Consider the following 59,254-nt stretch of genomic DNA (forward strand, 5'->3'; position numbering starts at 1 on the left):
CCTTTTCTAATTGACTCCCGTGTGAAAAATGTGTCCTTTTTTATTTGTACTTTTATTAGGCTTTTTTGATGTGTAAAATATTTGTGTTGGTTGTTTATCCCTTTACACTCCATGTCCTTTTGTTTTCTGAAAATTACCCAGTATTCACTTATTAGTTTTAGGATTTTTTCACCCAATGGGCCTGATATAATAAAGCTCTCCAAGGCTGGAATCAGTGAACCTGGTTTATACCTGGTTGAATCTGGAATGGATCTGGTCCAGGATAAAAAAAAAATTGCTAAGAAATCGAAAATTCATTCCACGTTTGCTAGATCACCCAGCTTCACCGAAGAAAGTGTTTTCTCTCCAGCCTTGAGTACCTTTAAAAAATCAGGGCCAATGCATAAAGTTCTGACTGGAGATGGAACCATTTTAAATAAAAAAAAAATCCAAGGCATATATCACTTTTATTTAAAAAAGAAAGAACTATTGATAAAAGGGCTCCAGAAGGAGCATCCAAGAGCCTCCCGGGATGCGTGACGTAGGTATCTTATTCAATCTTGATCACCTAGGTGGTTGAGAATTAAGAGGGTGGTGCTGTACCTTTTTTATTAAAAGGGTGTTGCATTAAAAAAAAAATCACAAACAAAATTTTTACTTTAAAAGGGTTGTCTACCCTTTTATGCGCTTTAAATAATCTTTTGTGCGCTTTAAATGATATTTTGTGCATTATTGTTGACCACCAGTGGATGGCGCCATGTCCAAATGTAAAGTGTTTCAAATTCTATCACATGAGTTTATTACACATTTTACACTATACATCAGAGGTGTCAAACTCTGGCCCGGGGGCCAAATCTGGCCCCCAGCATTCTTTGTTTTGGTCCCCAAAGGAATCCTAAATATGAACTGCAGCTGGTCATGGGGTAATTTCACTTTAGGATAATGGATCTTTTTTATGCTTCTTGAATGTTAGAGTATTTTCTCTTAGCACTGAATGTTTTTAGGGTATTCTTTTTCCAATTGCATGTACGTAGGACAGCTCTCGACCTTTTTATATTGAACAGATTTCTGGATCTCAGGGAATCCACAATGGTTTATTAGTGTGATGTTCAATTGGAAGAATTCTTCTTATACTGTTGGCCAGTGGGAAGAATGTCACCCTTACAGATTAATCTGACCTGAGAGACGAAAATTGCTCATTGCTCCAGCAACCTCTGGAGGAACCTAAGGGTTTCATGGAATCTTATTTGAGAAAACAGTGCCTTATGGTATTTTTCCTTGTTCACCTCAATTGTTCTTAGAATACGTTGCATCTGCTGGATAAGCACCATCAAAGTTACTCTGATTATGCTTTTTCTCTCTGTATTTCGATATGAAAACATAAAATGAGGGCCTCTTTTTGCCTTAACTGGGGTGACGGCAGGCAAGATGATGTTGATCATTCCTTCATAATAAAATTAATAAATAATAAATGGGGACAATGAGGAACAATTTGAAACACATTTATTAAAGCTCTCCAAGGCTGAACACTTTGATCAGTGAAGCTGGGTGATCCAGCAAACCTGGAAGGGATCTGGTCCAGGATTGAAAACAGCAAATGACTTTAAGGAAATGCAATGCAGGTTTGCTGGATCACCCAGCTTCACTGATTACATTGTATACTCTCCAGCCTTTATATATTTTATTTTATTTAAGCATTTATACAAGATGTGTGAATCCCTGAATTTGGTCTTGGTATCAGCCCTCTGCAGTCTCTGTAGATCAGGGCTAGAATGTGAGAGCAACACAAAATCAATATCAGTCCATCAAATCATTTCATGGATTGAAAGGAGCATGCTGATAGAAGGAGCAGAGTGTCAATGTTCAGTCACAGGCTGTGGCAAGTCCAGGAGAACCATAGAAGAAGTGAGTTAAATGATGATGGGAATCATACTGAGGACACAATTATGATATCCGCAGTAACAGCAGAAGTGTGATCCTTGGAATTGTTCACTAAAATCTAATGCAAATCACATCCTGCTGCAACGGCTCACCTTATAAATTGCTACAAAGGTACAATATTGTGTGTTACTTCCCCCACCTCCTAGATTGTAAGCTCTTCGGGGCAGGGTCCTCTCCTCCTCCTGTGTCACTGTCTGTATCTGTCATTTGCAACCCCTATTTAATGTACAGCACTGCGTAATATGTTGGTGCTATATAAATCCTGTTTAATAATATTAATAATATTGCAGTCTCATTACCGGTAAAAAGGAAGAAATGCATCTTACTGTCTACATCAGACATTTAATTTAAGATAGAATTCTTGTGTTCCCAGCATTTCCAGTTACAATCAGAATAATCATGTGAATATTTAACGATTAGTAAGCTGCATTACAAAATTCACTTGATTTTTTCCTTATTTCACCTCCGCAGCCTCTTTGCAAACCAGGCAGGTAAATGGACAGTAAGTACAGAAGAAGCTCTGGCATTTACCGTGCTGGCTGGATACTTTTTGCCACCCCAAAGCCAAATGTCCTAATCCAATCTTTCAATGGGATATGCAATTTTATTTCAAAACTTTGACTAAAGTTTATGTGCAGCCAAGATTTTTCTTTTTAGTCTTAGATAAGGTAAGGAGAGTTCAAACATGTGTCAGATTTTTTTCCTTGTTGTATAAATTGGGGAGATTTTACTTAACGTCCAGTCCTGAAGATACAACAGAAAAGGGGGTAACATATAGGGATGAGGAAGAATGCCTCTGGCATTCTCGCGAAAATTTCCTCGAACTTCAGATAGTTTCTCGAGATTTCAGGCAAACCAATTTCGCGAAACCATCGGAAGATCTAGGAAATTTTAACAGGAGGATTCGCAGGGTATCCTCCTGTTTGCGATCTCTGGGGCACTAGAAGTTAATTAACCTCTAGTCCTGGGGATATTCTCAATAAATGTGGCCGCCTTTATTTTTTTTTTTTTTTAATTCGACCTCGATCAGGGAATTCACACTGGCCATTCTCGCTTAAAATTCGGTAAGCGAGAATGGACGAATTTGCAGCGAGAATGATTTTTAAAAACTTGCTAACTCATTCCTACCAACATATTGAAAAGAAATATACTTATTGATATTTGTCCCTGGGACAAGAGCCCCTATTGTCTTCCTGTCCTAGAGACAACTTTGTCACTTTCTGTCCAAGTGAAAATGGACATCATGCAAATAAAGAGGTTTAATCACAGCAATGCAGTCTGACATACCGGCTCCTATTCCAGAACCAATATAATATAGATTGTAAGCTCTTCGGGGCAGGGTCCTCTCCTCCTCCTGTGTCACTGTCTGTATCAGTCTGGCATTTGCAACCCCAATTTAATGTACAGCACTGCGTAATATGTTGGCGCTATACAAATCCTGTTTATTACTATTATTATTATTATTATTAATAACAATATAAAGTTTTACAAATTTTTAGTTGTACAAATACAATGTATATAATTGCTATATATGTAATTATCAGGTTTTAGGGTACAGCAAACTCGGCAATTGCCCCCGCCCCCATCTTCTCCTGTGCCCCATTCAAAAGAATTGGAGAGGTGCAAGGAGCTGGAAAGCTCTGAATTTGGGGTCCCTGTTTTTGTTTACCCAGGGCCCCATTTCATATATTATGTCAAAAACATTCTCAAGCCAAGAATCACATTTATTGGGGATCATCCTGTAATTATTATTATATTACTGATATTAGAACTAAATACTAGAACTAAAAGTCTATTTTTTTCATCATCAACTCAGTTTTAGAAATGCTATGTAGGAAAAAATAAAAAAACTTTCCCTCTGCAGAGAACAATTTCATATCTTTAAATAAACAATCTTCCACCTACTCCACCGCTTACCATGCTTGATAATTAATGAAAACGTAAATAATTCATATCGCTTTGGGAAATCCTGTTTTTAGAAGAAGCCTTTATCGGCTATTAAAATTTATAAAGCGTAGGCGTTCATAGTTTTAAATAACTCAAGCTTGTGTTAACATCAGAAAAACACACCGGGTGTATTTGAGGCCTTAAAGGGCCATGTCACCTAAATGGCACAGACAGGGCACTGATACACTTTATACAATGATAAATATGCTGAATATATATTTCTGTATTGCTGCAGGCTGAACTGTAAATGGTATATAAAGCCAAAGCAGCCTGTACTAGATGGACTTTCTGGGCCACAGCTTGCTGCAGAAAGGAACTTAAAATTTCTCCACTCTCGAAAACTGGCTTTTCATGATGAAATCAACTTCATGAACATTGGCCATCTCCACCTCCAACCGCTGGAATACAAATTAGCAAAGGCCTTATTCTGTTTCAGTATGAGTATACCCTAGCCTAAAGGCACAATGTGATGAGTTTGGTGCGGAGGGTGTCCTGCATACCACAACCCTAGGCAACACTGATTGTGATTGGGGTCTTCACACCCAACATCAGTACTTGACCTTTATAGCCTCTTTGGTTCTATGTATGTCTGTAAAAATACTCTTTTCTGAAAAGACACAAATTCCCACAAGCACAGTCCATAATCTTGTGGAAAGGCTTCCAAGCATCTCTTCCGAAATCGGCCAGTTGGCTTTGAGTTAGCCATGGAAGGGGAGGCCTCCAAAGAACCTGTTTGCAAAAAGCTTAAAGAAGATCCAGTTCCAAAATTAGAATAGGAGGAGAATGTCTTCTTCTTTTTTTATCATTTGGGGTTTATTTTTTAAGGAAAAATAAAGGTTTATCCCATGCAAGTTTGCTTGGTCATTCTTCAACCTTGCTCCTTCTAGTTTGAGGTCATGTCCCCATCTTCTTGATCCAAGCTTTCTACTGAAAATATTGTCCTCCTGAGCTTACACCTTTCATGTATGAAAAAAAGTATGTCACCCTATTTTATTATTTACATTAGGCTGCAGTCCATCTTGATATGTTTTACTCCCTTGGACCAGGGCTGCCCAACTTAAGGACCACAAACAGGTCAGGATTTTCCTATATACAGCATCTGACTCATTTCCTGACTCTGTAAACCAAAACTTACTCAAATTTATTTCTGTGTGTTAGAGAAATCTTAAACATGTATGTGGAACTTGTCCCTCAAGTTGAACAACTCTGCTTAAGACCTTTGTAAGTCCATTTTATCGTTATCTCTATGAGTTTGAGGTTCTGAAATGATAAGGAGTTCCACCAACTAAATTTAGGAAAGAGTTACATACAGTTGTAAAAGATTTTATAACTTTGTGGATAAACTATTTGAAAATCATTGGATTTCAAAATCTTTGAAGTAAAATAAACATTGAGGGTACTAATTCCACAAGTAAAGCAAATAAAATAGATATTTATTATTAAATTAACACAGTCACATGCACACACACACAAATTGCGATATTGTTTTTTTTTCCACAGGTGTGGGACGTCTAAAATTATCATGATGGAAACTTTATAAAAATCATTGAAGCGGCAAGATGCCCTCTCGGCCGTTCTGGAGAGGGACAATTTTTGGGCATTGTTTTAACAAAAAGAATTTGAATGTTCAACCTCAATCGTTACTGAAAAAAGGTACATTAAACATATCAGTACAATCAAAGCCAATTAAAGAAGTAATAATAATTGAATGGTGAACACAGAGTTTATCAAAAAGAATTTCGGGGTGGAATTCTAATTTCTACTTTTTGTTTTTGGTTGTCCTTTTTAGTATATACCAAAAAAGATAATAGGTCTGTAGCACGTGCACAGAAAATAATAGGTAGTGGAATCATCTTATTCAGTCATTAAATAGGAGAAAAGTATATATTTTTTTTCATGAGCGGGTCAGTCTACAAAAAGGGATATTTCAGTGTTTGGTAGATGTTGAGGAATGAAACACCTGGCTGTATCATTTTATTCCTTAAAGTTTCTGTTGGTGAGATCTTTGATATGAGTTCCTCGGTTTGCACTCTTTCTGCACCATTTATGAGGGGTTAGCGCTATCCTGGCATTGCATTCTGGGGTATGTAAACCCGCTGAGCCCATTATGGGGACCATTTACCCTCAATGCCATGAGTTACTGGGTCTACACAGTTGATATGCCCATTATGGGGAGTTTCTACCATCCTTACGCTGAGTTTTCGGGTCTGCACAATACGTGTTCCCATTAAAAGGAGATTCTACTATCTCTGCACTAAGTTCCTGGGTCTGCACTGTGCCCATTATGGGGACTACCACCATCTTTTTTCCAAGGTTCCCATTCTACATACCTGTGGACCCCATTATGAGGAGCCCTCATCATCTCTGCACTAAATTTCTGGATCAGCACACCTGACTTGCCCAATTTGTGAAGTTCTCCACATCACCAGGATATTTTATTTAAATAACATGATGGAGACTCTAAAAGGAGAAGTTGTGGCACACTATTGAGGCCAAAATACCCAAAACTCCCAGGAATAGAGTTGGGAGTAATGGCCAAGATGTCCAACTGTTAAAGTACCCGAGACAAGATATCCTAGGAGGAGATATACAGCGGGCACCTGTAGCTAAAATATCACCATAGATGAACTGACCCTTTGTGCTGCCCACATGGCAACCAAATCAAAGAAATTTGGAGATACCCATAGACAAAAAAATATATCCAAAATACGGAAGAGTATAACACATCAGAAATTAAACATAGATCTAAATAAAAACAGAACATGCGAGGAACCCAGAATTATATATATTTTTTTAAGATATTAAGTGTAATTGGTGTTGGTTAGTTTTTTATGTTTTTGCAAGTTGATTTTTTTGTTCTTACGTTGTCTTTTATTTTTTTATTTATTATTTAATGTTTATTTTACACAAAAAACTTTTTACAAGACCCATGATTTCCAAGATATACAGTTGGATGAGGATGCTGGATTTTCTAATAGGAAATTCTAGCACTTTGTTGCATTTACTGATAACAAGTTGTAGCCAGAGGAAGAGTGCCTGCTATTCACAGCCTATTGTTAGCACAATTCTGACACAATAAACAGCATGGAATTCTGGAATACAGCTCCGTCTGCTGATAGAAAGTGGTAAATGCAACATTTTCCCATGTAATAATTATTCTTCACCTGATTGAACTGTTTATTTTTTTTTTAAAGTTTTTTTTGTAACATAATAAATAAAGACAATATAAAAATAATATAGATTCTCCTTGCATATACAATAGATATATATTAATGTGATCAGCTTATTACAAATCAGGAAGCATTTAAAGCCCAACTGCTACTAAAATGTGTTTTGGATAAAGTGGAGAATTGTTAGAACATTGGTCAGGTTGTTGTCGGTGTCTCCACTAGGGGGGGTTCTTCACACCTTTAGTCCTGGAGATACCACATCAAATCCTGAAGCGGGACAAAAGTTTACAAATAGCCAGTTGTCACTGGAACATTGTCCCTATTGGAATACTTGAAGTTCAATAAAACCACAAGATTTTGGAATTCCTTTTGCATTCTGTTACAGCAACAATGGTCACCAGGACAAAAAAGGGCAAATCTTTCCAATGGTGACAAATAAAATTTGGTAAAATTTTCCCTATACGTATGTACTATTTTAAGGAAATCTCAATCAATATAAACTTTACCTATTAAGCCAAATAGTTTGTGATTTCAGGAGTGAGATCCCAGGAGTGGGATCTCCAACAGGTAAAAAGTAACTGGTAAAAGTTTGCACCTCCATTAATTTGCACAAATGGGAATTCCTTGACTTTCACCCAGATAGCCCTCTAATCAGCCAAGGAGAGCTCTTATCTGCACGGGCCTGACAGCAGACCTCTTGTTACCACTTCTGTCAATCAGAAGGAAGCCGGCTCCATAGAGGAGGGCAGAGGAGAGGTGGGGTCAGGAAGGTGTTGTGCTCCCTCCTTCTCCAATTCTCTCTCTGGTCTTTCAGGATGCAATGTGGCCAAAACTAGGCGAGGATCCTTGCATGAATTTGGCAGAAGGCTTGAAGAAAATGAAAAGCAGGGCGAGAAGATAGACTGGGCTCCAGTTATTATCACTGTGGTTTTATAATAATTGTCACAATTGTCATGTGTTGCCTGTATGATAAAAAAAGTGCACGTGAGTTAATTGCCCATTAACATAAATACCCAATTGTTGCCCATGTATGTTGGCCTAGTTATGCAATGATTGCCTGTTTATTCCCTAGGTATTGTAACTATTGCTTTCCTTTTTCTTGTGTATTACAATATTTTGCTTTCTGCTCCCTACAATGATTACCCAGATGTTACCCACTTATTGTAAACAATTGTCCAATTATTCACAATGTATTGCAATTTGCTAGTTTTTTTTTTTTTTTTTTTTTTAACAATTTCCCATAAATTGTCTATCCATTGTAAACAATTGCCCATTTTTTGCATGTATTGCAAAAGTTGTTGGTTTGATCCCTATGTACTGTCACTTTTTACAGTTGTTGTCCCCATGTTGTAAACTATTGCCCATTTGTTGCCCATGTATTGCAGTAATTCCAATTGTATTTTAATGATTTACAAGGAGTTGTCTACATATCATAATCTCTAGCCCATTTGTTCCCCATGCATTTTATCAATTGCCTATTTATTGCACTTTTATTGTTACAATTGCCTGTTTGTTCCCCATGTATTGTAAAAATTGCCTGTTTGTTCCCCATGTACTGTAATGATTGCCTGTTTGTACCCCATGTACTGTAATGATTTCCCATTTGTTGCCCTTGTATTGTAACAATTACCTGTTTGTTCCCCGTGTATGGTAATGATTGCCTGTTTCCTCCCTATGTATTGTATTGATTGTCCAATTGTTCCCCATGTATTTTAATGATAGCCCATTTGTTCCTCAAGTAATTAAATGATTGTCAATTTGTTGCCCATGTATTGTATTATTTGTCCATTTGTTGCCCTTGTATTGTAATGACTGTCTATTTGTTGCTCATGTATTGTATTGTTTGCCCATTTTTTGCCCTTGCATTGTATTAATTGCACATTTGTTTCCTGTGTATTCTAACAATTGCCTGTCTGTGGCCTATATAGCATCATGATTGTCATTGCTGTTTGTTTCTGAAGCATATTACTATAATTTTATCCACTGCAAAGCCAACACTATTAAACCCCGCTATTATTATCCTTTTGTCCCTTCAACTTGCTGTAGTGTGCCAAGCAGCATGCTAATATATCAGCTAACACAAAGTGCTGCAATATAGATAAGAAACTAGGTCTGAGCAAATGATCATCAGAATTCCTACTGTGAGTGCTATATTGACTGCACATTATTGGCCTCTTAATATCTGAGTCCACTTTAAAGAGAAGCAGAACAGCCATCACATTTATAGCTTATTCTTCCATACAGTACTGGATGATGACGGGTTCCCTTTAGACATTTCTGTCTCTTTAACTAAAAAGGCACCAAGACAAAGAGGTTGCTGAATGTGAAAAAAATAAAGGTTGGCTTTGTACACATTTCAATAGCAAGAATAATATTTTACACTTTATACATTGTAACACCATCATACAGAAGTGCTGTAGAATGATAGAGAACTTCCAAATAATAATTTAAGCAGCTGGTTTTTATATTACACAGCCCTGAGACAATGCACGTGAAAGCACCAATATTTGCATTTTGAGTGTCTCTTCCCCTGATTGCTTCTTTGGATGAAACATTTTGTTTCCTGAATGATCAGTTCACAACTTCGGCATAGTCGTGGTAGCTCACCAGCTCTGAGAAAATGTCATTAATCTTTCTGCAGCCGAGGTTACAGAAGCAAGCGTTAATCCACATGACGTTCCAGGACACGCTGGTGCCGTCGGGGCAATCGTAGTGGACTTGGATGGTTTTGGATTTGTAGGGTGTGCAGCATCGGTCATCGGTACACACCCCACAGTATTTGGGTCTGTAGGCCTTTCTGCTCACGCAGCCAGAGATTGTAAAATTCTTTGGTTCCGGTTCACGGTAGACCGCTAAGCATTTCTTGCCTGGCTGTAGAGAAAACAAAAAAAAATATTAGAGGCCATTTCAGACTTGCAGTTGACTGTAGGTTCTACCAGAGGGTCAACTGTGTTCCCAACCACTCCTAGTCAACTGGATAAGAGCAGTTGGGAATTATTGTGAGTTATAATGTGGTTATAATGGATTGCGATGCAGTTATTCTGAAAAGTTGTTTCTGGACATGTAGTTGCTGTTCCTTTTCCGGGGGAAAAAACGTATCTGAACTCAACTCATTGAATGACAAAGCCCCTGATGCCTCACCAAGCCCACTTACAGATTAGATCTCCATAATACCACATAAAGGCCAAGGTGCTGGTCGCATGGTCTCAGCCAGAAGATCAAATGGAAATGACTTGTAGAGAAAGTTCATCAATAAGGGTATTTATTCTTTAGTCCTTCAATTTTCAACCGGAAACATAAAATTGCCCAGTAAAACCTTCTCCATGCTTTTGGCCAACTTTGTCCATTTTCAATTACATTTGATCATAATTATATTAAATTTTTAAAAAATATACCGTTTTTTTAGAGGGGACTTTTCAGGCCAATATTCATATATGTTAGAAAATTATCAACATTCTTAAAAACAGAAAACATTAAAATTACATAAAATACAATAAAAAAACATAATTACAGACATAGACCTCTCCGTCCAGAATATCCCTAGGTTGGGAGTCTGTTCTGAATTAATCTCTACGCATTTTGCGGAATTATCTGCTTCTTCAGGAGAGAGGAGAGAGAGTCTGGTGTTTATATTTTCAGTATCCCTCTCTTAAAAAGTCGTTTAGAGGCGTGGGGCAACAACTGTGGCAATAAGGCAATGATATAATCCAATCTGTATGCACATCCGTTTACCTATTTTGCCTGGTACCTTATGGTCTCCAATCTACATAACAATAGTGAGTTTTTTTTTAAATTCCGGATGAATCAGCCACACTAACGTTTACCAGCTACACCATGCTGTGCCTGATTCCCCATGTGATTGGGACAGCGTCAAACAAGATTGACAAAACAAAACGTATTGGATTATATCATTTCCCTATTGCCAATCGTTGCCCTGCACCTCTAAACAACTTTTTAAGAGGGGGTTACTGAAAATATAAACACTAGACTCTCTTTCTTCTCTCCTGAAGAAGCGGATAATTCAGTAAAACGCGTAGAGATTAATTCAAAACAGATTCCCAAAGTAGGGATATTCTGGAAGGAGAGGTCTATGTCTGTAATTATGTTTTTTATTGTATTTTATGTAATTTAAATGCTTTTCGGTTTTAGTGTACATATTATTCCAATTTTGTTATTTTTCTAACATATATGAATATTGGCCTGAAAAGTCCCCTCTATAAAAAGAATACTTGTTGTCCTTCACTGTACATTTTTCAATAATGATCTGTAAGGGATGTGGCCTGCATAGTTGAAGAAATATATAGATGGATGTCCCTCTAAATAAATTTAATTTTTATTAAATCTGTTGACGATGGGTGGCCTTGACCATTTGGAGTTTGATATTGAAAGTTGATGAGAAGTGGTGGGAATATGACCTTTTTACTAAAAAGGAACCCTGAAACAAATTTTCAGGTCTTGGGGTACCCCTAACAAAATTTTAGGACAGTGGAAAAATACACCTTTAGTGATCAATGGAAAGAATTTTCCCCTTACAGATAGCTATAAAGAGCCTTTGTCTCACGCTACTTACTCTGGTAATTGGCATTGGCCATGAAGTTACCATCACAATGGAGGTTTACCAGCCAAAGCTCAAGGAACCCCTAGCAACCCATGGAGATACCCTAAGATTCCAGGGAAACCTGGTTGAGAATGATTGTGTTTAGGGTAACAATGGCCCAGCAAAGGTCTTTTATCATTAAAGCGGAGTTCTTCTTTGCCAACATGGAGGCAGGCTTACCCGGAAGTGCTGTGTGATGTCCACCTCGCAGGGTCTCAGGTTGCACAGGCGGCTCTCTGTATGGAGTTTGCACTTGTCATTGTCGTTTGAGATGCGTGTAGATATCCCCATTCCACATGTCTTAGAACATGGACTCCAGGGAGTCGTCTGGGTGATGCAGTTGTTTTGCCAGGTTTCGCTCTCTTCACGATAAACTGCAAGAATTTAGAATTTATTCTATGGCTGAGCACTATTAGAACATTTTATTAAGAATCATATCATATGGCCCCTGCTCTTTACTTTCTCACTCAGCTGGTAACCATCCTTCTGGCTGGCTCCTACTACATCTAACAAGAGAACCTCACATGACCACACTATACTTATCACCTCTGCCACTAGAGGGAGCATCTACAAATCTGCACATGAAATATCAAAATGGAAATATGTCACTAAAGTCTCAAGCTCCTACTATTGCTGTTCGTGCTGAACTTCAATCCGCATCCCTCTTTTCTAATGGTTCACCCCTTTCCTTCTGCCTCTTTTCTAGTTATTAGTGTATCAACCATATTGTCAGTTTTTAATCCCTGATAATCTGCAGAGAAAAGCCCTATATTTGTGTATCCATTCTTCACATACCAGGAGAAGCAATATGGCGGGGAGATGCTTTCCGGAACCTCTTGGCATCATCACAAATCCATTGCTCGCAGCATTTTCCTGCTATTTTAACTCGCTTGGGGTTCTGGCACCATACAAGAGGTGGTCGGGAATTTACACATAACGGGACACAACCCACAGCACCATCCAGACATGTGCAATTGTATTTGCAGTTTGGTTGGAAGCTTTGGCCATTTACATAACGTACACCGTTGAGGACACAACCCACTCCGCTCATCTCTGGAAAGCAAGGAAAAGGGGGTTCAGAAATTGGACATTATAAATGTACAAAGCAAATCATCCCCCACCTCCCAATAATTCGTAATCCAGAAAACCATAAGGATGAAAGATTTACCTTTTGAAGGATCCAATTATTAGCAAAGGCATAAATCTCTATTGGCAAACAAAACCAAGAAAACCTTTTTATACCTAATTGTTTCTCACAGATATCCAAAACATTTCAATTGTTTTACAGAATGGTGCCATTTACCACTCCAAGGTGACCTTTATTATATGGCCAAATATTTTGTAAAAAGCTGACCATCGCACTATTCCACCATACCATATGGTCAAGCATGTGAACATCTCTCCAAATAATTGAGCTCAGGTGTTTCCAGTGATAGGTACTTTAAATACTACAGACACAAATTTAGAGAACTGTGAGCTTGTGACAACAGTTTGGTGAAGGCCTTTTTCTGTTCCAGCAGGGTTGTACCTTTGGACACAAAGCCAGCTCCATAAAGACATGGTTTGATGATCTTGGTGCAGGGAAACCTAAAACAGAACCCTGACCTTTGTTTTACAGTATGGAAGAGTTATATTTTTTTATTTATGTCTGTAACACCAATGGACAGATTTAACTTCTTTAACTTCCTATTCATGTCACATTTGCTCAGGAAACGGAAGGAGTAGTGATCAAGATCTCCAGGAATGAGTGGGGGATTCTGTTTTCCCCTCACTTCCTGTCTTGCTTACAGTTATTTCATCAATCAGAATGTAAAAGAAATTCTAAGCTGTCAAACTGACAGCCTGAATCTGAAGCTGTCAAAAATGAATCACCTGACACAATTATGAACAGATGTATAGATACAAAGTAAATTTGTTATGTTTGTATCCGCTATGTTTCATTCATCTGTCAATCAAAGAGAAGAGTTTACATCTGCAGATGATGTCAGTTAAACAGTTAACCTGAGAATGGAAAAAAAAAATCCTAAATTAGTTCCTCAACTTTATTACTTTATCTTTGTCGTTATTAACTTCTTTTTTCTCCTTTTAATTGATTTTCTAAAGACTTTTATTGTTTACTTTTTTATAATAATATTATTTTAGTGTATTGCTATGTTTATTATAATTTATTAATATTTTTATGTATTTCTATTTTTTGTTATTAATAATACATTTTCTCATTTACATATTTTTTTATGTTTTTTTTTGCCTTTTGTGAAATTTCCTTTCATCTGTTTAGCTCCAATAATCATTTTTTCTTTTAAAGGCCAATTCTGGCCAAATCCAAAAAACTTTGAACTGTTTTGAAAGATTAGAACTTAGATCTGTGTTCTCATTAGGACCCAGGCACGGGAATCTCACAGCTAGCATCTAACACAGCCAACAGTCACCCCTGTGAAGAACTGACTTGGGGCCCTTTAGGCCCCAGTGATGGCTACTGTCTACTAAGTAGGGCCCGGTGCCCTTGTGCAGTGGCACACTTTGCACCTCCCTATGTCCACCGCCCCTGGTCTAAGAAAGACAATGGGCTGTGAGGCACCCCCTACTGGTTAAACAGTGGCTGACCCTTCCAAGCACAAAAACAATCCCAAAAGTAAGAAATAAATACATAAAATATAGGTGATACTTACGTCCGCAGACACCTATTTCGTACCTAGGCATGTCCCTGCTGTAGTCACAATATAGCCCTTTGTGTGGGTCACATGTGTCAGCCTCTGTGCAGTTCTCTCCTCGCTGCTTGGCGCAGGTTTTGCAGCAGTCGCAGCCATCTGTCACCAAACTAACCCCCGGAGGGCACACAGGGGGCTCCGGGGGGCACTCACATGGCCACTTACAGTACTGAACCCGAACGTATTCTTCTATGACAGCAGTCGTTGGAGGCATTGTGGTGGTGTTTTGTAGTATGACCTGTAAAAAACACAAGAAAAAATTATCAGCAAAAAATTAATTCTGGTCCAGCAAGAGAAAAGGCAACCAATTATCAAGTTCTGGATAAAGCTGCAAGGCTATTGGATGAATTAGATAATCAGACCAAGCCCAGCTATTTGTCCTGGCCATGAATATTCCCAAAAATATGTGTGTACGTGTTACCTAATCAGGTGTCCCTATTGCAAGGCTATCTTCCACAGGGAAAAGGTAGCAGCTGCCCTAGACCCCAAATCTACAGGGCCACCCAGGACCCCCCAGTATGTTCTTCTTTGTTATGGCCCATTCCACCCAGAACTCCTTTAAACTTCCTAAACCTAGGAAATTTTCCCAGCGTCCTATTGGCTGGGCAGCCTTGTTGTTGATCCCAGACTGTCCCTACAGGTAGCTGTCTGTACAGGGAGCTTATGTTATGGTGAGTCTGATGGTATGGATGGCAGAGGGGTATGGGTGTGGTTGGAGGACCACCAACTTCAGTCCAGCCTAGGGCCCCCAATGGTATTACCATGGGAGCACCCTACTGGAAGATTCCCCCATCTAATGACAGCTGTACAGTTATAGATTTCCCTTGCCACAACTACAAAGTTCCATATTTAGACCTCATTCCTGGCTGCTGGGTGGGGTGGTCAGTGCTCTGTAATTCAAGATTATAAGTGATGAGCATCAATACACTTTTTCTCTGATGTCCAATCACAGGCTGGGGGAAGGATTAGACTTGTAATTGTTATCTAATGGTAGAAGAGAAAAATCAGGTCTCCTGCTGAGCTAAAATTTTACCAAAATTGGATGGACACTAATATTATTATTATTATTATTATTATTATTATTAATAAACAAGATTTATATAGCGCCAACATATTACACAGCGCTGCACATTAAATAGGGACATTAAAATAAGTTATGTTGCATGTATAAAGGTTCTTTGGGTGTAATTATTCTGATTATTGAACTGTCCATCAATATCCTTATTTCTTACACATTATACTGTATAGGAACAGAGAATATCAGAGAATATCATTGTACAGTGCCAGGACTTGCTGAATACAACCTTGACACTGTGAGATGGTTACCGAATTCCCAGGGAAAATACAATTGAAAACCTCAAGGAAACATTGAGTGTGATATTGTCCAATCATATCATTTGGTGAGTTTGTGATGTACAGTATATGCAATAAATACCTGTAGAATATGGTTACAATATAACTTACACAGCAAATATTATAAAATTTGGTTAAGGAAAAAAAACTGAACAAAAATTAAAGTCACCTTCTAGCAGAACCTAAACCTATTATAAACATTTTTTGACCTGAAAATACCATTACAAAAAGAATCTTGGTTTATACTCGGGCCACCAGATGGTGCTGTGTCCTCAAGTAAAATGCATAACAAATGCTTGCTGTCTGAGACAGCAAGAGTTTTTAACTTTACATGAAGTCACAGTGCCATCTACTGGTGGTCAACAACTATGCACAAAAGATTATTTCATATGCCCCAGATTTATACTTCAGTGTTTTTTTTTGTTTTTGTTTTTTAAGGGAAAGTAGGTTTATATTCAAAACAATTCATATTTCACTATATATTTACAGTTTTATTTTTAAATGTTGGTTAGTAATTTTTAAATGTTTCCCTTGTTAATTCGGCTGCATGTTGTAAACGTCCAAATCCCTCTACATCTTTTCAATAACTCATTCTGCCACCTAGTGGCCAATTGTCAAAAATGCACAAAACTCACAATAGTTAATACTATCTATACCTGTATGTTCTAACAAATTTATCTGCGAATTGACAAGTTATCACAAGTTTATTTTTTAAGAATCAATTTACAGTTTAATATATGAGAAAGTATAGTGGTACATTGTTTCCATTGCCAATTATTTATCTGTTATGGTTGAGGCTAGTTCCAAAACTATATTTTCCTATTTTTTAAGCTAGGTAAGTATAAATAATATTACATGATAATATTATTAGGACTTCCAACCAACAGACAAAGTTTTTTTATCTCTCATCGAATGATTGGTTTAATGAATACAAAAAAAGCTGCAAAAAAAAAAAACTGCATGTGCTGTGCTGACTCTTTAGCTAACTTGCATGGCTCTGGACGTCCTTTGTCATGTACAAAAGTGTAGATTCTTGTAGATTGTTTTTTTCTTTTATTATGCTCCCCTTTATGGAGCTGAGGTGAAAAGTCCCATTCTCCTGTTACAATAAAAGTCATCTTGTATTAAGGTTTGTGCTATTGAGAAGGCAAGATACAAATAAAAAATAAACAAATGAAAATCGATCTGAATCAAAACAGAGGTACCCATTTTTATCTGAAAAAACAGGAAACTGTGTTGACTCAAGTATAAACCTAAGGAACACTGGCTTTTGAAAGATATTTTATGCATTATTGTTTGTCACCACCAGATGGCGTTGTGTCTTTATATAAAGTGTGTAACAAACTGCACGAACTTGTTATACATGTTACATAGTTTAGTGAATTCTTGTCCGATAATAGAGGAAGAATTCTGGGGGGAGCCCATTAAGGGAAAATCGTGGCCCTAGAAGGCATTATATCCCTTGCTGCTGCCGTAGGGTCCTATAAAACAGGATTTGTAAAGCGCCAACATATTATGCAGCGCTGTACATTAAATAGGGGTTGCAACTGACAGACAGATACAGACAGTGACACAGGAGGAGGAGAGGACCCTGCCTCAGCGTCACATTCAGAGAATGAGACTCAGCGTCACATTCAGGCATTAACAAGTGTGGTCTACATGCAAATTTAGTCTAACCCCTACTTTTAGAATTTTTCCAATACCCTTGGAGCTCTTGAGAGAAATATTGAGGCAGGGATGTTTTCAAGCAGCTGTGTACAGCACCTTCTAGCTCCTCCCACCAATCATAATCTGGCTTCATTGCATAGAGAAGCACAGAGACCCAGTGATAACCATACTGAATGCAAAATAGGATATGAAATAGAAACCAATGTTCTTTTTATTTTAATAATATGTTAATGAGGGGGAGGAGGAACCAGGGGAGGCCAAATATAAGCAGATTGAACTTCAGCTGTGATCATTATTGTATGACACAACAAATATAAAACATTCTATGCCTTGACACTCCTATGGCTTTGCGCCAATCTCTATAGAAAAAGTTACAATCCGTGTTAAGCCCGGAGCTTTTCACCCAGAGCAGCAGCAATGGAAATATCAGGAAACGCGCTGTGCGCCTAATACGCCGCGTCCGTCAGGGATTATATCAATTCGAATCCTGCGATCCTCCGCTCTGAGTGACCGGGCACAGGCTGTTATTCCTTTCTAATGGTTTTTGAAGTGTCACAGGATGAAAGAAAAGTCAATAAGCCCGGAGAATGGGGCCCGCCGTATGGGGCCCAACACTAACTGACACAGCAGCTCCTAGAAACAAAAACTTCCAGGGAAATTCTCTTTTTTCCCCTGGTTGGCTTACATTCCTAACATGTGACATCACCCAGAATACATGGAGAATACATGTCTGTGGCCTGGGGGCTATCCAGGAGCGCAGTGCAGTCCAGGCAGACCGTCACCGCCGCTGCACACTGCTGCCAAATCACAAAAAGCAGGCGGCGGGCCCTTCCAATCGGCAATGCCGAAAAGATGCCGCAGTGGCCGAACTGTAAATACAAACTGAATGACGTTTTATATAACATTGTCCAGGAATTCTTTTTATTGCATTCCTTTAATGCAGATCTACAGCAAGATATTTGCAGCAACTTCATGTCTATATGTACTGCAGAGATGGCTTCTGCAGCACACCTGATTGGCTCCTTGTGCTGCTTTCCAGTCTAAGTGCTGCTATGTAGGAGATTGCCAGATACCAAGCTACATACAGGAAGTTCCATCTAAATAAAGAATACAGAGCAGCATTCAGAGACTTTTATAACCACATGGAGTGCACAGACACTTTATGGTTACTATATGAAGCCAATGCAAAATGGTGTCAACACAGGAAGTGCCTGAACAGGAATCTTGATGGCAGGATCATCAGGGAATATTTTACACATGCAGCAGCACATGTGTGAATGTGGCCCAGGACTGCATGAAATCTGAGGATGGAGTCAGCTCTCTGCATGCTGAGACTCAGACATCAGCTGCAAGATCAAAGTACAGGCAGGAAAGGAACTATTCCATTATACTGCCCCCTGTTGGAGGGTCAGAGTCATTAAAAGGAAAGTAAAATGGATTTTTAGTGTGAATCCTAGAATGTGAACATGTGAATATTAACACATTCACTAATGAAGCCCTCTCCAATCAGTCTGTACACCTCTCCCCATTTGCACCCTCGAAGAAAAGAAAAGTCCTATGTATGCTACAAGGCTCCAAAGAGTCAAAGCCAACAAAGGGCTATGCAGTTCTTATGTGTGTGTAGAAAGCCTGTCCATGCTGCAGAAGCAGTGGTCACTCTGACACGCCCCCTATTGAGTTTGACCAATAGCCTTGCATTCTGAAAATATAAAGTCTTTGCTGATAGGAGGACTCTGTGTGGGACTCAGCAGGAGAAGTGGGGAACCTCTACAGGGAGACTGCTGCTTCTACACAGAAAGCATGGATCCTTTACTGACGCATGGTGGCAGAATACTTTGCACGTTTTCATGTACCTGCAGTGTATCCAGCTGAATCAATTGGGTGTTACTACCTAAAAAACCAAACAAGCATCCAGCCAGTGAAGGTGGAATACCAAGCCTGCTAAAGTTATAGAGAATGTTGACTGGCTGAGTGCTTCCAGGTTCCATCTATGCAGAGAAGTCATTCATACATCTCCCTTCATTCATCTTCCATTCATCATGCTGACACCCACCATGGGGGTCACAGGCACTCAGGAAGTATAGGTGCCATAGACATAGCTGGAAGATTTTCAGGCTGAACCTTCCAGAGTGTGAAAGTGATTGGGTGGCTTTAAAGCTTCTGAGATCTTTTACCCAATTACCAACAGTCCCATTTACAATAATAATCACCGTTCAAGTACTGGCTACCTCAAAATTATAATAATAAATCAGAGGGAATTTTTATTAAATACATTAGTTGGCCAAAATATTACAGACGGAAAAAATATTAATCTGGTTCTTCTATAAACCCAAACACAAGTGGTTTGCTTTAAGGCAGTGACACAACCATATATGCCTTAATGGAGAAAAAATCAGATTGCATTTTAAAAATTTTTCCAAGCCAAGTATAGCTGACTCCAGCACTGAACTATCAGCAGCGTGTGAACCTAATGTACATTTTACATTAAGGAGGCAAATATAGAGAGAATGTGCACACAGGTGTTGTTCCTATAGTGAGCACTAGATGGCGCTGTCGCCTTGTGTTACCTCCATAGAACACAGCATCAGTTTAACTCCCATGAGTCCAATGCAAACAACAGAGTAAAACAGGAAGGTTGAAGTTTAAGTGACTCTTGGGTAACCCAGGTAATAAATATTTATGTTTTCAGGAATTGGATATGTGGAACAAGGATCGGCGAAAGAGCAGGAGCCCACAGGACCAAAGGGGTAACCATAATGCAAGGCAGGAGCAGGTCATAGGTTGGAGCATACATAGGAGTGAAATGGCCAGGTGTGGTATCCAGGGGCAGAGAAAGGTTCAGGCTGAAGGTTAAGCCAAGGGCAAGTCCAGGCAGCAAGTAATGAGAGATCAGCATGGAAGGAACCAAACTGATCAATGCACCTAGTCACTAAGCTAATTTAATGCTATCATGGACAAGCCAGTCTGGCACAGCAATCACTTCTTTTTGACATCTGGCCCATTTAGAGGTTCAGTGGGAAGCCAAGTTCATAACCCACAGGGTCATGAGGGGTCACATCCTTCTAGCTTCATATTCAGCCACCAACTCCAACTGGCTGCAAAGCATTACCAGAGATTGTATCAATACAAATATCACCTGACCTTGCCGCTGAACCACCTGGGAGGGACTAGACCAAGTTTGTACTAACATATTTAACATTTTTTATCATTTGACATTCATTTTGGTTAAAAATTCTAAGAAAATATTAAACTGGTGTGAAACTCTTATACTGTCAAGAAACAAAAACACAATAAAATGATCCTTTAAGGGGCGCTTATTACATTAAAGACATGTCTATCAAGTACAACCAATAGGGAAATTAACATATTGCAGATATAAAATTCAATGGACATAGTTGATCCAGAGGAAGACAAAGAAAACCCCTGGTACAATTTGCTGCAACAGGGGAAAAAATTCCTTCCTGATTCCAGGAGGCAATCAGATGTTCCCTGGATGAGCAGTCTCTGTTATCTTTAATCCCCAGGAATATTCTGTGCTTCTAGAAATCATCCAGCTTTTTCTTAAAGCAATCTATTAGCACTCAGAAGTGCCCAATTGTGCTAATAGTGCAATTATCTTTTTTATCAATTTTTTTTCTTTCCTTAATTTTTCCCTTTTTTTTCCTTTGATTTAATAAAAAACAAAAATGAAAATAGTTTTTTACTCATCACAGTCAACCATCCATGGCTTTTGTTTTTTAAGTGATTAAATAATGTAGTCCAACATTGCAGTTTTTTTTTTACCCAAAACTATACACATTACATTGCACTTAAAAAGCCAAAGAGTAATAATAGAAACCAGCAGAATCTAAAATCCACCAAGACCCAACCAATCAAAATCTCCAAAATACACCTGGCGGAGTCTCCCTGCACTGATGTGGCAGCCGTATGATGGGCATTCTGCGGGGTGGCTCTGTGTCACCGCTGATAGTATGTGCGGAGTCAGCAGGCTGTATGATATTCTATGATGTGGCAGGCTGTCAATACACATGGAGAGCAGATGTGACATCTGGAGATCAGACTGATGTTGTTCTGTGTATGCAGGTTGCAGGGAGGCAGGTGTCATGCAGAGCCCCATATTCTATAGTGAGAGGAACCAGATATGTTGTAGCATGACATATGGAAAGGCAAGTGCAAAAAGCAGTACAAATGTGTGTTTTATGGGACTACTAGTGCTCGTTTCAACACACATTAGGCAGCTATGGTCAACTGTTGGTACAGTCAGGAAAATCCTCAAGATTTGCAGGACTGCCATGAAGACATCTCTAGAGTTCATGTTAACGTGGCTGCATGGGATCAGATTGGTAAAAAGCAACAAATTACACACCTGAAGTCTCACACACGCTACCCAAATGGCCCACATCATGCACCAGGCCCTGAAGGGGCCCTAAATCCTTCATATGTAAGCCTGCATGTCATCAACTAGAACTGGAACTTTGCCTAGCTATACCTGTAGTATATAAGTGCCAGCTGAGGCATCTATGCCAACAGAGTATTTCAAGTCCTTGAGAGTAAGCCCAACTTTGGGTTAATCAATAAACATATAGAATACACATCATCCCTCAACATTGGGAAGTCTGAATTTAGGGTCGATGCCTCTTCCCCAAAGAAGCCATCAAGAGCCCCTCTTACCAGGTTTATGCCTCCCCTTAATACTGGGAGGTCCCAATGTTCAGAGTCACAGCCTCCTTCCATTGGAAAACCAGTAAGGGCCCTCTTTTTTTGACCATACCAGTTACATCCCTTTCCTCAACATTGTAAGGTTTTAATATTGAAGTACAGGGCCACTTTCCACAGGAGGTCAGCAAAATATTCCAGGTACAGGATGGTACTTTCATCAATATTAGGTGGTCTCAATGTTAAGGACAGGGACTTTTCCCTAGATGAGGTCATCAAGAGCCCAAATTTCTCTGCTATACCAGGTATATGTGTCATCTTAACATTGGGAGGTCCAATTGTTGAGGAACCTCCTATAGGAGGACAGCAAAAGCCCCATTTTCTCTACCATACCAGGTACATCCCTTCCCTCAACAATAGAAGTTACTATTGTTGAAGGACAGGGAGTCTAGCAAGAGCCTTACCATACCAGATGGATGCCTTCCATCAATATTAGGTAGTCCCAATGTTAAGGACAGGGCCTTTTCACTAGATGAGGAGAGCGAGTACTCAGTTTCTCTGCTCAACCAGGTGTATCCCTTGCCTTATTTTTGGGAGGTTCCATTGTTGATGAACAAGGCTTCTTCCCCATAGGAAGGGCCCCATTTTTCTCTACCATGCCAGGTACATTCCTTTCTTTAGCACGGGAGTTGCAATGTTAAGGACGGGGCCTTTTCCTTACAGGAGGCCAGCAAGAGCCCTACTTTCTGTCCCATACCAAGTACATGTCTTCCCTCAACATTAGGGGGCCCCAATGTTGTGGGATAGGGTCTCTTCTGACCAGGAGGTTCACTTTTAATACTACATCTGGCATAATCAGTCCCTCAACATTGGAACTTGCCAAGGTTGAGGAATAAGGCCGCTTCCACACATCCAGTGCCTGAAAAAGGGTGTGGGGTTTGCTTGGTGGGGGGCTTATGGTGGGATGTGGACACCCCCAATGACTCCATAACTTCCCACTTCCCGGGAAATGAGTGCCGGGGTACATTAGTACCCCTTTAGCAATTCCCAAAAATAAAAAGAAACTAAACATAGTTGCACACAGAAATATAAACACAAAAGTGTTCTTGCTGACTATATTTATATTCCTAGAAGTAAATCCATCATCAGTCACGCATTCTACAACACTCAGGGACAGGAAGTGAGCGGAAACCTTCCCAATGGTACACAGGCAGAAATAAAGATACAACCGAGATTCCAATCCTTACTCTATGCCAAAAACGTGGCCAAATATCTGTGCTTCTGTAACTCAGTACCAAGATCTCAGTGGGCTATTTTAGTGCTGGCACTTTTATTTTTGGAAGTCGTCTCTACGTGTGACTTTACAATTCAGGATAATAAGAATACAACTTTAAGTTCACATTCTTGAGTCTTGATGTGTTTGCCATATGCCTTCTGTACAAAGTATTAGTAAACCCTCCCTGCCATAGGACTTTTCACGCATAGCTTTGGTTTCCATGACTTCTAAATATTTTCATAGAGAAATTCCATTTTGCAACTATTTGGATTATTTCACGTGGCTCAAATATTGTATTTTTACCCTGTAAGATGGATCAGCTGACAGGTGTATAGAAAGACAAATCCAGGTAGATATTATAGAAAACAGCAAGAGATGCAGGTATGTATTTCAAAAATACCCAAATTTGACCTCCTTATAGCTTCTTACAGATTGAGATTTCATCCTTAATTGAGTGGGAAAACAATAATATTGGCACCACATCCTCTTTAATCTATCAAATGTTGGTACCTAACCAAATTAATATTCATAAAATTTCACATATTTACTTATATACTGGTAGTCCCTGAGTTAAGAAAATCCGAAATATGGACGACTCCTGGGTATGAAAGGGGCTTCTCTGCTCGCTGGTGTGCAGGACAGAGGCTTGATAAGGGGGAGGGGATGGTTCGCATGACTTGTTGAAGAAGTCTTTTGCTGTTCTCAAAGCTCTTGTAACTCCTTCATGACCAAGACAAACTCTACAGTTGTTTATTTTTGCATATCAAAGCACAGCTTGCTCCAGAAGTTATTGAATGTCTTGGCTGCATAAGGTTTTTTTTTTTTTTGCTTTGTTTATGATAAACTCACAGTGAGGATTTTATACAATAACTGACAGCATCCCGCTTAAAAATATTTTGAGACAGACATCTGTCCTAATTGCATTTATTAAAATAATGTACCTGTTCTGACTTACATACAAATTCAACTTAAGAACAAACCTACAGTCCCTATCTCATATGTAACCTGGGGACTACCTGTACAATAAATACATAAAAACAGAGCCTATTGTACAATCACTCATTGTATAAAAACATCATCACATTATTGATCCATTGACATTGAACGTATAGTGTTCTGTCCCTTACGCGTTTCACCACCCAGCTTCTTCAGAAGGACGTTTTAATACACAGAACTGTTCTAATAAGTGTTTGACAATAGCAAAAAAACAGCAAATTACAATTAAGAAAATGTATTCACACATCTATTAAATCAATAACTTTTATAGAGTTCGGAAGAACAGGGAACAAGGAACAAGCTCATTAAAAGAGAAAGCAGATGGATGACTTTAAAAGCCTATTTCTGCTCATTTTTTGCCCATTGGCAGGTTTAGAGCAGGAAGGTGATCAGGCTGTGGTGCTTATCTGCATCAAAGAAATTTCAGGTCATCAGGCTAGTTGGGCTGTCAGTCAAAGGTGTATACATTTTAGGACTAGATGGACAGAAATGCAAACCTTTGGCGAGCTAACCAGCATTCATGAATGTATTTTGTCTGGAAATGTAGCTGTGTGGCCTTGTGTGCAAGTTTTAATGTGAACCTGTTGCTAAAACCTTTCCATTCCCCTATTTATTGTACAGCGCTGCATAATATCTTGGCGCCATATAAATCCTGTTTATTATTATTAATAATAATAATAATAATAATAATAATAACAATAATAATAAATTCCCATCTCTACCCAATTGCAACCCAGAGAATTTGTTCATCCCAGTCTCCCATTTTTCTATAACCCATCCCATAGGGTTAAAGCAGTCTTGTAAATTCACTTCTGTGTTAGGGACTCCTGCACCGGTAGGTTCCTGCCTGTCCCCTGTTGATGGCATCATCTTCTAGCCTTTGCAAAACAAAATGTTAGTAACTAGTTAGAGAGAAGACCGGGCTTAAAAGGTTACATGATTGGCTTTAGGTGAGTAAAAATGGGGTTTAGGTATTTTTGGTCAATTAAAATGGGTGGGTTGGAGGTGTCGGAGAGGGGATGCCTTTATTCCCGTATATCAGCTTTATGTCTCCTACAGATGATTTCAATATCCTTTAATTCTTTGTTCTTTTCAGGAGTGTCCCTTTAAATTCATGGCTCAGGCTATTGCATACATAAAGAGCAGCTGTTGAATATTTCATGTCATTTTAAGATCTTTGTCCCTGGAAATGCAAGCTTTAATGACATTCCACGATGTGATTTCATTTTGCCAAATTCAAGAGCTTCAACTTTACAGGCCTGTAATTGAAATTCCAAATCCTAACATAGAGATTCGTACAGTGAGAAAGGTAGAATGAGGACACTGCCGCTACAGAGATACTATTATCAATGTGACCGTTCCTGACAATGATACCTCATTCATCCCTATGTCATAAAATCCAGCTATAGTTTGGTTAAAACCAATGCAGCATATACAATAATTGTAAGAAAGGCATTTTGAAATCGAAAGAAGAACTAGCATCAGTTATATAGTGCCTGTGCAAAGTCACACACTCCAATATTTGGTTGGACCACCTTTAGCTTTTGAGTAAGATATGTTTTTGCCATGGTACCATTCAATAAGCTTATCCAATGTCCCATTGGTGGCCAATTCATGTGTGACAATGATGTCTCATTCTCCAATATAAGCCTGATGAATCCCAGCATTTTCATCTTGAAATATTATGGTGCCATCAGAGAAGAAAAAATCTATTGATGGAAAAACCCAGTAATTCATTATATTCAGGGAGTCAGTTGATCTAATGTTGCTGAACCTAGACCTGACCAATTGGAGCAACCCCAGAATATAACGCTGCCCCCACAGACACCCTAGATCATAACCTTGCCCCCACAGATGCCCCAGATTGTACCACTGTCCCCAAAGGTACTCCAGATTAAACCACTGCCACGGCAAGCAACACAGATCCTCACACTGCCCCCAAAGGCACTCCAGACCAAACCACTGCCCCCAAAGGCACTCCAGACCATAACACTGCCCTCACAGGCACCCCAGATCATAACACTGCCCCCACAGGCACCCCAGGTCATAACACTGCCCCCACAGGCACCCCAGACCAATTATTTAAACTGCCCTAATAAGGATGCCATATTAAAAGGCTGCCCCCGCAGGCACCCCCAGACCATAACACTACCCGCAAAGGCAACCCCGATCATAACACTGCCCATACAAGGACCCTTGATCATAACACTGCTTTCACAGGCACTCCAGATTACACCACTGCCTCCAGAGGGACCCCAAGCTAGGAGCCTTTTATTGAAAGATCAGAGCACTCCCCTTGACAATGCCTTCATCAAAGAAAGATTGATTACTTTTGTTTAGGAGCTACTCAAGGTCCCATCCTAACAGAAAATCATGGTCACCACCTGAGCCTCAATAAAAAAGCAGCTGCTATAGTGCGGTATTTTATGCATAAAAACAAACAAAAAACAGAAAAACATTTTTTGGAGATGAGTTAAAAATGTAACGTAAATAGGTAGAAAAAGTAATCAATATATCTCAACCTAACTCCAACGCACTTCTGCTGCAAAACAAACAGCTGCCGCTGCCACAGTGCAGTGTATTGTGCAAAAAAAGAAAAAGCACTTTTTTGGAAATGAGGTTTATGAAGCAAAATAACAATTATTTAGGTAGACAATGTATTCGTCGATATATCTCATCTTAACTGACGAGCACTAAAGCTGCAAAAACTAGTTATGAAAGGGTTAAAACAATTAAAAAAAAACTGCAAAAGCAAAAATACTAAAAGTGTTTCAAAAAAGTCAAAGTGTGTCTAATTTGTATGGCATTGATGATCTGTGTACAGGTCCACGTGTCAGTTTGGCCGGGTGTGCATGCCTTCTATTGCTAAGTGGAGGTGTCAGTAAAGGGATCGGGTGAATGGTGTTAAGTAAGGTAGCCTGGGGGTTGTATGGACACAATTCCACAAAATCTTACATTCCTGAGACCCCCCCTGTTGAATTTTGGTTAATAGAAGTCAATTCTGCCAAAGTAAAATTGTAAAGGGCTTGGCCAAATATACAAAACTAGAGTCACCTCCCGACTTCCTACATATTTTGGGGGTATCAGTAATGATACCTCAAGTTACCCTTGTACCTTCCATGGAGGCTCCCTCTCTTTTAAGGTGGAAAACCTTTTTAAAATTACCCAGACACACCCATAGCGTGCGTTTTAATTATTCTCCTTTATTTATAAATGGTAATAATATTATATACATCATTCTGATCTCTTGTGATCCCACAAGAGACAAGAACACATCAATGCCTTCCCCGTAAGCCTGGTAGTTACAGTATCACCCAGCCGTCATTCATTTGGCACGATGGTGACACAGTTTGACTTGCGGTGAGCTGGGCACACATTGAGGAACATTCTATTTATATTGGCTCCCTGCAAACCATTTACTTAAGATGTAATCGAGCAGCTACGGGCTTTAAATATTCTCAGCTGTTTTATAGCAGTCCAAAGGAATCTGGGCAATTCTCAGAATTCTCCCAAAATATTTACAATTTTGTTTTTCAACTCACTTCCCTATATATACACATTGCATAACTATACCTGCAGGTTAGCTTAACCCCCTCGCCATGATACTACTGTAAATTACCATCCCAGACATGTCCATGTGGCAGGACAATGATAATTAAATGCAGAACTCAGGAGTAAAAAAAATGTAAAGAATTCATACTGTACAAGAAAGGACAACATTATTCACATCAATTACATAATTTTCCAAAATTAAGCTTTGAGGGTTTTACATTATATATTTATGTATAAAATAATACGCTGTCTGGCCAAAATAAAAGCCGCACACTCTAACATTTCAGTGAACCGTGAATTAAGTGAGATTTTGGCACATATTAAACGTGGTATCATTTTGATAAGCTTATGCAATGTCAGGACAATTATTTTGTTCCAGAGTTGCATTCATTTTTCCCCAAGACCTTGTCTTGGTGATGGGAGAATCTGAGCGCTGTGTAAAGTCTCCTCCAGCACATCCAAAGATTCTCAATGAGGTTAAGGTCTGGATTCTGTGGTGGCCAAGCAATGGGGGAAAAGAATGACTCATACTCCTTGAACCTTTCTTTTACAATTTTAGGTCAATCTATATCTTTATTGTCTTTTTGGCATTTGTTGGTTAAATCAGCTAAGAAAAAAATAAATTAATGGACATATCTTGATATTCTGTATATTCAGGGAGTCAGCTGACTCAATTTTTTGGGTGCATACCAATCTGAACCTAGACCTAACTTGTTGAAGCAACCCAGATCATTATATTGCCCCCACAGGCACCCCAGATCATGGCATTGCTCCCACAGACACCCAGATCACAATTCTGCCCCCACAGACACCCAGGTCATAAAAATGCCCCTACAGGCACCTCAAATCATACCACTGCCCCCACAGGCACCCCGTATCATAATCTTGCTCCTTGATATTAAAAAGAGTATTCTGATCTCTCTGGTACACCGCAGATCATAACTCTGCCCCCACAGGCACCCCAGACCATAATACTGCCCCATAGGCACCCCCGATCATGAACCTGCCCTTACAAAGACCCCAGATCATAACATTGCTCCTACAGGCACCCCAGATCATAACCCTGCTCCTTTATTCTATATTAATTATTCTGATCTCTCTGGTACATTGTTGCTGGAGTAAACTTGTACATTTAGTAATCAAGAACACTGATGACTTTTTATTATAAGGTAATGAGGGTATAACATTGGATCACAGAAAGTTTTGGTATATATAAATTTAGTGTTACATTTATTTAATAACACATTTCTAACTATTCATTATTGAGTTAAAAAGAAAAGATTTGCTGCAGTTTCCCAAAAATTAGCCTCCCTTTGAAGAAAATACATTCATTGTGCGTCCTGTGCTTAATACTACATTTTCCTTTTCGTTGAAGGCAATTCAATTTATTTGTTCAAGATGATGACTGTTATTACATTGAAAATGTTTGCTGCTCCCCAGAATAAACATTAAACAACCGGCGTGTTCTCAGGCACAAAATAAAGAAATAGTAAAATTTACAAGAGGCGTGCAATTTATATAAAATGTTGCCAACCATCTGTCATCCAAACCATGAGCTCAATTATATGTTGCTCCACCACTGCTGTACAATAAAAGCCTTCTATTGTGGGCTGGTCAGGGGGCCTTCTAAACCAATGTCAGTTGACTGGACCACCAAAGAGTTCTATTTTCCTCCAGCATTTCACGTTACATCTTCTGGGTGAGTTTACAAATCTCCTACTAATAGCAATAGAAAAACATGCCCAAAAAGAAAAATTGTAGGAATATACTTACCCGACCCCCAAATTTTGCATCACTGGGCTTGATGTCATTGTCCTTCTGGGAAGGGTCTTGAAGAACACTTGCAGGAAGATACTCAGTCCATTTTAAGAGTGGCTTCTTGAAAGATGTCAGCTGTTCTGCATTCCACAGGAATCTTCATGGAAGGGCAGTGACATTGTCTTCATAAGGCAGGAGATGGAAGTAGGATACGTATATGTGCAAAGCCATTCATTTTTAATTGCAATATAATGCATCAAGGCAATGCAGCTCCAACACAATGTACAGTAGAGTCCCACAATGCATGATACTGTGCATTGAGTTATTAGTGTGCTACTTCCCCCTTCTCTTAGATTGTAAGCTCTTTTGGGCAGGGTCCTCTCCCCCTCCAGTTTCATTGCATCTCTCTGTCATTTGCAACCCCTATATAATGAAAAATGCTGCGTAATTTGTTGGCATTATAAAAAAACAGTTTATTATTATTAATAATAATAATAATAATATTAATTGCCAAAAGGTCACATGTCCATTTTTTGTCTATTTAGAATGGGCTACCCTAACACAAATCATGGTAAAGGTGTATATGGGAGGCCCTTAGGGAATTATCTGGGCAAGTGTCACCATTGATTTTTGACTTTTTGGCCAGGAAAGATTAAGATAGAATGACTCCCCAGTAGGAACACAGATAGTGAAAAATTGAACTTGGTGAATTATTACCAAAATGCCTTCAGAACCAAAGACTAAATAATAGCCGTGTTACACGTTGTAGGTACTCTTCCCCATTTCTTGATCCTTTAGCAAAAGCCGAGTTCCTATAGAGAAAAAACTACTTTGTAGAAAACCACCAACACTCAACTACAAGAAAAAACATATATTTTAAGATAAAACTTTTGATTTATTAAAATTAAAATTACGCTAATCTAAAATACACAAATAAAATCTTTTGTCCTAAAACTAGATACTCCTATTAGAGTTTTCCTTCAAAGGTATACCCAATCCTACGCGTTTCGCAGATATAATCCGCTTCTTCTTACACTTCACCGATTGTTGCTCTGGATTTGTCCTAATCCAAACAGAAGATATAAAGTATATGGGTACATACAGTGAACATTACTACAGCCTAAAAATAATTCTTAATTCTACGTGTTTATTCACAATTCTCCACTTGTAGTTTATGCCTTCATTCTTCTCCTAACCACTGCCCAGCCAGTCCCTGATAAGACGGCATTCTACGTGTAAATGGAGGTCCCTTTAAGGGAGTTCCTACGTGACAAAACCGGAAGTTGCCACCCAGTAGTACGTAGCTTGGGTTTAGCATGGGAACCCCGACCTACGTACCACTGGGTGGCAACTAATTCGATGATGTATAAGAATATTTATTTCAGATGATACTGTGTGCTTTTTGTTGAGTGTTGGCTCTAAAAGTTCCAAAACCAGTGGTTTTCCACAAACTTGTCTTTTATCTGTTTTAGGGATGTGGCCATGTTTACAAGTATATGTTGGATATTCTAATGATAAAGCCGAGTTCATAATAAATATTCAAAATATATTCTGTATGATTGGCTGTTTGCCTAGTATTCAGCTCCAATAAAGAGACATTGTTGGGAATCTTCTAATCAGGCAAAAAATAAATACAATTAATGTCTCTGATTACAACCAGGTTGTGAGTTCTGGAGTCATGCACCCAGTTTACACAATAGCGTTTTCATTAAAAAATTCAATACTAATGAAGTTCTAAGTGAGGTTGGCAAGTGCGGCTGCAGCTCCTACACAGAGAAGGTTTCCATTGTTTAACTTGCAATGCAGTACAAAGGGGTCCCGGAACATAAAAGGAACTGTAAACGTCACCTAACCAGGTTCCCTAAATCCTCTTAAAATTTAGCCAAAGTATGGTGTCTGCAGTGTATTGCCAATGCCAAGGATATACTTCCCTGTTGCAGCAAGCATCTAGAACAGCCAATCAGAATGAAGCTTTTAGGCTGGCCCTATGTGTGCTGAGATTTGCAATTGGTGGAATCAGATTGAGCATTCCTTGCAATTATTATACAGTGCAAGTGCTAAAGTATTTGTAATCCTGATCATGAAAATCTGACATTCACCCAAGCAAATCAATCACAGCCATTGAAAGCACATGGACATGGAGGATTCTCCACTGGAGAATGTTTGGCCAAAGTTCAATTTATTGCTTTATAAATAGACCACCAAATCTGCAGCTTTCAGCAAAATAACACCACGAGGGGCCTTGTGTAGTCACTTGCTTTAAATGCCCAACCTAAATATGATCTCTTGGAAAACAGACACAGTAGAAATGAGCATCCCCTCCCTACAAGCATTCTGTAGAATGGAATCCTTGATCTCCATGGGGAAGCAGTCGTCTCTCTGCAGGTCAAACCCACCCTCTGTCAGAGCTCTCCAATCAGCAGACACGACACCATAAGCTTGGATTATTGCAGAGCTATAGGTCAGACTTAAAAGGCCATGTGTAAGATCACTGCAGAGAGACAACTGCTTCCACGAAAATTCTGTACGACTGTACAAGCATTTTTGTTTGATAGACCTGGAATGTATTCTGCTGATATCAAATGAAAATGTAATTGAGCTATAAGAAAGTGAGTCTCTTTAAACCGTGCCATGGAACTAAAACTCATCCATTGGGCAGGGGGCTTCCTATTGGGGGGGTCTCAGTCAGAGATGGTTTTAGACACAATGGGCCCATGGGCAAATATAAAATGGAGACCCAAAATGCACAGTATACCAGTTTCTGCACCCCCCATTCTGTTAGCCTGGAGAACATGGGGCCCTGTCAGTTGCCTACTTTGTACCAGCCTTGGTAACTGTGAACTCTTCAGTGTCCATAGTCAACCTTTTATTGGTTCTCTAGACCATTTTACCACCTGATCTGTAAAATTCGGGCGTACCATGCTGCCACATCCCAAGAGAACCTAAACTCCAAGCACTCCAACTGCTCCTCACTTATACTAATAATTTTACTTATCCCTACCAGTATGCACTTAACAATCTCCTCCTATAGCTAAAATATGACTTTTGTGCAGTTGTACAGTGACTTGTACTGAATGCATTGCATTTTTTATGTCTTCTTTCTTTCTATGAATAACCAGTGTGTGTTCAGCAGTTACAGGTTACAGCAGACACTCGGAATGTTTCTCTGACATCAGTATTTGCAGAGGGGATGTGTAATGCGGCTTCTGTGCTCAGCCAGGATAAAATTGGTTATAATGCCAGTCCAAGACAAACCCAAATACAGTGCAGGAAAATTAGCCCGAGCTGAGACTCACCAATACTTTGTTTCTACATATCATTTTGGATTTCCTATGGTGTGCGGCTCTGTGAAATCATTTATCAAAGTCATCCTTGGCTTCTTGCCCACCCTCTGTGTTCTCACCTAAAGAAATTCTACAGGGGAATTTCTCCATTCTTTGTATTGTATTCACTAATAAACTCTGGCACCAAAACCTTAGCTGGAGGAAACTCAATACTCCAACCTTTTTATATTGAGAGGAAGGACGGAGTTTCCTATAAACCCCCTACATGATTATATATATATGAGAAAAATATCAACCTATTTTTATAATATTATAATTATTATTATTATTATTATTATTATTATTAATAATAATAATAATAATAATAATAATAAACAGGATTTAAATAGCACCAACACAATACACAGCGCTGTACATTAAATAGGGGTTGCAAATGACAGACTGACACAAGAGGAGGAGAGGACCCTGCCTCGGTGAGCTTACAATCTAGGAGGTGGGGGAAGTAACACACAATAGGAGGGGAGATATGTGGTGGTGGAAAGTAGTGAGGGTTGAAAATGGGTAGGTAAGTTTGAAAAAATGGGTTTTGAGTGCTATTTTAATCGAGCAGAAAGTAAGAGCAAGCCGAATAGGACGAGGAAGACCATTCCAGAGAGTTGGGGCAGCTCTAGAGAAGTCTTGTATCTGTGCGTGTGATGAGGTTGTGAGTGCAGAAGGCATTAGTAAGTCATTGGAGCAGTGAAGAGAGCGACTAGGGGAGGATTTTTCTATAGGGCAGAAAGGTAAGTGGTACTGTGGAGGGATTTGAAGGCAAAGCACAGGTGCTTGAAATTGATTCTAAGGTGAAATGGAAGCCAATTATGAGAACTACATATAGAGGCAGCAGAAGAGGAGTGGTGTAAAGGATGGATAACTCTTGCTCCAGTATTCATAATAGATTGTAGACAGGGGAGTTGGGTTAGTGGGGTCCACCTAGTGCCACCAAAACAGTTCTGACCCATCAAGGCATGGACCCCACAAGACCTCAGAAGGTGTCCTGTGATATCTGGCCCAAAGACGTTAGCTCCAGAACTTTGAGGTTGCCACCACCGGCCAGCTTTTTTCCATCCTTCTGCCATCTTACAGTCCTCTTACAGTACTTTTGCTCTCTGGGTGAAAGCAGTTGTTTCTTTCTTCTGAGTCTGACCTTTAGCTCTGAAATAAGCAGCCAAGATAGATTTGGTACAATGCCAAGCCAAGAGAAACCCAAACAAGAAAATTAGACTGAGCTGAGCCTCACCAACACTTCATCCTACAGATTTTTCCGGATTTCCGATGGCGTGAAGTTCTGTGAAATCATTTATCAAAGTCATCCTTGGCTTCGCTCCCACCCTCTCTGTTCTCTCGCCTACAGGAATACTACAGGGGAATGTCTCCATTCTTTGTATTGTAATGAACTCTGGCTTCAACTTTGGCAGCCAACCATATGATCTAAAGGAAATGGATTATTCAGACCAGGCCACCTTCTTCCATTTCTCCATGGGTCATTTCAAATGTTCATGAGCTAATTGAATGCATGCTCCAAAACCCATTAAGGAGTCTCAAAAACAGTAATGTGTATGTACAATCAATAGAAATCTTCTCACCTTACAGATACATTTTTATAAAAATTATATTTAAATTTACAATTTTATTGGTCTCTTGTGGTTGTTCCCCAAATCACTGTCTTCCCCTCATTGCAGCTACAAGAACAAAAGAAGAAGCTACTGCAACTCTTTGGTTCCCAATTTCTGATTGGCTTTCTTAGGGAATTGTTCCACAAAGTCCATTTTTTACTGATTTCTGCCCTGCTACAAACATTCCCATAAATTCTGATTGGCTGCCCATTTTTATAACGCTCCTTTTCTGCAAGCAGCATGCACAAGGTGGGCAAGAGATGAAAATTAGAGGCAGACTCTGAACCAAGTCAAATCAACATTTGGAAAGCCAATATTAGGTGTTTTGTAACTTTCTGTTTTCAGTCTTTTCAAACTCTCAAGTTTACAAAGTGCAGAGTGCCAGATTCAACAATGACTACAGACAGAATTTTCCAAATGAGGTGATCACTCCACCAATAGGTTGCTTTTTTTTAAAAGACACATGCCCGACATTCGAACATTCTGCCTGTAAAGTGGAATTCCTGTCAAACTGGGAGATGTTGCATTAATGTATAGCGGGTGAAACTGCCTCCTATTTGTTGGGGAATCACACACCGCTCTTAAAGAACACCTTGTCATAGTAGGAAAGGTTTGTCCATTCAATAGCCTCCATTGATCACTTGCAAAAGTACAAGTCAGGTGCATTTCCCACCTTGCACTGTGATTCCTTCCTTCAATCCCTACACTTTTACAGGACAAGGCACCATTACATGCAAGGCTTGATTTTTATCCCCCCCCCCCCAGGCCAGGGCAGGCCAGTTTTATGCTACTGTTCTCACTACAGAAGCATAAAACATACAAATGTAAAGCTATCATACAATGCTGGCCTGCTCACCATTTCTGAACCAAAAAACAGAAACTACACATACCTTTCAATGCATTCTGTTAGCTATAGGTAGCTGCTAACTTTCTTTGAACCACATTAACTCTGCAATGGATACTTCCAGAGAAATGCAATTCATGTGATGGATAGCCAAGGGGACAGCTTCATGCCCCTATATCTGATCCTGATCAAAAAGGTAAGTGGTCAGTTATGTGTAGGCCAGCTACTGGGGTTCAAGGAAGGGAAGTGGACAGATATGTGTAGCAGTGCATGAGGGAGTCAAACAAATGCCACCCTTCTTTAACTTTGCACCTAGGATATGGCCTAGGTTGGCCTTATGGGAAATCCAGCCCTGATTATATGTGGTGGGTGATCCCCGGCATCCTACACTCCTGGGGTCCACCTGGGATCTGACAGTTGTAGCCTGGTCAATTCTCTGATCTCAAGCTAATAATTGTGTTCTATCAGTATCAAGGCCAAAGAGTAGACATGGTAGCCATTTCAGGTGATCTCTGACTCCTCAGTGTTATTAACCAATAGTCAGGCAACTCCATTTCTGGCATATATATTTTTTTATACATTAGAACTATTTTTTCTTTACATCTTCCTATGCAGGAATTCTCTATACACAGGGGACCAAATCCAGGTGAGATTTTAAGTAACAGTTACTATGTGATGTAGTGGTAGCACCACTACATCTGATGTTGCATTGTCTACTTCTGGTGCCATCATGGCCCAAATAGCTTATCCCGAAGTCTGATTGACAGGACAGGACAGGACCCCCTATGTCATGCACATTGGGTGTTTTACAATACAGGTCTTCTTTCTGTGCCATGCAACTCACCAGAACCCATCCTAACCTCATTTAAAGTAGAAATCATGAAAGCAAGATCATGTGACATGACTTTGAAATGAATGTCCATTGACCTTATCTTTATAAATAAAAGTAATTGTGCATGTATCAGCAGGTTCTGTTCTATTGCATTGTATCTTTATTTTGTGGTCCTTACCTCCATTATTATTCCTAAATAAATAAATCTAATCAGGACTGGTTTGTTCCCGCAATGTCTAAACTTCTTTTTCCTCCTCTTTACTCAAATTTTTCCCTTACTCCAACACTTCTTGGCTTTCTTTGCATAAAGCATTTATCTTATTACTTTCCTGGAAGCCGATCTAGTCCTCTAAGTGCACATTTATTTCAAAGTATTTCTCCAGCTCTGCCAGATACATCTGCCAAACTGGTCAAAACGTTATCTACATTTTAGTAATATAGTCAATAGATGCATTATTATGCAGTTAGAAACATAGATCTGTAGTTTCCACTGCTTTTCCATAACCGAACGGCAAATGCAAAAATGCATTTATGAAAAAAAACATACAATAAAGTAAGATTTAGTGGTGCTTTTTGTTTGAGTTGATTGCAAATCTTAGTGTGCAGGCAGTGATTAAAGACTTTGGGTTTGTATCACTAGAGGGACCACTAGCAATGGGAAAGAGATCCTGATTACCATATATTGATATAATTGTGGGGTGTATCAGTAGAGGGGTCACCAGCAAGTGGAAGGAGAAACAGATTCTACTATATAGATATAGAATAAAATGGAGGGGAGAATCTCTAGACAAATCAACAGGAGGGGGAAGGAAATTCTGATTCCTCTATATAGATAGATTTGTGCATTGTATCACTGGAGGTATCACCTTCAGAAGGAGACGGGTCCTCATTCTTCCATATAGATAGAATTGTGGGGTCACTATCACCAGAGGGGTCACCAGCAGGAGGAAGGAGGTCCTGACTTCCTTATATATATAGAATTGAGGGCTCACCATCACTAGAGGGGTCACCAGCAGAAGGGAGGAGGTCCTGATTCCTCTATATAGATAGAATAGTGGGGTCACCATCACTAGGGGGTCATCAAAAGGAGAAAGGAGGTCCTGACTCCCTTTTATATATAGAATTGTGGGGTCACCATCACTAGAGGGGTCACCAGCAGAAGGGAGGAGGTCCTGATTCCCCTATGTAGATAGAATTGTGGGGTCACCATCACTATAGGGGTCACCAGCAGGAGGAAGGGGTCCTGATTCCCTTATACAGATAGAGTTGTGGGGTGTATCACTGATTAAATCACCAGCAGAAGGGAGGTTCTGATTCCAGTATATAGATACATTTGTGCATTGTATCACTGGAGGAATCACCAGCACTGAATGTGAACCCAAAGTGGCTTTTTAAAATATATCTACATCAAAAGAGTTTTTATTTATTTTTTCTTTATCTTTGTATAGAATGAATTAAGTAGCATAATGGACGGAGCATCAAAGGTGTCTTATTGATGTATGCATCTGTATATCCTTAAATAATAAATAATCAGAGATATTTATCATGTACTGAAGATATCGAAACAAAAATATGCTTTTGTTAAGAAAAGAAAAAAATCAAGCACAATTAACAAGCTGTACAATATGGATTGAACCCTGGTTCCTGTATGTTGGGCTTTAGTTAGACCTTATTTAGAATCCTATGTCCATTTCTGGAGACCACACTTACAAAACAATAGGAATGAGATCAGAGACATAAAAATGACTCTAAGGGATACAAGAAAGACAAGGATTAAGATGATGGCTTTGGGGCCTGTTTCTTTAATCAATAGCAGCTCTCATTTTTCCACTCTTTCAGACTAAATAGCAGTTTAAGTTCTCTTTTATGCCTATGCTGGAGTTATATTTCATTTCACATAAATTTCTATTGTCTAATTCTGGATTTTCTGCTTTTTCTTCAATACCATCACCTGTTTTATACAATGCACGTTTTTTCCTCCCATCCCCCTCCATTAATATTTAGGGCAAGAATGTGGACGTCTACAGGAATTGTTCAATTATTATTATAATTAGGAAGGTGCAAGAGACATCTGGTTTGCCAACATAGTAATAACACTGCGCGTCTGACTGCACTATATTACCTTCAGCCCAACAACTGTCACATAAATCTACTGAGTTAGAAACTCTCTAAGGCTAGCCAAGAAAATAGTTTTAGAATGTTCTGTCATCGTAAAGTGATTGCTAAGAGGAAAGCAGGTGAGAAGCGTGTCACTACAGCTAGGCAGTGCTGATTAATCTTTTTATTTGGATGAACTCAACCCGACTATGTAACTGTATCCAGTAGCCGTACACAAATTTATCTTTTCTTCCCAATAGCGACAGTTGCCCTTACCATAACCATCTTAGAGACCAGTGTAACTTCAAAATGATGGCGGCTACAGATGAGCAGATGACTTTCGAGAAGAATTTCCAATAAGGTGAAAAATCTTGGAGGGAAAGTGAGGGTCCTTGCCTTTGAAAGGATTGCTCCCCAAGAAAGTGGTCAACTGTTGCAATCGAAGACCAAACCAGGCTCATTGTTTGCTATAGTTAGGGTATACAGTATATGGATAGCATAAAGGTGCTCTTAAAGGCTTGGTTGAACATACACACAGTAGGACGCATTGGTTGCAGGGACAAAGAGGTGACGTCTTCCAGTATGTGTATTAGCCAAGTGTTTCATTGCCATGATTAGTACAAATATAGTAACCCTAAAAAAATTCTTTTGTATTATTGCAATATTCTACACCAGAAATGGACCAATAAAACAAAAAACACGGTCTGTGTAACAGTAATGTACCTATCCCAGAGGTCATAAGTTGACACCTTTTGGCTAGTATTAGAAATTTGACCCTGTGTCCAGGGACATCGTAGAATGCTTGTTCGATAAGTGATTTACTAACGGTACAAACAAGCAGGATCACAGATTGGAAAATGAACATTGGAACAATATGGAGACTCCATTCAAAAACCTAAATAATGTACTTAAGAGACATACAGAATCTCTTTAATAAATGATCTTCTTCCCAGTGTCATGAGCTACACAAACAAATGATACAAGAATTTCTCTTAAAACACCCAAAATGATTGAAATTCATGCAGAGAGTGTGATAAAGTCTTTTCACATGTAACAACACTCTCTTGACTAATAGCATAATAAGCAAGCAAGAAACTGTCATTTCTAAGAGTTTATTCTAATATTTGTTGACTTGACAGGGGCTCTTAGGCTAAATCTATGTGGAAGGTATCCTTGACTGGACAATAGCTGACTCGTTGCTTCTAATGGTCATGACTGACAAGTGATCCTGACATTTGCCAGAAACAAGATCCCTAATTACGACAATCATCAGCTTCTATGGTTTTGCTCTCTTTTGCCAACAATGAAGAATTTTCCTTCTGAAGCATATGAGTGGTGTCTTGGATTTCCTAACAATCCCATTGCTGGTGTGTTACCATTAGTGGTACATGGGCCATTCTCTTCCAGAGAGCACATACACTGATCTGCACCTACATTGTAGCACAGAACTACAGATCAATGGAAAATATTTTATACCACTAGAGCATCCACAGCATCCCTGAGGGGTTTTTACATCTTAATTTAGGATGTTGTTGATTATCTCAATCTAGGTTTGTTGAATACCCATGACTGCATGCCTCATCCTACATTAAACAGGAGCTCAAGTGATCCTTGCAGGGCTGGTGAAGTGACCACTGTCAGCCTGACACCACCTTTGGCTTCCCTTGTGTAATCCAATTGCCAGCCCTTGAGGTTCCACTGAAAAACCTTCCATTGGGTACTAAGACCAAGTCCAAGAAAAGAGGTCTTCATATCTTCTTTACAACCTGTAAAAAATACGTTGCAATGACTGGCTTAACAGAATTTAACAGCTAGGTGTCTAATATTTTATGAGAAAAGGAACAGGAATGAGTTGGATTCAGTTGAAACCTATTGGTTGCATGTAATGGGGCCATTTGTAGGAAGGTGTTCCAATATTGGTAAAATTGTTTCTTGAAATAGTTCTGTTCCTTTAAAAGGGTGGGGTTACATCAGCACAGGAAGTGACAAGGATATTCCAAGGCCAGCCCAGGAGGTGCCCGAGACACTTATTACGAGATTTTAAAGCCCTTTCCTGGGAATTGTTATTATAGCGTGGCGAAAATCAGTTTTGTTGTCCTTCTACAGAGGAGGACCCTGAATTTTCCAGAAATTTAAAGCAGTATTTTCCTAAAGGGTAAAGGTTTGTTTCTACCTGGCCATACCATTTACTTCCTTTTCTGGACAAGGGAGAGAGATAAAGAGAACCATAGGAGATCAAGTTAAATCGTCTTATTGGTAAAATGTTATTGGAATGTAGGATTACAGTGGTTCAAGGAAGAGTTGGGCTTTTTGTGCACTGCATGGTGGTCAAGTCTCCCAAGAGGAAATTTTTGATTCATAAAACAAAGGCCATGGTTCTGTGAACCCAGTGGCACAAAGAACCCCACTTTTATGCCCCCAGTGGAACATGGAAACCTGGGAAGTCCGTGCCATGTGCTCTACAATGTGTTTAGCTGGACTGTAGCCCTGTATTGTGGATAGCGCCCCACCTGAGTGGAGGAAATTCAATTTTTATGTTTAGCCTGCCCTCTCAGAATAATCCTCAGTGTCCCTCCTGACACATTGATTGACTTATTTGCTCATATTGACCCATCTGTTTACCTTTTAAGTTTTCTCTATGGTTTGCTCATTAGAGAAGTATGAGCCCAACTCAAAGCCATATATATTTATATATAATTTACAAGAGTACATAATAAAGGTTTGGTATTTTAATAAAACAGACAAAGCCCTGATGTTGTACTGTGTATAACAGCAAAAAAAACTTGGCAGGTGCTCCCCTTCTAAAATTACATATAATAGAATAGATATGCCTAAACAATTAAACTGAATTTGTTGGATGAATGTAATATGCAAAAATCAAGTGCCGGAGAAAGGCTCTGCATTTTTTATGTTGGAAGGATCTGTACTTGCAGCAGGAGATAACATCATTTGCCTGAGGACAAAAATTCTTTGCAAGCTGCTTATTACCTGCGCTCTGCATGCCCGCCTTTATAATCAGCAAGTTTTTCCTCACTCATACTAAAAAGCTGAAAGTAACACAAGAGCACTTTTATTTACTCAGTCTCGAGGTTAAGTAGAACTGTCTATTATGACCCTGGTAATGTCTTAGCCCCCAAGCATTGTGACTCCATGATAATAGAGGTCAGTGGATATTTCATTGTTTGGAGTCAATTCTCTACTGCAACGTCCTCTGCAGAAAGTTACTGGTTTATGGGTTATTGTTGTTTTCTTTTGTTGTTGTTTTTTTTACCAGGATAGGATTGTTTAAGCTTATTCTATTTATTACAATGGTTTTTGCTCATTGTCAAGCAAAATTGCTTCAAACAAGATTTGTCCTTGTTAAAATTATGTAAAACGAGATTCGGCTTTAACTGTTCCTTAATGGTAGAAGGGCTATACTGTATCTAGTATGAAATAGAGCAGCCTTTCTTGACCTTTTTTTACATGGGGGAACCCTAATAATAACTTTCAGGACTTCAGGGAACTCCTTGTATCATTACTATATCCGCAGCTCACAATATATTAGTGTGGTGGTCATTGGGAAGAATGCCTCGGTTGGGGAGACGGTCACCCTAACAGATAGCTAAAAAGATCATTGGTGTCAGTGGTAACTAACCTGAGAGGTAGTAATTGCTCATAGAACCCATAGGAACCTCTGGAGGAACCCTACGATTCAGTGGAACCCTGGTTGAGAAATGATGAATGTAGATTTGTTATGATATTCACCCAACACACCTTATACAATATTAAACCTCGTCAATGGTTTAAATGGATGAATGTGTAAATGAAAGTGATTTTTGCTTTGGAAATGTAGATTATGCGTTTAAGCCTAAACCTTTGCAAGATTTACCCATTAGCTACCTACATAAATGAATGTCAGCACTGATCCTGTCCACTCTTTAGGGGAACTTTTAGATGAATAATAGGAGAATTGTCCAGTGAATCTTTGATAAATACACCCCTAAGGTAAACTAAAGCTTGGAAATTCTGTGTGAAAAGCATATCTCATATCTTGTCATACAAATCTCCTTACAGGATCAGATGATCCACCAACAATGGGACTCATCCATTAGAAACGTTATTCATGTCAACTGTAAAGCCTCAAAACAATACGACTTTTCTGAGCTGTGGCTTTTAAACAGAGATGAGTTTTGATTGGCTGGTGAGATGGAATACAAACACAGTTCAGAAGCTAGCCATAAATGTTAGGTGGGTAAAAGTAAGGATAGACTTCCACACCTGCAATAATAAAATGGTACCAATAGTGGAAGTGGTTGGTATTACAATACAGAAAGCTGTTTATTGGTGTGCTGATACCGAATAGATATATCAAATAGATATGAATGAGAAAAAGGAAACACTGAAGCTGACATTGTATAAGTACATAATCAGTACATAAGTAATAATTTCAGCCCCGTTCACCCAATATGCCCAACCGGTGCTTCCTCCCAGCAGCTTCTGCCTTCCCAAGAGCCAGTTTACTAGATCACCCAGGTTTGCCCATGATAGTCTATCTTCTCCAATTTAGGGGAGCTTTACTAAATCAGGCTCAGTGTATATATAGGGCAATGTATGGTATTTATGGTCCACTATTGAAGATACAAATGTATTTAGGTAACAATGTGTAGATAATACAAAATATTATTTTGTATTTCACAAACCTTTATTTCTTTTTTCTTCTATTTTACATACAAGCCAAGCTTTCCAGGGAAAATGATCATTACACAGCTGCATACAAGCCATATTTTCGAGATGAGAATGAACAAACCTGTTTTTGTCCATACAGGTGAAAGCAATATATTTATTTTAACCTCCCTCTCTCTTTTCTTTAGAAGACCTTTAACCTTCCTTGGCTCCTTAAACACTCCATTAAAATGCCTTATCATAAGCACCTGGGTCACTCCATATGATATCCCCCCACCCTTTTTAGAAAGACATTACCTGGACTTGTATAGGTTCCAGGGAACATAATGAAGCTTACATATTAATGTCTTTCTTCACTTTCCATCAGCCAATTGGAGTAGGTAAAGCGTAAATAGAAAGTGATTTTATATTACTGAAAATGGCAGTTTAAAGTGAACCTGTTGTTTTGCCCTGCATTGGCAAAGTACACATACACTTTAAGCTAGCCATGCACATTATAATATTATTGCACAAACTGTCAGTAAAAACAGTCAGTAAAAGTCAGTAATTTTTATCACAGTAGAGCCATCATACATCAGAAGATATTTGCAGGTTTCTCTTCTATCAGAGATACATCAAGAAAGAAATGTATTCCTCCTTTTGAGAAATGGGCAGAGCCATGCAATTTATCCCTTTACAACCCTGGGCCAACAGTACTTTCACAGCTGGTCTTGTATTGCACAGATACGGCTTATTATTATAGAGAATCTGATATAAATCTGATATAAAACTGCATACAGCTGTTTTAGACTTGTTGGTCAATGGTCGCCATTAGAGCAGAGTATAGAGACTGTTGCGTCTATGTATTCGGGATTAGAAATGACACACTGGTGCAACGAGATAGGTGATGATGGAGTGGATGGTTTCTTTTAGACCATTTCGCCATAACCTGTCTAGTTATCTTTATCAGCAACTTAGTAGTACACCTACCTACATAAACAATCTATTTGGCCAAGGTAGGGAGAATTATGAACAGTTCTAGATACCTGCTGATGCGTCTGCTAGAAATCTAAAGATGAAGGGGAATTTCACCTTTCAATGACCCCAAGCATACATCCAAATCAACAAAAGAATGGCTTCACCAAGTCACATAAAAAAGTTTTAGAATGGCCAAGCCAGAGCCCAGACCTAAATCCAATAGAAAGTCCGTGGGGTGACCTGAAGAGGGCTATGCTCAAGAGATGCCCTAGCAATCTGACAGATTTGGAGAGCTTTTGCAAGGAAGATAGGGCAAATATTGCCAAGTCAGGATGTACCATGCTGTTAGACTCCGACCCAAGAACACTGAATGCTGAATTTAAATCAAAAGGTGTTCCAGCAAAGTATTTGTAGGGTATGCACACCTATGCAACCAGCTTATTGTACATTTTTATTTTTTTTATTTTTTCCCCCTATTGATTCGTTTGCTGTTCAATTAAATTGTACAGGTTATAGGTCATATTAAAGGTGGGGAAAGTTTTGGAAATATTTATTGTGGTCTTAATTTTTTACACTACAAAAACATTTTATCGGGGGTTTGTAGACTTTTTATATCCACTGTAGTTCTTGCAGAGCAGTCTGAAGACTGAGCTGATTTTGAATTCTTGGTTGTGCAAAGGGAAGCTTGTGAGCTTCCATCTACACAACCCAAGGAAGTTGGCACCACATCTAATGAAGATTGGAGAATAAGATAATATGATGCCAATTAATGGATGGTTCCCCATAACAAGGCTGTAGAAAAAGTGAGAGAAAAATAAGCAGCTGCCCCAAATAAGATTTATCTTTCTCATATCTGGGTTAGGAGACTATGAGATATTATTGAGTTACCACAACAAATCATTTCTCCCTCTTGGGTATATTTTGTGACCTGGCCATGACCGTTGTGTGTTCAGTTTCATCTCAAGCAGATGGCAAACTGGCAGCAGTTACCACTGATCTTGGCTCCCTGCCCGTCCTCGTCCACCTTCCTCCAGTACATATGAACTACCTCTGCTGGCGCTGTGCTCCTTGTTCATGTTGCAAAGCCTCCAGGAAATGAATGGGCACCTGTCACTGGCCCAGAACATCCCAAATAATTTGTATCTAGAATCAAACTACATCTGGAACCAGGTGACCCAAATCTTCACATTTTCCCATTTGAAGATACAAAAAAATCTGGCCAGATGCAAAATAAAATTGAGATATGGAAATAAAAAGTATTAAAAAATCTCTCTGGAACAAAAATTAATACTGAATCCCATCTTAAAATAAAACGGATGACAAATGATCATTGAAGCTCCTGCCAAACATCTTAATACAAACTGGTGATCTCTTTAATCTGATTTCACTTGCCAAAATTGTTGGGATCCATTTCATGGTGACATCACTTTCTCTATTACATGTAGGAGATAAAGTGTAGTCACTGCCAGGCTCACCAACTAATTGGACATTGATGAAGAAAAAGAACACTGATGATGTATCTGCTCTTATTTGCTGTAAGCAGGTGTACAATGTTAGACTGACAGCACTGTAATACGTATTAGAGGCTGAGTTGGTCGCACATCAGTGAGATGATGATAAGATGTCTCAGTGGGTCCACCTAGGTACTCCTGGCTGGCCACTGGAGCAGAGAACAATTAAAAAAGTTGGTAAGTAAACTGAAATACCCCCTAATTTTGAGGGTCATTTACCTATATTGATGACCACCTGCCAACCTAGTGAGAGCTCAATGGTTACTAACCCCATAACTGAAACTGTTATGTTATTAACCATATTTACAATGTTGGCCATATAGACGATGGGACAAAAAGTCCTAACAAAAACAGTCAAAAAACAAAAAAAAAACATTTTTGTGAGGGGCTCAGCCTTTGCACCCATTTACAAATTTGGAAAAGCAGCTCTGAGACCCATTTACCCAAAGCTAAAGGTTACTCTTCAATATCTAATGTACCAATTAAACTATATCTACAGCAAAACTTTCCAATTTTGGAAAATTTACCACCTCTTAGACTTTTTGGTTTGTTTTTGCCCTCCTAGAGAAACAACAGCAAGTAAAATGAAGATTGTTGCCCTGGAATTGGGTGCCACTATCTTTCTACATTTGTTTGGAGACCCCTTTAGAGTTGTGTATATATCACTTGTGTCCTGATAGAGTTTCCTGGACAAATAGAGAGGGTAAAGCTCCTAAAGGTGCGTACACACTTCCAATTTTTATCGTTCCAATCGAACGACGAACGATCGATTGGGCAAAAAATCGTTCGTAAAAAAGTAACCAACGACGCCGACGAACGAGGAAAGTCGCTGGAAACGAACGACCGGACCGACGGATCGGATTGGACGACGATCGTTGAACATCGTTCGTGTGTACGGTCGTTCGTTGATCGTCCATGTTCAGAGCATGCGTGATGAACGAACGTCCGTTCACTTTCCTGTCGTGCACATAGTTCCTCTATCGCTCAAACGATCGTATCTATTGTGTGTACAATATCTACGAACGATCGCGTCGTTAACTCTATGTGCAGGATCGGTGCTATACGATCGGTCGTATATATCGTGCATGAACGTTCGTCGTTCGTTTTCCAACGATAATAATTGGAAGTGTGTACGTAGCTTAAGCTATAAAAACCTAACGGGGTTCTAGAAGCTTCCCTATTTAAACAAAAATGGTTTTGGCTGGAGATTTACTGTAAACCTCATAATTAAAGTTACTATGTCATTTCTCCGAAAGCATAGAAAAATGTCTTGCTCATAAAAGAACACCTGTCCTACTGTCCACACCCTCAATCTGTCCTCGGTTGCATAAATCACCTTTACTAAGATTAAGGGTGCGAGACTGCGGGGTTGGCAGCTCCCAAGCAAACTGCACCGAGGGTAACAAGAATACTCAGAACTGCACCCTAAGAACAACATAAATTGCACTGTAAGTAACAAGAAGAGTCAAAATTGCACCACAAAAATAACAACAATTGCACTGTGGGTAACAAGAACAGCCCTGCCTGGTAGAGTAGGATACCTGAAAAATCAATAATGCTCCCAGGCCCATAACTGGACAGTGAAGAAGAAGCAGCAGACTGACCAGTTCACTCTGTTCCCTCCTCCAATCAACATGTGTTTGCACTTACAACCATTCCTCTGCTTCTCCTTATCCCAGTCTCTGCCCTGTCTGCTTTGAAATAATGTGACATGAATACAGAGCTGCATTCATCTGTTTCTTTTATATCTGCCTGGGGTTCAGATGTAAATTTAGACAACTAACCTTAGAGCAGAACACCAGGGCAAGGGACAAAGTTTCAGCTAAGGACACCCTGCCCTGGGGATGAAACCCAGATACAGATCTGTTTCCTTGTAGCTGGTTTGGATAACATTGTCTAAATCAAACAAGAGGAAAAAATTCACAGAATGTTGGGGCTGTTTATTATACAGTAAATGAATGATTCTGCTTGCAGACACATAACTTGTTTGCTAACATCTCCTCCTCCTTCCATTCTCTCTTGCTCTGCTCAGCTTTCAGACTCTGCCACGTGTGTTGAGTCAGACCCAAAAGCTTTGAAAGGCAGAGCTGAGAGTTTCTAGCTGCCTTTTCCCTGCACATGATAAACTATCTATGTTAGAGGTGTCAAGGACTGTTCTTTGTAAATCCTTTCATGAGTGGCCTTCAGAGAACTTTCATGGAGGTGGTCAACAGGATCCTGTCCTGTTTGCGACCAATGCGGCTTAGGAGTTTCCACCAGGTGATGATGAACTTGGATGCTCAAGGTACATTGCCATCCTTATTTTGAGAGGTGAAAATATATTTTGCAAACTTATCTTTCAATCAAATAATAAAACTCCTCAATGAAATGATTAGATTACGGAGGACCTTTTGCTCAATGACCATGACCTTCAAGGTGTTGAAGAATCTTAAGTCCCAAAGTATTATAAGTCCCATAAATCTAAAACTCTGTCCAATTAATCAGCAAAGGTTTGGCAAACACTTAAAAACTCCTCACTTAAAAACTTCAGAAGAGCTCAGGATATGGAGTTCTAGATGACCTAATACTGCCAAAAACTGAAATTTCATCACATATTAAGGAACAGCAAGCTTCAGCATCGCCTAGCCAAGTTATCAAAATTAGACCACATTATCGTTAATTTCCAGTAAACCAACCTCAATGTCATACACAATTTTTTTTTCCAGATAGCATTTAGGTAATATGTTTGCAGCTGTCACGTGAAAGTAAATCACCTGTCAAGAAACTACAATCCTCAGCATTCTTTTGGAGTTGGCATCTCCAAGCTGCTAGGTGCTCATCAACCTGGGATGGTTAGAGATGGGTAAGAGCTGAAGATCTATCTGCTAATTGGTGTAATCCCTAAGCAAGTAAAGTAGTAATTAAGATCTTCAAAGTATATTTTACAACATCATCCAATCATATTTTAATCTCATATCAGATTAGAAAATTATTTCTTTCCGTATTAGAAGGTGACATTGCAATTCTTGGGGTGGTCTTCTCAAATAAAGCCAAATTCATTTGCAATCCAATGCATTGCATACAGCTGCAGGTACCAAACTTTTACCTCTAACTGTATTTTAAATCATATATTCCTGTATTGCGGGGGAGCTGTCCCAAGTCCCCCATCAGGCTATACCTTCAGAACTTTTTCCAAACTTGCCACCATCCAACCCACTATCCTTAGAACCTACCTGACAGATGGAGACTGCTGTTAGAATCCAATATAACAGGCACCTCATCACTGGGTAGCAGTGTTAAATGCATTGATTGGAGACAGTTGGAGTTCACTGCAGTGCAGAATTAGTGGTAGGGAGGGATGAAGTTGCAAGAAGTCCCAGCTGATCCATACATAAAAGCATTGATAGCCTTTTGTCTCAGTCTTTTTTTAAAAAAGACAGGGGTGACGTCAGGAGTAAAGACAAGCCCTGTAGTTTCCCTCCTGCCTTCTATTCTCTTCTCCCCACCTCCTGTATGCACTGTAAGCTTTGCTGTGTTCTGAAGAGTCATTAAAGGAATAGTCAAGGATCTGGATCAGTGGTAGTGGCAGCCCCCCACCCTTGCAAAGTGATGACTGCGTAGACAATATACCACACCGGCTGACATACAGCAAGAAGTATTTTCATACATTCACCCCAATGAATAAACCAGAAGTTCCATGACTGTGGCTTTAACATGACACAGATGGAGTTAATAAAGACTGTCGAAAAAATTGAGATTTTTTTTCTTTATGTGTGACTATAAGTTTCCTTATAACTAAAAACAGAAAGAACAGGATAGAAAAAAACATTAGGTATAGACATTCTCGCTGAATGGAGGTGACAGCAGAATTACTTTAATAGGCTGGTGAGATTAACTCCCTCTTAGTAAGAAATTTGTCTGCAGCGGATAAAAGTTTAGCTCCAGGCAGCTATGTTCATTGGAATGTATTGTGCATGTACACAATGTATGAGATTGGTATTAGCCTCTTGCAGTTTCTGTACAGCAGGAATCAGAATGGATAAATTAGAAGCTGAACAAGGAGCCTAATGTGCTGCAGTACAAGATCATGCCATAGGAGCACAGATAGGCTGGACTTATATACTGACTAGAAGAAATCTGTTAGGAGGAGAAAGCAGAGTGATAGACCGGAGAACTGAATATTTGCGGTTTCTCATAGAACTGCCCAATCACAGGCTGGATGTGGAGTATGCAAGCATTGGACCGAGAAGGTTCGCCACCAAAGACACCTAGTGATTTGGAGATCCTGTATTAAATGTTTTTCATATCTCTGGTGGGGGGTCTGCGCTAAGGTGTATAATATGTTACCACAACAAGTCTGCACTGCAGGGGGTCTGTCCCTGGTGGGTGGTCTAACCCTAAGGGGTTTTGCCTTAAGGGGTGTCTCTAAGAGAAAGGGATCTGCACTGAAAGGGGGTCTGTCATTGAGTTATGGGTGGGTCTGTTACTAGTGAGGGGGTCTGCAGTGAGGGTTCTGCACTTATGGATCTGTCACTAAAGGATGATGGCAGATGTGTTACTAAGAGCAGCGTGCATTGGGTTAAGGAAGTATTCTGTCACTGATGAGGGGGCTGTCACTTTTGGGGGGCCTGTACTGAGGGGTTCTACACTTACGCATGTCTGTCACTAAAAGGCAGCTGCTACTGATGGTCATCTGTCATTGAGAGGGGCTACATTCATATAGGGGAGTAGTCTGTCACTGGAAAGGGAGTCTACATGAGGGGTCTATCATTGAGTTAGGGGGTCTGTGAATTGTGGGGGCTTGCACTTAGAAGTTCTGTACTTATTGGGGTCTGTCACTAAACTACATCTGCCGTTGATGGTGAATGTGTCACATATTTGAATTCAACTAGGCCTGCCACTGAGGAGGGGGGAGCGGTCACAGAGGGGTCTGAGCTGTGCTCTGAGTAATTGGGGTGCAGAATCACATTGGAGGCGGAGGGGGGGGGGGGGAGAACAGGTCAAACTCCACATTAGGGTCTATATGTCTGTAGCTACATCCACTTTGGTTGGGATTTTATTGAATACATAAAGCTCAGGTATAAAACTTCAAATAAAAACATAAATAGGACCCCAAGGAGGGTTTGACCCCCATTATGTGCATCTAGCACACATTACGCCAGCTTCATAAATGTATCTGTAACAAAGACTTCATATATGAAAATGCATATCATATCATTTTCTGTAGAAAAAGCGTGGGGAGGGTTTGCAGTTACTTTGTATCACATTCTTTGGATTTTTACTCAGTATTTCTAGCTTGGGGCATTTTCTTTCCTTTGTAATTCCCCAAACAAGACAATGGTTTAATCCTTCATAATGCATCACACAACAGAGGGAAAAATGTGACATAACAATGGCGTTCAGAATTACCTGCTAATATGCAGTATAGCCAAATTCAAAAAGATATTTACAATTCCCTGTTCTACAAATAATTATAACTGCTTATAAGATCTTTACTAGTCAGTCGCTAGTGGAAGTAAGTCTGCTGCTGGTGCTTAAACTTTTGCCATATGTACACAAACCAAAGTGCCACCTGCAGCGGGTCTAGGATGACCTGGGCTCAGAAATGAAGTAGGGTAAATTATGCTGGCCATAGGAATGGGGACATCTAGTGGCAGAAAAAAATGGATGCAGGGGAAATCTTTAAGTTCAAGGGGATTATTGCAGTAGAATCTGGTTTTATAATTCTATATGTATAGGCTATTCATTTAAATTTTGCTGTTCTTCTTTATCATGCATATGTATTAGACATATTGGGCTTAACGTATTAAAGACTATCATGGGAGAATGTGGGTGATCCAGGAAACCTGAAATGGATTGAGTAAAATTGTTTTCTTTTATTTGGCACATGTTTTAAATCCTGGACTAGATCCATTTCAGGTATGCTGGATCACTCAGGTTCTCCCATGATAGTATCTTACCCAGGGCCCATTATATATGTATACAATAGAAATCTATACACAAGGGACAAAACCTTTGTTCCACAACTTGTCCACACAAACCAAGTTGTTAACCTTCATGTTATGCCAACAATTTGCTTACTTCTTGTCAGCCATTTCAATATAACAGTAAAAGGGAAAAAAATCCCCTAAAGATAGTAAACAGTGACCTTTGACCCTGGGCTTTATTACTCCTATACATTACAGACAAGTTACAGTTCTATGGCACCTTTGTCTTAAGAAGATTTGTTTTGAGCTACTAAAAAATAAAACTATTAGTATATGTTATAATCTTTTTTTAATTAAAACCTATAGAAAATATATTGAAAATATTAATAATTGTGATTGAAAAATTAAAGCCTTGTCTGTCCCTAAAGATGTGTAACATGTTAGGGTAGAATATGTAGTAATTTACCAATAAGCCAATACATAATACATTTTTAAAATGATACAAATGGTGCTCTTTAATGTGGATCTGCAAGTTTGTTATCCTATAGCAAACATCAAGAAATAATAATGTTAAAAATGATACTCTGCAAATCAACTTCAGAAGTGCTATTCTGTGCCTACAGTCTCATAAAAGAATATTTCCAATTTGGGATTATCGGGGGCACCACTGCCTTCTTTAGTCTTTTTTGATTTTGAGTCAGATTTGGTGATCAGCTAATTGTTCTCCCTGCTGGAGGGGAAGCTGCACCTGCAGTGCAAGGATCTCCCTGCTCATGGCTAATCTATTTGAGAATCTGTGCTTTCTTTACTTTCCTTCTCTTCTGCTGTTTCTTAATCATTACCCCACTGGTCATCAGGTCACTAGTCATCAGAGGAGCATCTCTGACATGGGGAAGCAAAGCTCTGCCAGAATGACCAAAGCCCTCCCACCAAAGCCTTGTCATTCAAAGATGACTATCTTCATTTCCATATATACACAGTGCAGAACAAAGCATAACATGTTAGTAATGAGACATCAGCTACAAAGAGACCTATAGCAATACTAACATCTAAGCCTTTTTCATCTAATGGACTTATTGGTACAACGTCTAAAGTTCAGGTCTACTTTAAGTGGTTAATGGGTCAGTTCACCAAAAATTGATATTTTGTTTGTTTAAAGATGATGGAAAATCATACTACCCCACTTTTTACTTCTTTTTTCACTTTGGGACTATGTTAAAGAGATCTGAGTTCCAGGATCTACACAGCTGATGCACCAATTATGAGGAGCTTCCATATTTCCTGCTGGAGTTTTTATATAATGTTATGTACAATGTAACAGGAGGATCAAGAACACACAAAGGATAGTGGGACCACCAAAAACTCCGAGCCCAATGGGAAACACAGACAGGAACAATTGGGAACAATATTAAGAAAACCACACGAGGACATAGAAGAAGACCATTCTTTCACGTAAAGTTGTCCTGCATAGATAGGATCCTGTAAAGGCCCATTGATTTATGTTTTTATTGCTTGCACTGACTCTTCTAGATATTGACATAAACCAATTAATCAAATCACAACCTTCAGATTAAGTTCCTCTTCTCAATCCAAATGTCAAAGCCATTGGACTATCAGGACATGCAATAATTTAGTTTCTACAGGCAGAAATGTGGGTAGTGCCCATACTTCCCCGTTAAACGTTCCTCTATAGAGCTGTTGTAGACACCTGGGAGCTGTGAACCAGCAGTACTAATGTATCTTGTAAATTATACAATGCCAGGAGGCTGACTCACCCCATGACTAAACTGTGCCTGTATCCTTCCCAAACTCCTGGACTGGACTTTAGTCACAAACTCAGCACTCCTAGTGGACCACTATGGCCCAGGTTGCACAGGACAGAGACGTGAAATGTTTTCATACTTCGATAACCAAGACAACTGTAATACACAATGTCCTGCACATAGGTGCAAATATTAAACAAAATTTACAAAAACTCTCTACATTTAGTTTATTATACAATATTCTTCACCAAAAAATCAAGGTGTTAGGAGGGGGTTCTTTTCACGTCCTGCACTGCTGAATAGGGTTTAATCAATCGTATAAGGGAAATTATGCAACAGGCACACACAGATATTAAAATGCCAATCATCTTACCATTCCCTTTTTTTTCTTGTGAAAAATATTGGTATGTCTCTCTGTTACCATTGGATCCATATCATCAATTCTATATGGTCAGCAAGATAGAAAGGGGAAAATATCTGTGATAGAGCCCTAGAAAGCATTTAAACCTTACAGGCTCTGACCTTCTATTACTATTACAAAAAGAGTTTTGTCCAAGCACATCAAACATTTTACAGGTTTCAACGCCCTAAATTACGTTGGAATGGTGAGGGATGTATGTGGTTCAAGGACTTATCTGAGACAACCAATGCTTTAGATAGTGTTTTTGATTTTGTTTTGATAGTAGATTTCATTAGTTCAGCTGGGACATAACTAGGAACCATGGGGCCCCATAGGAAACTTTTATTGTGGCCCCCAAGATTAAATAAACCATACAGACAACAGATAAGTGTCACATAACTGTGACAATCTTTTGTGATTGTTTCCTGTGACAGATGAATGAATGAGTGCTGAAATATTCAAAAAGATCCCTTACCAGTCTAGTGTCAGGAGTTCTCAGACTTGTGCCCCCAGCTACACCGTTCTCCACCAAAATAGTACAACTGTTCCTAAATGGCAAAAAGAAGGTATATAACTGTATTAAGATACAATATATTATGAATGCTGCAGCCAGACTCATCCATCCTTCCCACCGCTCCTCTTCTGCTGCATCTCTTTGTAGTTCTCTTCATTGGCTTCCATTTCACCTTAGAATCAAATTCAAGCTCCTGGGCTTTGCCTTCAAATCCCTCCACAGTTCTTGTACCTTTCTAACTTCTCTCCTCCAATGACCTTCTAATGACTTCCTCACTCATAACCTCATCACATGCAAGGCTCCAAGACTTTTTTCTAGAGCTGCCCCGACTCTCTGGAATGGTCTTCCTCGTCATGTTCGGCTTGTTCCTATTTTCTGCTCATTTAAAAGAGCACTCAAAACTAATTTTTTCAAACTTGCCTACCCATCTTTTTCTGTCTCTTAAAACCCTTACTACTTTCCACCTTTCCATATCTTCCCTCCTATTGTGTGTTACTTTCCCCAAATCTCTTAGATTGTAAGCACTTCGGGGCAGGATCCTCCTAGATTGTAAGCTCTTTGGGGCAGGGTCCTCTCATCCTCTTTTGTCAATGTCTGGATCTGTCTTTAATTTGCAACCCCTATTTAATGTACAGTGCTGCAAAATATGTTGACGCTATATAAATCTGTTTATTATTATTATTATTAATAATAATAATAATAATAATAATAATAATTCTAATAATAAGGAAAAATGAAACACTCATAGGGAATAGTCCTTTTGGTACTTTACCAGCCCACCTTAATCTTTGGAGGTCTCAGACTCAACCCCATGATCTTTTGATCTTGGAACTCATAGCTGGGCTCCTGACCACACCTTTCTCAATCAAACTATTACAACTGTCCATAGATGGCAAATAGAATGTATTTAGTTGGAACATGCCCAGGCAATCTGAAACAATCAATGGGACTAGTCCTTTGTGTCCCTCACAAAGCCCAATTCCATCCTGGGAGGTCTCAGACCTGGCCCATGTTCTTTGACTCTGGAACCCCTGTCAGTTCACAAATCTGGGACCCTAACCACACCTTTCTCCTCCAAAGCAGCAAAACTGTCCAAAAATGGATTGATTTTCCCTTTCACCACCAAAAAAGTGCAAAGGTGTATAGCTGTATTGCCAAACTTTAAATGCCCAGGCAAACTGAAACACTCATCAGGACTAGTCCTTTGGAGCCCTTACAAGCCCCTTGTGTTGGGAGGTCCCAGACTCAGCCCCATGTTATTTTGGTCCTGGAACCATTACCAGTCCTCAAAGCTGGGCCTCTGACCACACCTTTCTCCACCAAAGCAGCAAAACTGGCCAAAAATGGGTTGATTTTCCCCTCCAATCAAGCGGTTAATTTATTCATTTCATCAGATCAGCCATAAATTAATTCTGAATTTGAATGATCTAATTATTAAACATCAAGTGGGCAAGATTCATTGGTCAGGTTTGAAAATATACATCAATTGTACAAGTATGTGAGTTTAACTTTCTTGATCAATTTTGCTAGCATGGAACTTCAAAATACACACACATACACTTAACTATGCCTATATCCTGCTGGACCAAGCTTTGACTCAGCTGATCAATTGATCAATATCAGCTCATCGTATTGAACATTGATTGAACCAAAGCTGATTTGAAAGTTTTATTGAAATTTTTCAGAAATAAATTACAGCAGTTGTGTTGTAGACATATAAAAAACAAATATAACATACGTATGTCTATATGTCTAAATATGTCTACATATGACATATATAGACATATGAATAACAAATATTCCACACATTTATGGAATGACACTCCTTACATATGATAACAAGAAATACTGTACAGAAATAAAATTATCTTCAGCCAAATATAAATTAAAATAGCAAAGCCTCAAAAAAAGTGGCATGGCATTTAAACAGGTATAGATGAGGGCTAAAAAAAGACCAGCAATACACCACAATACCAAATTTGGCATAGGAAAGACATACCCAAAGCTGATTTGTACATGGTTCCAATTGTATTAAAATCCCCATGTTATGTGGAAAACCCTAGGTCCCAACTTGTTTGTAAGAATAATTCCTACACAGTAAACCCCACTGTTGGAAAAAGTTATAGGCAGCAAATATAAAAATATATTCTAGTTGTTAGATTTGCTACATCTAAAATGAGTCAATTCCAAGATCTAAAAAATTGGATTAAATGGTAATCTTTTATATCAGGCTAAAGTTGTGCAATAATCTCCATCTGGCCCATGACCGAGACATTCAAGTTTGACCTAAAGAGAGAAAAAAAGAAAGTCACCGGGAGCAATGACCTGATGGCAGTACAGCCGAGAGTCAGTGTTTTTTGTATCCAAGCTGTCTCTGCGCACATGACAGTAACTGTTGCAAGCTGTCCCATCACTGCGGATCCCTGTCTTAGAGCTTGGAGTAGCTCCAGAGAAAGCTAATCTTTCAGGAATGTCCAGTATTAAGCATGTTCTAAGATTTATGCTGGAATATCACAAATTATTTCTCAATTTTCCTACAATTTTTAATCGAAGGCAGAGCTGTTTTTTGACAAAATAAGCCAAAATAACATAATAAAATATTAACAGATTTTCTAATGTCATGTGCTACAGACTTCATGTGTGCGAGTCACGTTACCAGCACTCCTTGGTGTCTTGTCTTGATCAAGGTACCTGCTCCAGTAGGCAATTATGGGTACATATGCTGTAGACTGTGTTGGAGTTGGTGCAACAAAGAACAAAAAAATCTGTTCCTCCAAATATCCATAATTGTGATGCTGCAAGTCACCCTGATCCACTCAATGGGACTGGTCCTTTGGATTCCTTACAAGTACACCTTCATGTTGGGAGGTCATTGATTTAGCCCCATAGTGCAGATAACCCACCTCTACACTTGCTGACCATTGGCCTGTGACTGGGTTGGTCAATAATAGTTTTCCTAATAAACAAAGATATTCAACCAAGTTCCAAACGATGATGCCAGTTATTAAGGCTTTTTGATGTGCCATTCTGATTCTGCAATTTAATTGAACTCATACCAATGCAGGAGTGTTATAAAGTATGGGGGCCGATGTAAACTGCTAAAGGACCCCTTTGCCAGTTTAATTTGTTTGGACCCCTAAATAATCAGCTTTGCGAAGTAGGTTACAAGATGGCATTGAGTGGATCAATAGAGGAGCATATATTGCCAATTGCCTCAACATGTTTTTTGGCATGGTATCTGGGGACTCTCAGCACTATTCAAGGCATAGGAATTTGCAATATTTCAGGGAATGAAAGCTAAATTTGGATTTGAAGGTATTTTGTGTTGGGTTCAATTTAGAAATTGGGTTAAAGTCATAAATTAGGGATTATGTGTTTGGTTAATGTTGCAGTTACAAAAATTTTGCCTTCCCTGGTCCCTCCCTCTGCCCATCAACATGCTAATGACATTTTTACAGAAAACATTTCCACTTTCATTGCATAGGTTTTTGGGGTTTTTTTTTTTTTGCTTTATGTGCAATTTCGGCAGGCCATGGCTGATCGGAGTGGTCGGCAGGGTGCAGAGCATAGCTTTCTGAAACATTAAACCACCCTTCCTCTGTACTCTTCTGAAGAACCCCCAGATCTGATGAAAGATGTAGATCTGGATCTTGAAGAGTCATCCAAATATTAAAATGCCCCAATGGATGAATATCAGTCCGGAGGAGTGGGAATTCCAGGACAGGCTGTAGTTGCATACGGATTACCCATGGTAACACCCATATAAAATCCTGAACTCCCTTGCTTGATCTTTTATTACCAAATTATATAAATGGCATTTTCAAGGTGCAGTTTCATACCTAAAATATTTTTAAGGTTTGAATTTAAAAACAAAATGTATTATCAGTGGTGTTTTCAGGCAGAATTTATTGTCGTGTGTATATCCGGACCTTCTATAAGCAAACCCTAAACCCACTGTCAGTGTACAAATATTTTTATAGCAATTGTAGACAAAAATAATCTTCCCGTAACCAGAATCTGTTTATGATGGAATGAGGGTGGTCAGGGATCTGGAAAAGAGAGATGGTATAAACATGAGAGATAACAGAACTTCCTGTGCTTATCCATTGCTGGGCTCCTAACGGTCAGTTAAATTAAGAGAAAATGCATTCAGCACTCTATCAGTTTCTCTCATTTCCAACTCATCATTAGACCACTGAGTGTCCCCAGGTATCATCATATCATTTATCATAAACAGACATCATCATCAGTCAACTATAACTTAGCCACTACCTTTCCTATATGAGAGAATATAAGTCCTGTGTGATTACAGTAAAGGAAGATTTCCACTTTAGGTTGAGGATCCCAAAAACATCTTTTACTAGCCCCAATCCCACTTCAATCGTTTGACCTTCCTTTTTAACTAAAACAATTCTTCCAAATTTGGCCAACAAGCTCATCGGAGCTACGTCACAAGGCGACTTTTCCTTCCTCCTTCACCCAGATTTTTCCTCTGCTCCCTTCTACTCCAGATCATGAAATCAATTGGGATCAGTGACACCGCTCTCTCTTGGTTTGCTTCCTATCTCTCTGGTGTTCATATAAGGTTGATTTCAATGGTAATTTCTCCTCCCCCTGTTGGTGCTCCTCCAGGGTCATTCTCTGGACCGGTTCTCTTTTCTCCCTATCTCTATACACATCGGTGTTCTCATCCCCTCCTTTGGTTTACAATACTGTCTGTATGCTGATGACACCTAAATTTATCTGTCCACCCCTGACTTGTCTCCCTCAGTCCTGGATATGGTTTTATGCTGCCTGTCAGTCATCTCATCATGGATGGATGACAGATTTCTGAAACTCAAACTGGATAAAAAAGAACCCATAAGCCCCCCTCCACCCCCACTCTGCTTCAAATTCCATATCCCCACCCGACATATTTCTAACTGTTAATACCACTGTTATTCATCCCTCCTCTCAGGAATCACCTTTGATTCCGTACTATCCTTCACCATGCTTACTCAGAACATTTCTAGGTCCTGTCACTTTTACCTGAACAAAATCTCCAAAATCTGCCCTACCTGTCCCTAGAGACCACCAAACTCCTTGTCAACGCTCTGATCATCTCTCGTCTGGACTACTGTAACCTCCTCCTCTCTGGTATTCCACTAACCGGACTCTCTCCTCTACAATCTATTATGAATGCTGCAGCCAGACTCATCCATCCTTCCCTCCGCTCCTCTTCCGCT

At 39.3% G+C, this 59,254-nt stretch overlaps 1 protein-coding gene across 2 annotated transcripts; it reads right to left on the bottom strand.

Moving 5' to 3' along the window:
* Nucleotides 1–5,279: 5,279 nt before the first annotated feature.
* CCN4 (cellular communication network factor 4) lies at nt 5,280–48,836 on the bottom strand. 2 transcript variants are annotated; one of them, XM_072410640.1, is made up of 5 exons: nt 48,659–48,836; nt 14,304–14,580; nt 12,430–12,687; nt 11,815–12,008; nt 5,280–9,908 (listed from the first exon to the last, which is right to left on the bottom strand). In XM_072410640.1, exons 1-5 carry the CDS (start codon nt 48,704–48,706, stop codon nt 9,609–9,611), a joined length of 1,077 nt encoding a protein of 358 aa, XP_072266741.1. In that variant the 5' UTR covers nt 48,707–48,836; the 3' UTR covers nt 5,280–9,608. The 2 variants fall into 2 exon arrangements, with proteins under 2 accessions (XP_072266741.1, XP_072266742.1); XM_072410641.1 differs by lacking the exon at nt 48,659–48,836 and having other exon boundaries at nt 14,327–14,574.
* Nucleotides 48,837–59,254: the final 10,418 nt, after the last annotated feature.

This window comes from Pyxicephalus adspersus, chromosome 5, assembly GCF_032062135.1.
Source record: "Pyxicephalus adspersus chromosome 5, UCB_Pads_2.0, whole genome shotgun sequence".
Taxonomy (NCBI): Eukaryota; Metazoa; Chordata; class Amphibia; order Anura; family Pyxicephalidae; genus Pyxicephalus; species Pyxicephalus adspersus.

Bases quoted from the DNA above. Each gene is read 5' to 3' on its own strand.
- CCN4 (XM_072410640.1), bottom strand. From the start codon at position 48,706: ATGAGGTGCCTGTTATATTGGATTCTAACAGCAGTCTCCATCTGTCAG. The intron at 12,009-12,429 runs GTATGTGAAGAA...AAATTCTTGCAG, and splicing joins CCGCCATATTGCTTCTCCTG to TTTATCGTGAAGAGAGCGAA. The intron at 9,909-11,814 runs GTAAGCCTGCCT...TTTTCTCTACAG, and splicing joins ACATCACACAGCACTTCCGG to CCAGGCAAGAAATGCTTAGC.